The sequence below is a fragment of the Microcebus murinus genome, chromosome 21 (genome assembly GCF_040939455.1).
Source record: "Microcebus murinus isolate Inina chromosome 21, M.murinus_Inina_mat1.0, whole genome shotgun sequence".
In the NCBI taxonomy this organism is placed as follows: Eukaryota; Metazoa; Chordata; class Mammalia; order Primates; family Cheirogaleidae; genus Microcebus; species Microcebus murinus.
In genome coordinates this window covers 10,824,092-10,896,180 of record NC_134124.1, presented here as the reverse complement: position 1 = coordinate 10,896,180, position 72,089 = coordinate 10,824,092, and the positions used below count along the sequence as shown (strand labels likewise).

The following is a 72,089-nucleotide window of genomic DNA, read 5'->3' as shown; positions in this document are numbered from 1 at the left end:
CCAGTAGACTCTAAGCTGTATGAAGAAGAGAGGGGGGTTTGTTGCTGCGGCCCACCAAGGGGATGGCATTCAGCATGTGCTCAATAAAGCTTTATTAGCAACAGGAAGGGAAATGAAGAAAGGACAAAATTGATTCCTCTATTGCTATATAGGCACATACATATATATTTTTAGAGTACTGAGGAAGGAAGAAAAATTTCCTAGGAAACAGATGATGGCAAAAATGTTGGCAAAGCTCCCTGAAAATACCTGCCAGTAAGAGAGAGCACTAAATCTGTCTGTAGTTACAGGAAAAGGGGAGATAATATATCAGCTGAGCTAGGCCAGCAATTTAAAAAAAAAATTACCCAAAAGAAGTAATTCAAGTGTTCTCATGTTCTTGTCTCATGATAAATACTCAGAAGATGTTTAGTGAAAGACTGAATGAACAAATGATTAAACAAGGTGTAAAAGGTCAGAAAATATGAGCTATCAAGCCATGAAAAGACATGAAGGAAACTTAAAATGAATGTTACTAAGTGAAAGAAGCTGATCTGAAAAGGCTACGTATTATATGATTCCAACTATATGGCATTCTGAAAAAGGCAAAACTGTGGAGATGGTAAAAAAAAAAAAAAAATATCAGTGGTTTCCAGGGTTTGGGGGAGGAAGGGATGAATAGGTAGACCTCATAGGATTTTTAGGTCAGTGAAACTAGTCCATGTGAAACTACTAATATAATGGTAGTCCATGAAAATACAGTTTGTCCAAACTCATATAATGTCCAACAGCAAGCATGAGCCCTACTGTCACCTATGGACTCTAGGTGATAATGATGTGTTAGTGTAAATCCATCAATTATAACAACTGTAGCCTCTCGGGAAATGTTGATACTGAGGGGAGCCTGTGGGGGGAGGGGACGGGGGATACATGGGAACTGTACTTTCTGTTCAATTTTGCTTTGAATCTACAAGTGCTCTGGAAAAAATTCTAAGTAAAAGAAAATATTAAATAGTAAAAATAATGTTCAGTGATGATAAACTAGATTAATAAAAATAGCAGGAAAATAGAAGTGATAGCATAAAATAGTAACACATTAGAAATACAATAGTAGTTAATGTTTATATAACGGTTACTTCGTGCCAGGCACCATTTCAGCAACTCTACATATGTCAATTCATTTAATTCTCACAACCACTCACATATGATGGGTTCTATTATGACACCCATTTTGTAGACAAGGAAACCGAGGCACAGGGAGTTCGTAATATGCCCACTGTCTCGCAGATGGTAAGTGACAGGCTCAGAGTTCCAGCCCGGAGCACCTAGCTTCAGCCTACAAGATCTTAACCACTGCACTGTACTACCATGCTCAATCAAATGAACATATGTGCACGTATTATGACGTCCGCTGTTTCAAAGAGCAAATTCATTCTTACCCATGATCTATACGGAGTTCATTCCCAGTTTTGATTTTTATGGTATTAAGAAAGTGCTCCTAATCTTTGAGGTTCAAGTGGTGTTCTTGAAATGGGAAGACTGTCCCAGCTTTCTAGAGGTGTGTGGACGAACACCACCCAAACATTACAAACCTTTATAGAAAGGGACTGGCTTTCTCAGCAACTTTGTACTTTACATCTCCCAGGTGGGCACTGGTAGTAGGACCTGGGCATTCAGCACTGATCCAAAGAAGCGTAGTCCCTACCTTCAGGAAGCTTACGATCGGGCAGAGGGGAGAGAGGATAAGCAAATAACTTCTCATGAATTACTGTTGTGAGAGGAGTGAAGGAAGAAACATCATCGGGGTGCTGTGAGCAGAGATAAGGGCGCCTCCCGCACTCCCCTGGTGAGCAGCTCACAGAGTTTCTTCAGTTTGCACCATGTGTTTGCCCCTCTGGCTAGAGACGCAATTCCTTTTGATCAAATCCTGCCTCCCCACAACAGCTGTGCGACCTTGGGCAAGTTCCAGCATCTCCGGGTGCCTCCATTGTCACATCTGTGAAGGTGGATAACATGACTCCCCATCTCAGGAATGTGTTTTGAAGATCAAATGAGGAAATAGTGGCATAGTCCTTCCAGCTGTGCCTAGAAGGTAGTCAGCACTGCCTAAGTATGAGCCACTGTCATTATTAGAAGTAGTGTAATGATGATATCTCAAAACTAGAGATCTGAATCTAATAAAAATGAAAAGATATTAAAGTATCCTCAGTATGTGGCATTACTTTCAGCTCATAACTAAGATGAATTTTCATACCAGATCGCTAAGGTGTTTGCTGAAGCACCTATAAGATATGCCAGGAAGTCTCTCCTAAAACTGTTTGCGTATTTTTTCAGGCTCATCTCAAGTCAGGAATCCCAGAGGCAGAGGGAAAAGAGTCAATGCTGCCTTTTCCCTGGCACTTAATTGAGCGTAGCCGGTATCGCAGACATTGAATCCTGATATGTTAGAGTTTAATGAAGTCACTTAAGGATTATAGGAAGGGTCTTGGATTTCCCCTCTGCCTTTTGCCAATTTTTGATGTATTTTTATTAAGTGATGGTAAACTGTAATTGTAATTCTGTATCTTTATAAGGAAATTTAAAATTTTTTTAACTTTGTCCCTAATTTGAAGCACAACAAAGCCACATACGAACTTATTCATATGATTTCAGTTTCACTGTGGCTAAATAATGCTTGCCTTGAATTTTATCTTTCACTTGGCAGGTTTCTGGATTTCAGAGAATTCACTAGAGGTATATATTTTCTATATCAAATAGAAAAAGTCACCATGGAGTGAAACTTGCTGGGAGAGTCACCCTTCCTGCCGGTGTGGTTTGTCGGGAGGTTCTCAGGCCCAGCACAGGGTAGGGAAGATGAGGAAATACCCACCTAAGGCACTGGCGAGGAGATAAGGGTGGGAAAGCACAGGGAGTTGGTCGTCACCAGGCCTGAACAAAGGGAGAGAAATATTTACACCTCTCGTGAGTCATCAAGTAAAGTCTCCAGCATGCGCAGGGGGCCTCCTGAACCTTAAAACTTGGGAGTTAGTCCAGATGTGAAATACGGAAAGGCAGCCCATGCAATCCTTTCATCACCACCTCTGCTTCGCCTCTCTTTCATCTTGGCTAAGAGACACAAGAAAGGTTTTCGTAACCTGTGCCTGTGATTGCCATGCTAACAAAACTGTTTACGTGGAAATTAGGAAGATTTTTGGAATCAAAGGGCATGTGGACATTGTAATCAGGAAAATGTCTTTATAACCACAAGACTGCACCCATATGGTAATAATTGCATGTAGATGCTCATTTTAATTCCATGCATTCAGGGCATGTTTAATCGTGCTCAACATTATTGAGTGTGAGCGATAGAATTAGATCTCCATTTATACGAGGATTTAGAAACACACACACACACACACACACACGAGCACATATACATACAAGTAGGTACTTGTCAGATAACTTTACAAATTACTTAAATTCCCGATGAAGAGAGTACCAATTCTAAGCCAGCCATCCTGAGCTCCTCACATGGACAGAGGTCTCCTAAGCAGCTGGGCTCATGCCGCCCTCACCCCAGGGAAAGAGCTGGAATCCCAGGGACAGCAGACTGTTTTACTCTGAGAACTATCATCTATCCTTCCCAAGGTTCTTTTCCCTGTAAGCAAATGCTCCCCACAAAAGAAAGATATGTTTATTTGTATTTTCAGTTAAGTTGACTATTTATCCACATTTCCTGCCGATGAGTCATTTATGCAGTTAACTGGGGGGGGGGGGGAATAAATTGAGAACTAAAGCACTGCAAAATGAAGGATCAAAGACGCACAACTGACGTAAGCCTCCAATAGGTATGGGCGAAGAATTTAATCAGCAAACAGATCAGTCAGCACACCAGGATGGTACAGTCAGAGGGGCTGGGCTTTGTTTTCTCTTTATTCCTCCTCCCCTGCCCTCCCCTACCATCCCTTCTCCCGAGGATCAGCACAGCCAGACCCGTCTGGGGCCCCTCTGTTGGTTTTGTTCATCAGATACTTGTAAACAGAGCGAGCACTGATATTTGGTCAAGAAAGCAAACCACCCCTGCCTGGAGCCCATGCGAGGAGAGACCGTGGGCACGCCGCACGGGATGCCTGCGTGCAAGGTGCGTGTCTGTCTCTGTAAATAAAGGGCTGAGTCGAGCAGACAACCATGAGAAAACCGAGCAAATCCCCGTGTTTACAATGGGCAAAGGCAGGAGGAGGCACCAGTCCTCAGCATGAGGCTGGTGGCTGTGCATCTGGGGAACCAGAGGGGGTCTCCATGCCCATCTAGAGCGCCCGGGTCTGCATTCCACATCAGACGCATTTGTTCTCCTCTACTCAAGAACTCACTGGGCTGCAAGGCTGGAGGATAAGCGTTATTTTCATCTCTTCATCTGGATACATTTTTAACCAACATTCAAAGAATCAATCAGAGGGGTGGATATCCATATACACATAATGGCTTCACGAAAATATATCTAGAAAGGGTTGCACACATCACCGGGGAATTTAGAAATGTATACTAACAGCATGTATTTAGTGAGCATGTGCTATGCACCACACCTACTACCTGTGTTAATCCTCAGAACAATCTGATCAAGGAGTTACCATTATTATTCTCACTTGACAGAGAAAATGAGACATAACTGTCCAAGAGTCCACAGTAGATAAAGGGTGGCCCGTCTTGACTGCAAGCTCAAGTTCTTAGGCACTGCTGTCTCCCTTTGAAGATGAATCAAGTACATCTGCACCATATGCAGATGATTGTGTTATCATACCAAATCCTTCTTATTTTACAAAGAACCAATTGTCCAAATTAAGAGTGTCTTAATACTACCTCAATCCACAATCAAGCACACCTTTGAATTGTCATGAACATTTTCTTGACAATGAACAAAGAAAACTTTGAACTTTTTGTTTAGCTGATTGAAACACCAGTGATCTCTCCGTGTTGCCTAAACTAACAGACAGAGTTACACAATCATTTTACAGTCCCAGTCCTTTCTCTGCTATGATGGCCTCCAGCCTTTAAAAGACTGTCCTGATAGAAAGCTCACAAGTTTCTCTGGCACTCACACAGTTGTGTCCACCAAGCAGTGAGCTGTGTTTACTGGGTATCGTTCTCACTGGTCGCAGGACTCCCAGGTGATTTGGCTTCCCTAAAGAGAAGGGACGTTCCTGTTGCATTCTCTTTCTTCTTTTGCAAGAAATATTTTCAACTACTCCCTTCACCCACCTGCCCTTACAGCCCCATTCTTCTAGGATTTGCGTGCTTCAACAAGGGCTGCACTGTTGAACTCAAGTGGAAATTTCACTGTTTTCCCAGACCAGGGGGTGCCTATAACTTCACCAAGGGTGCAAAACATGGATCAGATTTAAAAGTTAGACTGTACGTTTTCTGCATTTCTTTGTCTCTGTTTGGGCCTCCCCTAGTCTCCCACTATCTATAAATGATGACTAGTCCTGAAAGTGAAATAGTAGAATGACCCACATTAGCCTTTATTTTATAACGCTCAGCTTAGAATATCTGGTATGGAATCAGTTAAATGTGAACAACTACTTTGCAATCTCACAACCCACTCTTTTTAATGTATACTCACCCCAAACCATCCCTCCTCAGCAGAGCATTTGTTGAATCTCTCATGGGATCACTCTTTTCCACTCATGGAGACCCAATTTGCTCATCTGTAAAATTAACAGAGTAGATCAAAACATTTCTGAGGCCACTTTCAGGTTTAAAGCTCTTTGATTATAACATAGGTTTCCATTTCTTACACTAGAGTTTCCATCCATTCATCTATCCACCCATTCATTCATTCATCCATTCACTTAAAAAAAATGTATAAACAGAGTACCTCCTATATGTTAGGTATTGTTCGAAGCAGAAGAATTAAGTTATAACCAGGAGATGGATAACAGCCCTACCCCATGTACTTTGTAATCTTCTCTCTTTCCTCTCCTCCAAATAATTTGAAAGTGGGAAAAAAAGCCCATGGTAGAGTTAATCTAACAATGTGGCATAATGGAGTGCAACCCAAATCCAAATCCACTTACTATATATGTACAGCCGTGTATAAGTCCCTTAAGCATTCTGAGCCTTTCTTTATCCAGAAAAATAGAGACCAAAACCTACATCATGGAGTTGTTATAAAGAACAGAGATATGTGTAAAGTGAACATGTACATAGTACGTATTCAGTCACGGTATTAAAAGATGATATTGTTATTGTGTGTTTTTTTTGCCATAAAGCTACCCTAATTTAATCAAAATTTTCCTGCCCAGCCATGCTTGTGGAAGTACATGAAATTGCAACATGATGACCCAGTGGGTGGTTCTCTTGCATTTGTTTTCTGTTGCTGCTATAACACATTACCACAAACATAGTGGCTTAAAACAGCAAAATTTTGTCTCTTGCTTCTGGAGGTCGGGCATCTGCAATGGGTCTCACTAGTGTAACATCAAGTGCCAGCAGAGCTGCGTTCTTTCTAGGGGCTCCATCCGGGGCAGGATCTGTTACCCCGCCTTTTGCAGCTTCCAGAGGTCACTGACATCCTTTGGGTTGTGCCCCACCCCCTCCATCTTCATAGCCAGCTGTTTAACGCCTTCAAATTTCTAACTCTGACTCATTTCTGCATCCCCAAGCCCCGCCCACTTTGGAGGACCCTTGTACTTACTTTGGGCCCCACCAGGATGATCCAAGATTGTTTCCCTGTTTTAACGTGAGTTGATTAGCAGCCTTAATTCCATCTGCAACCTTATTCCCCGCTGCTGCGTAACCTCACGCATGCGCAGAGCCTGGGGATTAGGATGTGGACGTCTTTGGCCGCTACAGCTCTTCTCAGCTTTCCCATATCCGTCTTCATCTTCATCTTTGTCTTTGTCTTCCTGCTGTTGTTCCCTCCCTAAAAGGAGCACTTTGTATTTCCAGTTCTGTTTCCCTCACCTTCTGCTAATGGCCAGCTTCTTCCCTCCGCCCTGGGGAGGGGTAAACTGTACCCCTGGGACTTAGGAGGTGCTCTGATCCCCTGGGGCCACAGGGCCCCAGCTGTGCCACTTACTGACTTTCTCCTCCGGGTGAGTCCCTGAGCAGCCCTGAGCCTCGGTTTCCTCACTGGGGTACCCGCCATACCTCAGGTTCATCTTCTTCCAGACACAAGAAGCTGAATGTATGTTCTACACCTGCCCTTGTTATTCTGTCCTTCGAGACAGGACCAAGAAGCAGGTGGGTCTTGCTGCAGCCCCCAGAACTGCCACCTTTTCTGCCGGGGCGGGAGGGGAGAATTGGGAGGGCTATGAAGTGAAATGGTCCCTAAGAATCAGACCCCATTCTTAGTGCCTACCGGGGTGTCTTCTCATGAAATGGTCTGAAATCCTACTTCCCCTGGAGTGACCCACTCTTTGCCATTTGCTTTCCGGATTTACCAGATAGTTTGAAGCCACGGATGTGCTTCAGGAAACGGAATCCCACTAGGACACCCCAAGCTACGCTGGCCCCGCTCCGCCTAAAATCCAAATCGCCCTTCAACCTAAGACCCAGGGCACTTCTCAAGCCAGAAGAGAGGCCTTTGCTGAATTTAAAAAGGCAAATGAGAAGAAAAGCTCCGGACCAAATGATCATTACAGGAGGATTCTGCTTTAAAAACAAATGCAAAAATGTTTTGTTTTTTTTTTCGAATATGCTCACGATAATACAGACATTACATGGCTGGCGCGGCGCTAGGTGCTTCTCAAGTCACGTTTAATCCTTCCAGCAGGCAGCTGAATTACAGGATATTAATATTGTCCTCCTCTGCAGATAAAGAAAATAAGGCCCAGAGCAGTCGAGGAACTGGCCCTTGGTCACAGAGCCTGGGAGGGACAAAGACAGGACTCACATCTGAGTGTGTCAGACCCTAAAGTCCCATCCGCCGCCCTGAAAACTGGGTTGATTTTGTCTCTTAAGCTGAGAAGTCCTTGGGCCCCCTCCACATCCCTGCTAAGAAATGGCTTCACAGATTGAACAAAGGAGAGGCCGACAGACAATTTCAGTTAATAGCAGGAGAGCGCCGTGCACGTTTGCAGTCGTGTCTGCACAAGGAGGAGTGGCTACCGGCAGAAAAGGGAACATTTCAGTCTAATAATTGGGCTTATTGTCTGAACGACAACAAGTATAACGGGTTGGACTGATGTTGTCGATGAGCCGTATGGGGGAGGAACAGGCCGAGCGTGGTGGTTGAAGCAGTCAGTTAAGCAGACCTAACTTTTCACTTTTCAAATTATCACTGTGGCGCATCGTATAGACAGAGCTTGGAAGTGTCACCCAGTCCCATAAGCACTGCCGTGTGGCTAGTGCACTCCCTAGAATCCTTAGGTTCGACTTTTACAAATCAAGTTTGAGGTCTTCTCCCTTATGGGAAGGAAAGTTCAGAATGTCAGAGGCCATTTCTAGGCAGCTGAAATTTGCCAACCATTCCCTACTTCATTGGAGATGATATTCCTGCCTTACGACCAATGTAGCACCTCAGATACCATAGGAATGGAAAATGTGATTTTTATGTTTTAGCAAGAATATATATGCTGAATATATACTGATATAGATATATATATACTGAATATATACTGATATATGTACTGATACATACAGACTGATATATATATACTGACTATATACTGATATATATACTGATACATATAGACTTATATGTAGACTGAATATATACTGATACATACTCAGTGTTCAGGAAACACTCCAGAGATGCAGCAACCTATGAAGTAAAAGTTCATATCCTTTCACTCATCCTATTCCCCACTCCCAACTTTATTCCCCTCCCCAGGAATAGCTGTTGTAAACACCTTGGTGTACATCCTTCCTTGCTTTTTACTACATATTTAGGTAGGTAGGTAGTTAGGTAGAAAGATATGTGTATTTGTATAGCATTTTTAAAAATCATAATTGATATGAGACTATATAAATTATTGCAATGTTCTTTTCCTTTTCCATTCAGTATGTGGACCTCTGTATTCTTTTAAGCTGCTGTGTAGCATTCCATAGTCTACCATCATGTATTTAGACATAATTAGACTGTAATTAGACATTTAGCTTATTTACAACTTTTCACTATTACAAACAACATTGTAATGAACAAACTTATACATTTATCCTTCTACATTCTTCAGGATATATCTTGGAATAGATTCCTAAAAATAGAATTGCAGAGTCCAAGGGTGTGTATTTTTATATCTATCTTCAATTTTTATAGAAAAATTGCCAAATTATCTCTCCCAAGGGGAAAAAAGAAAGGTAATTCCTCTCTAACCTACAGTATATGAAAAAAAATGTGGGTATTTTGCAACATGAGCTCCTCAAACCACTGCATGACAGGGTTTGTTTGCCCTCTAAAATGTTGTTCTTGGTGTCAGAACTCCCTGATCGCTGGCAAACTCTGGCGCCTGGCTCTCTGGAGACATTTGGTGAGCTGCCCCCACCCCGTCTTAACTGGAAGGGCATCGACACCCCCCTGCCAGGGAGCTCCAGCCGGTGGGGCTCCAGGTCTCGCAGCTCTGGGTTCTTCAAAACACTCAGCTTTCCCTGTTGTGACTTATCGATTCATGTTTGGGCTGTTCAACTAGTAAGTAACCTCCTCCAGGGCAGGAAGCAGGCCTTAGTCATCTTTGCACCTGTCGCAGTGTCTGACACCTGTCGGGGCTCTCTGGACCATGTCTGAATGAATGGTGGGAGGGCGGGGAGGAAGGTAAGTTGGTTTCCTGACAAAGCCTGGTGAGACTTGGTAACGCTTTGCGTGGAGTGGACAGGGTCAAGGTTCCTAGTCCTGCCCGACTCTAGAAATCTGAGTGTCTGGAACCTGAGAGCAAATGTCTTCCGTTGCTAAGACGTCACCCAACCACATACCTGACGTGAGCAACGCCACCCGTCTCAAATCTCAGAACAGAAAGATAAAAACGCGGGACTTTTGAGACAGATACGCCACATTTTGAGTTTTCCAGACACACTCGCCCTTTTCTTTTCCTGAAGCTGTCTTAGTTACTAACAAAGTGGGGTTTGGAAAAACAGAAATCAGAGGTGTTTCTGGTTTGTCTCCGCGTTAATTCTTTCCCAGAATCTGTCCTCTTAGAGCTCAAACGCCTTCCGACCACCACGCCGCCTCCTTCTCCGCTTCATTTTCCAGACACTCCGCAAGCTGCCTGCCCACTCCATCCTGCCTAACTCTATCTCCTACGCAAAGGAACCCCCCTACAGGGAACCTGTGCTCATTATTTAAGCAGCTAGAAAATTGCTTTGTCTTTTCTCTGCCCACATGTAGCATTCAGGACTCACAGGATATGTTTTCTCATTGAGTCTTGGGCTGACTCAGGCAATTTACAGGAAGTACTAAAAATTTCCTGAATGCAGTCAAGTTCAAGGAACTGCCTAGAACCACTCAGGCTGAACTTGCCTAGACTCTATCCAAAGGCACCAGCATTAATGATCTCAACATACAAGGAAGATCTGTGCATAAATGCCAGCACCCACACATAAGTGAAAGGAAGAAAAAAAGGAGAGAGCGAGAGAACAGGGAGGGAAGGAGGGAAAACTATCTTAAAAGGAAGATACAGACATTGTAGTCAAAGGACATTGCAAGAAGTGGTATGTCTCATTGGAATCAACAAAAATGATGGACTCGTAGCCACTGCCTTCTCTGGAGGCCACTCTAACATGCTCGTTTAAATACTCTACATTCACACCATCTAGCTACCTATATGCCTGGAACATGTGTTTTTCTGTTGATGGTCAAATATTTATTGTATCTACCAGTCGCTATAATCATTCAGGTTTCTGAGACTTTTGTACTATATAAGCAACGAGCGTCATTGGAATATTTTAGCATTTCGTATTGAAACCTACCACCTAATATCAACAGGGGCTTTTTTTTTTATTTTGGCATATTATGGGGGTACAGATTTTAAGGTTTCAATAAATGCCCATTTCCCCCTCCCCCCACAAGTCTGAGTCTCCAGCATGACCATCCCCCAGATGGTGCACATCTCACTCATTATATATGTATATACCCGCCCCCCTCCCACCTGCCCAATACCCTATTACTGCACTACCTATGTGACCACTTAGGTGCTGTTCAGTGAATACCAATTTGCTGGTGAGTATATGTGGTGCTTGTTTTTCCATTCTTGGGAAGCTTCACTTAATAGTACGGGTTCCAGCTCTAACCAGGAAAATATAAGATGTGCTATATCACCATTGTTTCTTAGAGCTGAATAGTACTCCATGGTATACATATACCACATTTTATTAATCCATTCTTGGATTGATGGTCACTTGGGCTGTTTCCACAGCCTTGCAATTATGAATTGTGCTGCTATAAACATTCGAGTGCAGGTGTCTTTTTTGTAGAGTGTCTTTGGATCTTTTGGGTAGATGCCCAGCAATGGGATTGCTGGATCAAATGGTAGATTCACTTGTATCGCTTTAAGGTATCTCCATATTGCTTTCCACAGAGGTTGAACTAATTTGAAGTCCCACCAGCAGTGTAGGAGTATAGAATTTTTTAATTTCCATCTTGATTTCTTCATTTATGAAGTAATCATTTAGTAGGAGGTTGTTTAATTTCCACGTTTTTGTGTAGAAATGTGAGTTTCTGTTAGGGTTGATTTCTACTTTTATTCCACTGTGATCTGAGAAGGTACATGGTATGATTTCTATTTTTTTAAATTTATTGAGATTTACTTTGTGTCCTAGGATATGGTCAGTCTTAGAGAATGTCCCGAGAGCTGATGAGAAGAACGTATATTCAGTGGATTTTGGGTAGAATGTCCTGTAGATGTCAGTCAGACCCAGTTGTTCCAAGGTTTTAAGTCCATTATTTCTTCATTAATTTTCTGTTTGGAGGATCTGTCTTGTGCCAACGGGGGCTTTTTCTTCTAGCAATACCACTATCATTACTGTTTCTGAGTTTATATTAATAGCTTTCTGACTGGAAGCCCTCTCTAATAACGCTGTGTATTTTAGAGCCAATTAAGAAATAGTCACTGAAGTATTTCCCTATCTGGAGTTTTCTTTTTCTGTTTCTTGTCTCCTTCACTGCATTCCACAACTACTACCATCACCCTGACTCAAGGAAATCTTTCTAGATGCTATCACTTGCTTTCTGGTTTTAATATTATCATTATTATTATTTACTTCATTTGTCAAACTAGTAACTTATTTAAACATCCTCTAAACCAGAGGTTCTTAGCCACAGCGTTGAAAGGCTGTTTATATGGATCAGTGCTGTTTGGGGGCAAGTTCCCCAAACCCAGCTCAAACTGGGTTAGACAACAAACAGCTCTGGGATGAGCTCCTATAACTAACATACGTAAGAAAATAAAAATGCATGTGTACACACACACACACACACACACACACACACTGTTATATGGGCTCTAGGCGTGCTTTTAGTTGGCTCCAGCTCCCTAGATCTGCAATTCCCTGGTCTCTGCTGGCTTCATCTCAAGCTGACTTCACTCATGGCAGCAAAGGAGCAGCAGCAGTTGCAGGTTTCACATCCACACTGCACCGCATCTAGGAGAAAGAGCTTCTCTTTCCCACCCACCCCTCCGCCCCCAACTGTCCCTGTAGGGAAGCAGGTAACGCGCCTTCCCCTGAACCAAAAAGAATGGATAACGGGTTTGCTAAAGTCCATCAGAGGCGACTCCTGGAGCTGGGCATGGGTCAGTATCACCCCTCACCCCATGACCACTGTTCACGGGGAGAGGGGAGAAACAGAGACAGCAGCAACACGCACAGCAGAGGGAAGGGGAGACAGGAGAGGATCTGTAGCTCGTGAGCTCAGAATCGTACATGCTCTGCAGAGTATCTTACCAGTGAGGGTCCCAGTCCAGAGGTGTTCTTATTAATAACGTGTGTGGATTAAACATACGAACTATTACCTATCAGATATCACTCAAAACGTTGAGAACCTCTGCTCTAAAGCCTAAACTACTCAAGAGTGGGAATTGTGCATTTTTTTTGCACAATATTTTGCACATTTTTAGCTCATAGCAGGTGTGAACTGAATTTTCTCCTAGTTTCCCTGACCGCCCGACTGTCTGCCTCTGTTCTCTCTCCTTCTGTCAGTATCCTTGTATTTACCCTCCTCTGTCCTATACCTGGTTTTCATCTATTCAAAGGTCTACCATAAGAGAAAGACAAGACCACCACCCACAGTCACTACCCCTTTTCTGGAGAATATAATCTGGAAAAAAAATACACGTGCTCGAACATGTTGTCGCGTGAAGTGACTTTCTTGAGAGTGTCGAAGAGAGAGTGATGTGTTTCCTGTGTGAGCAGCAGGAGAAAGCACCCATCCCTGGGCTTAAATGCCATTCGCCTGTGGGACAACGTGGGGCAGACCTAGAGCGGCCTAAGGCTTTGGTGCAATTGTATTTCGAGGAATAAAAGGCTTTATGTAGATGGAACACGTGCCATTTGTCACGTGCAGAGACGAGACTCTGGCCATCGATGGCAGGATGTGCATTTCCTATGTCATTCGCTGAGAAAGGGTGGCTCAACTGAGCTGCAGTTGCTCTTTCTCAGTCCCCCTCACGACAGGCACTTGGGAGAGATCTGCTTTTGCAGCCTGGGGCATAATCTCTGGCCATGGATCAAGATTTCTTCTACTCAAAGGAAACTGGTCTAAACAGGGCTGGATTATGATATTTAGAAGCCATAAGCATTGACAGATTATGCTGCTCCTCCCTTCTGTAATTGAAGACAAAACAGTGCCTGACCGTAAAACACAAAGTCTATGTACGTGCAGAAACTGAAATAACATCATTTTGGCTTTATAGACGGCAAGATTCCGAATGTGTTTAATTGAATTCTTCTCTCCTCTCCCTCCCTGCATCTCTCTCTTGGTGTCCGTGCTTTGCTGGTGGGATTTGCATAGTGTCTTAAGAATAATTCAGCCCTGGGCTCCTAAGGCAATCAAACAGCTGCCTTTGTCCAGCCAGCTTTGCTGTTCTAACCTGCTGAGCAAACTTACCTGCCAAAAAGACAAACAGGTAGAAAGCTTTAGGTGGGCAGCTTGGTGGTAGCAAAAGCAATGTGAGAGCAGCTAAAGAATCCAGCCTCCCAGACGCTGAAAGCTCCGGCTGCCGGCACAAAGACCACATGATGAGAGAAGCAGCTCCCTTTCACCAGGAAATACAAGAGGTGCTTAAGAGTTTATTTCCCTCAGCCTCACTGATGGGCAGCACTCCTATCCCGGGCTCCCAACTAAAGCCGATCTTTCCTCTTCTGTGCACTTGACCCAATGCCCTGTCGCCAGTGAAAGACGGTACTGCAGTAGTTCTGCCTCCCCTCCCCCAAGTCATTCCTATCAGCAAGTAAACATGGTGCTATTTCTCCTATCTTAAATAATAATAAGCTCCAAGCCCCAGTGGCTACAACCCTTTCTCTGCTCCGCTTGACAATACTCAGAACTATACTCACAGACTGCAATTCTTCCCCTCCCCTGATGTCCTAAACCCAGTCCAGCCGGATTGTTCCCACTCTCCCACCCCATCAAACGTGCTCTGGCCAAGGTCCGCACTGCCTCCATGTTACTAACCCTGATGGTCACTCTTACCTTTGACTCTGGTTCACAGGACACCTCTCCCTCTTGGTTTTCCTCCTGCCTCCAGCTCTCTTCCCCAGTCTCCCTCGCTCGTTCCTCCTCTTCCCTGCCCAGGTGGAGAGCCCCAGGGACTCCATCGATTTTCCTTCTGCACTCAGTCCCTTGGTGATCTCGGGGACCTCATGACTTCAATCTTATGTTGATGACTCCAAGAATTCTACCTCCAGCTCAGACCACTCTTCTGAACCCCAGACTCAAAACCCGGAGAATATGACCAATATCCAGTTACCCACCATCCAGACTCAACAAATGTAAATCGTTTTCCATCTTTGACTCAGATCTTTTAATATTTTAATAAGAACAAAAGTGCCCCCAGATATACTATAGGCCTACCTGTGTCTGGCCAGCACTTCCTCACAGGTAACCACTGTTCCCAAGTGACGTGCATCCCCTCTGTCTGGGTTTCCATACTCCTGCTACGTATGCATATACCCACGTAATACTACACACTGGTGTTTCAACCTACACAAATGATGATGCATTGTACCTTTCCTTCTGCAACTCACCTTCCTACTCCACATTGTGTTTCTGGTATTGATCCACATTGCTATAAATGTAGATCTAAACTATTTGTTTCCACTGATAAATAGCATCTTATTGAATGAATAAACTGTTTATTTGTCTATTTGCACATTGATGGACATGCAGCATGTTTCCAAGTTTTTGCTATTACGGAGACTGCTGTAATGAGCCCCTTGTACATGGATTGTTATAGGCACGTGGGGATTTTCCTCTAGGATGTCTATATGTGTGTATATATAAAATATATGATATATAAAACATGTTTTTATAGATAATGTATTTTATACCTGTAATAAAATATACATCTAAGAGAGAATTGCTTTGCACACCTGTGCAGCCTCACCTCTCAACCTTGCCCGTCACCCACCAGAGTGCTTAGACCAGTTCACACACCCACCAAGAGCACAGCCGAATTTCTCCACATCCTCTCTTGCTTATTGTCAGACTTTTCAAACATTTGCCTGATACATCTGAAATTGAATTACTAGTAAAGTTGACCATCTTTACTTGTCAGTTTCCCTCTTCTGGAAATTGCTTATTTATATCTTTTTGTCAATTTTTTTTAACTGAGAGTTTTGTCTTCTGTTGGTTCATTTGCAAAATGTATTATATGACTCAGAAACAAATTCTTCTCTTTGTTTAGGAGAGTTGCAAATATCTTTTCCCAATCGATTGCTCATTTATTAAGTTTCACTCAGGGTGCCTTTTTTAAAAAAAAATACAGAAACTGATTTAACATAGTCAAATGTATCAGTCTTTTCTTTCATGGCATATGGTTTCTGGGTCTTGTTCGAGACATCCTCCCTGCCCTACGAGGGTTCTTAGAGGTGACTTATGACTTAGAGCCCACCAAGGAAGGTGAGCAGCCAAAAGGGGCCAGAGCTGAAGGCCTGTCCACTTCTGCCCCACTCAGCATATTGCCTCATAGAGCTGTTTTTTTTATATTGAACTCCTGCATATGATTTGCATTGAAGAAAAAGTCTTGTTTAAAAAAAAAAAAGAATACTTTGAATGTTATTAAATTTGCTGTCTACCAAGGCAAAAAGAGAAACATGATGAATTACATTAACTCATAAGAGAAAATAAAGGATAGACATAATGGGTCACACAGCTTTTGTTTGCTGGTATAAACAAAAGGTGACCCATCTGCTGGGAGAGGAAAACCCTTGGTGCCAAGTCCTAGGCACACGGACTGTCATATAAAGGACGAACACAGTGGGCTAGTATAGGTCAGAAGATTCAGAAAGATTCTCAGATGGCCTTTGCTTATGGAAATAGGAGACAAGGACTTCATCTCAGACTACAGGGTCCTTTCAGGGCTCTCTTGAAAGTAGATGTGTTCTGGCCAGGTCCCGAGTCACAGATTTCCTGGGGGCTGCACCTAAGAGCTCTGACGGGTGCCCCGGCATCCGGCGAGTCAAAGGATCTGGCTGTGAGAGCAGTTCTGCCTTTGTCAGGCGTTCATCCTCGTTCTCAGCCTCTGTTCTCTTTCTCCTCTCTCTGGTAGGAACAAGAGGGCTTACTCTTTCGTGAACCCAGTTCCTTCATGCTGTGAAGAACGCACATGTTCAGCATCCTACAAAGGTGAAATGAGCATACACAAATCACTGCTACCTTCTGTTATAAAACCTTTCCCATCCACAATTCCACATTTGTGAAGTTAGAGCCTTTCACGATATAGGGATATCTAGCTCATTCTTTATTGTGATGGATAGCCCAGATTAGCTGGAAAATTTTTTTGAAACACATATATCTTCAGAGAGATGTTTCTATCCCTAGCAAAAGTACAAAGGCAAAAGAATAAAATATTTGACTTTATTATTAACATGGCTTCTTCTTCAACTTTTGCCCCTCCCCAAATATTCATATTCTTTCCTCTTTTTCTTTTTACTTTTTTCTATTAGAGTTTCTATTAGAGTCTCATTTTACATTCTCTCTGCTGGGGCCCCTTGGTCATGCTTCACTTCGTTTTTTATGTAACCTGCTTGGGTTTAAAATGATCTGTTTTCTTAAACAGGGTTAGCACACATGATAATATGTTTCCTGGCACTCTGCCACTGCCCTGTCACCCAGCTCTCTGGATTTAAGGCTTGTTTCTTCAAGAATGTGAAGAACTGTTCTGAATAGAGATAAAGAAAAGAATTCAAAACTCTTCTCCCAAGAAAGGCATGCAGAGCGATTTTTCATACCTGTACCATGCAGAGGATGAGTAAAGTATTTCCTCTGGGCAGTAAGAATATGAAAATTAAGTGACACCCAGCCAGATAATTTCCACCCCCACTGTCAACTATGTATCAGTGGAACTTCCACTATGTGTTAATCCACGGAAGTTTCCCTGAGAGGTCTTTGTTTCATGAGTCTGGGCATTGAACCAAGTAAAAAGAAAACTCACTTAGTTCTCCCCAGATTGTGAAAGATCTCTAGGTCCAGCTCCAAACAACTGTATGGCCAACATACACGTAGGCTCGAGTATTTACTCAGCAAACCTTACCTCTTCCACCTTCTACACCTTGCAAAATACAAAGGAATAGGCTCGCTCACTGTCAATGCCCTGGCAGCCAGAAAACGGAATTTGGCTCAAAGGGTTTAACCGAAAAGATGTAAATGAAGGAATCATTGGTAAGGTCAATGGAGCCAATGGGTGGTGTTGAAGCTTCAGCGAGTAGCAGCAGCAAGAAGATATTTCCACCCCTGAGCCAATAAGAGAGGGGAGTAGAGAGTATGTGAGAGCCCCGTGGGGGCTGGAGCTAGGAAGCGAGGCTGTCCGGAGGGGGCTGGGCTCTTGGAGTATGGCCAGATGGCAGCAGTGAGACAGAGGGGAGTGGGGACAACACAATCCAGCCCCTCTCCTTTTCTGCCCCTCATCTCCTGCTTCCATGGGCCACACCCAGCCACAAAGCTGGCAGGTGAGGGAGCCCAGGTGAAGCAATCTGTGGATCAGCCTCCTGAGGTGCAGGGAAGGGTGGGGAGCGGATGGGTCAGGGAAGGGAGGCTTGCAGTGGGCAAATGGAAAGTAACCAGGTCTGGTGTTAAAAGTGAGCAGATTTAACATTTACTCAAGACTATCTTTTTAAAGACAATCCAGTTCTGTCCATGAGACTTTGGGTGTTGGCAGCGGGTGGTATATGGTTTAATTTACTGTGAAGAAGCACTCTGGTCTTCTGAGTGATCTGGTTTGCTCAGAGACACGTGCTGGGACTGATGCATGAGAACTCGACTGATGTGATGGAGTCATGAGAAGTTTAAGCTAGAAGGGGCTGTGTACAGAGCATGGAACTCGGCCACTGCTCTTCAGAGGTAGGAGAAATGCGGCTCATGGTGAGCCTCCCTCTGTCCCTCCCTCCCTCCCTCCCTTCTTCCTTCCATTGCGTACCACGTACTAGCCACTATGCTGATGATGCGAATGCAACAGCAAACACAACAAAATCCTGCTCTCATGGCGCTTACATTCTAGCAGGAGAGAGGGGCACCAAATGTCAATAACAAAAACGTGTATGGTAGGTCAGAGGGGGCTCATGCTATGAAAAGAAATACGGCAAGATAACGAGCGAGAGAGCAAAGGAGGACACAGGTGGGGTTTGCCCTCCGTGCGGTAGACGTGGAAGACCTGTCTGGTGCCATTTGAGCAGGGACTTGATGGAGATGAGGGCTGAGCCACATGGACGCCCAGGGCAGGAGCATGCCAGGCGGAAGGGACGGGAAGTGAAGGGTCCTGGGAAGCGTCCTTGGTGCCAAGGTCAATGGGAGAGGGTCAGGGTGACAGGGTTGCTCAGCGAGCCCTCCGAGGCCAGGCAGGAGGAGCCTGGCAGGCTCGGTGGCACGTTGCGTTTTGTTCTCAGGGTGATGGGAAGCACTGAGCAGAGCAGCGACGTGATGGGACTTAGGTTTTAATAAGGTCCCCCGGCCGCCGTGAGAGAGTTGGCTCACAGAGGCAAGGGCAGTGGCAGAGAGACCAGGGAAGGAGGATTGGGGCTGCAGGGAGGTGAGAAGTCATCAGATCCTGGGCATAACTGAACTCGGAGCAGGCAGGATCTGTGCAGGGAGGAGACGGAGGGGAACCAGGCAGAGGAGTCAAAGATGACCCCAAGCTTTGGGCTTAAGGATTAGGAAAGGTGGAGCCGACGTTCCTGAGCTGGGAAAAAGCTGGGAAAGGGGGGGTATTGGTGGAGCAGGGGTATAAACGGGAATGAGGGAGGGACTTGTGGAGTTTCAGAGGCCTATTAGCTGTCTGTGCAAAAAAACATATAAGAATACACACAGATACATTCATAGATCCACATTCCCCTGTGTGTGATGCAGCTCGGGACAGGAGCTGACACTTGAGGAACAAATTTGGAGATGATATCTAAAGTCGTGAGAGTGTGACGTCATCCACGGAGCAAGTGTGGCTATAAAAGAGGACAATACTGAGCCTGGAGCCCTGAAACGCACCAATAATAAAATCTTAACATTTGTGAATTTTTAATATTACTTTTATAACTAACATGTGTTCAGCACTATGGGCCAGGCACAGTGTTAAGCACTTCACATACATTATCTTATTTAATTCTCATAACAACTCGGTGAGAAAGTTACTATTATCCCCATTTTGCGGATGGTAAAACTGAGGCCCAGAGGGATTCACCAGTCTGCTCAAGCAACGCAGTTAACGTGTGGCGGAGCTGGGAAGTGAGCCCGGGTGATCTGACTCCAGATGAAGCGGCAAGCCCGAGCTTACATAGCAGGTCTGTGGCAGAAGATGACTGATAAGCTTCTCGCAGTGCTGCGCTGCCTCTGCTGATTAAGTTTTTTCACTTCCACGCAGAGTCACTCAAAAGCACAGAATGACACTGGGACAGAGGGCAGCCAGATAGCAAGTTGACAGGTTTCCCGATTCGATCTCATCTCTTCCTCCAACATAATGAGGATTCTGAATCCTGTGTCTTTAGCCCGCTGCTCTGGCACTTGGTAGAGGGCCTTGCTCACGGTCGCCGCTCCATCCTGGGGGACTGACCAACTGGAAGGGCTCTGGGGCTTAGCTGGCTCATCCTGGTGGAGGGGCGGAGTGAGAAGGGAAGCCACGTCCACGTGGCTGGGATTGTAAATGAGCGCTCGGAAGACAAACTCGCCTTTTTGAAGTCACACAAGACGGAGGACTTCCTAGCCGCATCTGTGACACACTGTCGTGTCTAGGAGAGTGAACCGCGACAATGGACGTGAACTGGAAGGTGGCCAGCGTCCATCCTGGGGGTCACGTTTATGATGACCTCTCTCGGGCCCTGGACGTCTCTGTCCCCATCAGGGACGTGGCATCTTGCTGTATCTTGTGCGTAAGCAGCAGCTCGGATCGCATGGCGTTGGCTTTCCACCGCTAGCCTTCAGAGATGTGGCAAAACCATAATTGGAACCTTTCAGCGAGCTATTTGGATAAACAGACTGTCAGTTCTCGGTTATAAATAAACTGCTATCAGCCAGCTGAAAAAGACAAAATAACAGCAATGTACCAAAATGCAAAGGGACGCACACCTCGGAACGCCGAGCTGTCCAAGACCAGTTGCGTAATCTGTAACTTCCACTACCTCCATTTCCCAAATTGCTCAGGGAGCAGAGTGCAAGGAAAATAGCGCAGGCTTTGTGGTCAGCCACGGTCGGGGGTCTGAATTCTGTCTCCGATGTCCTTTAGCAGTGGCCTTGGGCAAGGTGTTTAATTCTTTAGAACCTCATCATCCTCACTCATAAAGTGGGGACAGAAGGGCATCGGTCCTAGTTCCTAGGGTTGCCCTGAGAATATAAACAGAACCGGGAGCCAGCACAGGAACTGGGACATGATGGTACCCAGTGAACGATAGGTCTGGCTGTGCCCAGGTCTCTGGGATATAAACCAGAAGTCTAAGAGAGGGAGTTGCTGCTTCCAAGATGAATGTTGAGTGAGATGAAACTAAAATGCTTTTAAAAACCTAACTGCTCAACCGTTATTAACAACAGTGAGAATAGTTAACATTGATTCAATGTTTGCTGTGTGCCTGGCATGGCCACAGGTAGTTTATATGTATTTCATGTCAGGTTAGAAAGCCATGGCTCAGACAGGCTGAGTGTCTGATTCAGGGTCAGACGGCTGGGAAAAGCGAAAGCAGGGGTTCAATCCCAGGGATGTCTAACTCCAGGGCCCGACCCCCCTAACCACTGCACTCACTGCCTGTATCCCAGCGGATGTGCAGTAGCCACTCTGAGAGGGGAGAGGCCAGGGTGCTCTGAGACAGTGAAGATGCATTGCTTGTGCTGATGGGTCTCATGAGAAATTCACACAAATTAATAAAAAAAAGCACATTTGAGATACCTATGAGGGTCTGAGCCAGGGGCAGCAAACAAGTAAATCGAGGAGCTCTTTCAGTGGCTCCACAGGCTATTTCTAACATTTAAGATCAGGAAGTTTCACTTTAAAAAATCCATGTTTCTTTCTTCCTTGCCTTCCAAAGTTCCGTCATCTAGAAAAACTGACCCGAATAACACGTGGCTTTTTTTTGTTGTTGTTGTTTTTTTGCACATCTTATATTTTCCTGGTTAGAGCTGGAACCCATACTACTGAAGTATCCCAAGAATGGAAAAACAAGCACCACATATACTCACCAGCAAACTGGTATTAGCTGAGTAACACGTGGCTTTGATGAACTGGAGCCGCTGCTGCCTGCAGCTCAGGTGTGTGTGCCCGAGCTTGCCCGCGTCCCAGAACTCCGTCTCTTTGGCCTGCGAACCTCGCTTGTGTGTACACCTCGCCTGACCCCGTGGGTATCTGAAGAGTGACCTCCTGTGGAGGCTCACGGACAGGACTCGGGCACAGTTCAGGCTGCAGTTAGCAGAGCGGGGGTCCCTGCCCGGTAAGTGCCAACACTGCAGACAGGGAGGAGAACCTGGACCCCGTGCACACCTGGGCTGTCTGCACCCCGGGGCGTCAGTCTGCCGCTGGGTCAGCGGGGCTGTGCGCTGATTGGCTCCCCGCCCACCACGTGGCCTCCTGGCCGCCCAATGCCTGTTCTCCTTCCCGCCCTCCTTGCTGGCCATTGGTCCTCAGTTCCTGTCTCTCCCTTTCACAGCATTCCTACTCACCTCTCGCCACCCATTGTTTTTACTGTGGGCTTCCTGCTAAAGGTGTTCTGCAAGGTTGGTTGGTGTGGTGGTGGTGGTGGTGGTGGTGGTGTTTTTCTTGTTTAAACATACCTTGTTTTCAGCTTTCCACAGTAGTTCCCCAAGTCCACGAGAGAGCAGGGTGCTAGCAAGACACCAAAATGAATATGCCCCCCTTTGAGCCTTTTGTTGAAAAGTTTAGTGCTAGACAGGTGTAAAGAGAAATAGAAGAAAATATCTTTTCCGTATTGCACTTCGCAATCTTCACGGCATTGCCACAGCGACTATCTAGTTTGATCCTCCAAACAGCCCGGGGAAGTGGGCAGAGTAGAGGAATCGTGCATCATTCTTCAGAGGGGGACTTCAGAGCAAAATACTCTTTCAGTGGGCAGTGGGCAAGAGAATGGGGGCTACTGCCCAGCCTGACCCAGAAAGAAGCACCACAGGCACAGCTCAGCTCTTGCCTAACCACAGGTAGTCGACTGCCTTATCTCAGACCTTTGCTCGGGAAGAACTGAAACACCAGTGCCAGGGATCTACTCGTTAGACTGCCCTTCCTCCCTTCTTGCCTCCTTTCCTTCCTTCCACAAATGGCTACTGAGCACCCACTGTGTGCCAAGCACTGCGCTAAACCCAGTCCACACGATAATGTCGTGTGAATGATGCCAAGAGAAGGCAGCCTCAACACCGTGATAATGCCACCTTGTACTTGCTTGGCTGGCTCTTTAGGATTTTCAAAGCCATTTGGCAGCAGCCCTGTGTGCTGAGTGTGCACCCATTTTACAGACAGAATTTAAGCTCTGAAAAGCAAAGCAAAGCAACGTACAACTGAAAAGCTATAGAGCCAAGACTCAAACCGAGGTCTTAACACATTGGGTCCAATGCTCTTTTCACTACTGGTACTACTAACCTGGCGTACAGTGGGTGCTCAATAAATGCTTGCTGAGCATTAATTAACTTCACCTTGCCACTCAGAATTACTGCAGACATCTAACATAACATTATTCCTTCAAGGCCAAGAAAACAGGCCTCTCAGGAGTCTTTCAAACCTGTTGCTCTGTAAAAGCCAACAACGCCTGAAACTATTATTTTCACCTAAAGCAACATATGAAGCTAGAAAGATATAAAAACAAACAGCTTTGCTGAGGCAGATAACTGCAGATAAAGCTTTTTTCTTAGGTTTGTTGACATTCTTCTTTGCCCAAGGACAATCTGTTAAGAAGGAAATATTTTTCCCTATCTACTTCAAACCAAATTCCAGACCCAAAGTCCAATATTGGGTAGTAAGTAGCAAAGCACTTGCTTAACCTTCTCATGGTCCCTTTCTGTAGGTGAGTTTCCAAGTCTCTTGTGACAAGGGTCCAAAGAGTCTCCTCTTCAGTTTTTCTTCTGTTTTGCAATTTGGTGAGGCTAGAGGGTACATGGGGAGCTGTCTGATAGGAAAACTTTGGCTTGACTTGCTTCACATATCAGAAAAGAAACACGAGTGAGTGACTCAAGACCCAATTCTGTGGTTTGAGCTCTCTCTGTTGGAGGCCTGGCTGTCCACACCCCTCTTGGAAATGTCCAAGAGCATCTGTCACCTGCCAGGGCTCTAATCTTGTCCACTGCTCCCTGCAGAGAGCAGGCGGAGTCTGTTCTGTCTCTGGAAAGGGCAACCTGGATGCTGGCAGGGAACAGAGGTGCTGTCTGGCTCACCCAATTCACAGCTGCCTCATGCCTTCTCCACCACTTGGCCCTCCCTGCCCATACCCTGGCCAGCCACATCTCCAGCGCTCCCAGAACCAGTGGTGAGGGAAGGGACAGGCAAGAGCATGGATCCTGTGAAATGTAGGACATGGGGCTATAGGACAGCCAAGCTCTCACTGCTCCCTAACCCTCTGGCCAATTGCCTTTCCCATTCTTGTTTCCTCCGGTCTGTTTCTCTCTCCTGTTCAGATCAGCCAGGGCTTCTCCAAGTGTCCTCTCTGGAGCAGTAGCATCAGCACCGGCTGTGAATTTGTCAGAAATGCAAATTCTCAGGCCCCAGCCCACTGTCTCTCTCGGGTGGGGCTCGGCAACCACGCAAGTCATTTCCTGCTAGCTGTTACTCTTCTGCATCTCCTCACAGCTGTCTGTCTCTTCATATTTAAATCAATGGACAAAGATTTGGGGATCATACTAATAGATATAGAAGCTTCAATCTATGATCTTTGAGATGAGGTCAGAATAAATGTCAACCTCATGGACTCTGATATCAGATGGCTCTAGGTTCAAATCCACCACCTGCTAGCTTGTAGGGTCTTAGGCGAGTTATTCACACCTTCTGGACACTGTCCACAATGCGTGGATAAGAATATCGAGGTTGCAGGGTTGTTATGAAAATGAAGTGAGACAGCATGTATGAAGTGCTTGTAACATACAGGAGACATTCACATCTTCCTCTTCACCCCATCTCAGGTAAAACCACAATAAAAATGCACACACCTGTACCTTGGTGTTCCTCCTTGCCTCTCCCAAGGCTTATCAAGGACAGCAAGGGATCTCCTGAGGCCAAAAGAACAAATTCTCTGTCTGTTGTCCAAGCAAGGTGGCCAGCCTCTATCCTAAGGGTGAAAACATGACCAGTATAAATGTTAGAACCTAGTCCTTTTATTCTAATGATGTGGTGACTGGTTTTAGAAGAGGGTGGAAGTTGGCATTAAATACAGAGAATGGAGATTCATTGTTCACGAATTTGTTAGCATTCATTCAAAACTATCTGACAGAAAGAAAGTGACAGATAACTTATCAGATGAACCCTACGATTTTGGCATCTAAGAAGGAGCAGGGGAGTTCAAAGATGTTTCCATAGTCTGGACAAAACATCCCTTAAAAATATCCTATTCCCTTTGTGCTGCGTCTGTACTAATAGTTGAACATTTGTTAACTGCTTCCTCTGTGCCTGATTCTAAGCCATTAAATGGTGTCTTTGCACACCATTCTGAGGTGTGCTGAATCCTCAGAAGTAATTCCTGTTACCCCCCGCCCCATATATAAAGATGGGAAAATTGAGATTCAGAAGCTAAAGGCCATGTACCTGAGATCAGCATGACCTGGATTCTGAGGTCCTGCTCCAGACTGTGTGGTATGAACCACTTCACTTCCAATTGCTAATTCAGTTTTGCAGGTAGCTGTATACAAGAGAGTGAATCTCCTGGGTATTGGAAACCAGTATTCTACCCTTTGGAAAGTTTTGTGCAACCCCCCCCCTCCACAAATCAGGCAATTGGCATTCTGATTTATAAATATTTCTCTTGTTAGTTTCCTTTTGAGTCAGTGCCTGGGAGCTTGATAAACTCAGGGACAGCTGATTGAATGGAGCTTTATAAGCTGCGAAGGTGAAGTCTAGGTCCTGTCCTGAGCTTACCTCACCAAGGAATTGCCTACCAAGCAGCCCTGCTGGAGGCAGCCAGCCAGCCAGCCAGCCAGTTGTCGTCTTTGATAACCACTCTAAATGCAGTATGATTCAATCAGAGCTCGCATACCATAGACAGCTCAGAGAAAAATTTGAGATGATTATGTTGGAAGGAGCAAGATTCTAGGAGCTTTAAGGATATAGTGGAGGTAAATGCAGCCAGAAATTCTAAGTTAACAATGACAAATAGGATTCATTTTGTGTGACAAATCTAATTAATTAGTGGTAGTGATGGCCTGGGGCCCCTTCTGGGTGGTAAGGTAGAAAATGTCATGATTGATTAGCAATGTCTTGTGTGATCACAGGAGTTGGCCATGGGGCCCGTGGGTCACACATTTACCCACTCTTCTCTGACTGCTAGGATCTCAGTTGATACTGATGATTATATTGAACATAGTATCCGATTACATTTGGATAGAAAATAACATGTTTTGAAAAATACTTATCAATTATTAATATAACTTCTATGAAATCATTTCGCTACGGGCAGATTCCTACTGGTACATGTGCAAACTTATAATTACTTTTTCAGTACATCTGCCCTCAGAGATTAGTTTCCACCTCAGCATGGTAAAAAGAAAAAGAAAAAAATTCTTCCAGTGTAAGAAATTTGGGAGTTCATGTGGAGTCTGAATTTTCTTGTGAACAGAAGTAGGTGTTGCTTTTGGGACATGGATCTGTTTACTCAAAATCACAAGTTAAACATTTTAAGGGAGTAAAAAAGAAAATCACAGTTTGTTTTATTATAAATGTTGTAATAAGAGACATGTCTATTCCCGAAATTGGAAATGTAAGTAATTTGACTCCCAATATTGCACTTGAACTGTCATTATTTGCAAATGATTTAATTGTGTACACAGCACTTTTTAAATTTACATATAGGCTATTAAAATTAATAACTGAATTCAGTAAGATTGGTGGATACCATGTCAGTATACAAAAACAATTGTATTTCTATATGCCAAGGATAATTACACAATGAAATTTTTAAAATACCATATATAATAGCATCAAACAGGCATAAAATAGGTAGGGGTAAATCTAGTGAAAGATGTATAAGACTTCTGTTCCAAAGACTACAAAACATTACTGAAAAAAATTAAAACCTAAATAAAAGAAGGTCTCTACCACGTTCATTGATTAGAAGACTCAGTATCTTTCCCCAAAAAATTGGTCCATAGACTCAATGCAGTCTGAATTGAAATCTCAAAAGGGGTGTGTGTGTGTGTGTGTGTGTGTGTGTGTGTGTGTGTGTGTGTAAAATGTGTCAACTCATTAGTGAAGACAACTTTGAAGAAGAAGTAACCAGGAAGTGTTGGACTACCAAATCCTAAGATTTGTTACAAAGCTACATAATTAAGAAAATGCAATGATGGTATGAGAACAGATAAATAAACCAAATGGATTAAAATCCAGAGAAGTCCCCCACATGTATGATCACCAGATTTCTGACAATACTGTTATTACTTTGCAATGTGGAAAGTAGGCCTTTATAACAAGTAGTGCTGAGTCAATTGGATTTCTATCTGAGAAAAAGAAAAAAAAGAATCATGACCCCTACCTCATACCATTTATAAAAATCAACTTTGGGTGTGAAAAGATAAACAATAATATTTTTTTTAAAAAAAGAAAACACAGGAAAGTACTTTCATCACATTGGGATAAGCAATGATTTCTTAAACAGGATATTAAAAGTACCAACCACAAGAAAAATATTAATAAAATGAACTATGTTAAAATTTAAAACTTCTCTTTATCAAAAAAAAATATTGTCAAGAGAATGAGAAGGCAAACTGCAGAACTGGGAAAAGATATTTCTGTATATATATCTAACATAGGATATGTATCCAGAATATTTTTTTAAAAAAAACTCACCTACATCAGTAAGAAAAAGGCAGATAATCCCATAGAAAAATGGGCAAAAACACTTGAGAAGGCACTTCATAAAAGAGAATGTGAACATGGCCAACATAAAAGCTCAACATCTTACCAATGAAATGCAAATGAGTACAACAATGAGCTACTACTACACACCCACCAGGATGGCTAAACTGTTGAAAAGGAACTTGTGATGACAAGTGCCAATGACAGGGTAGAGCAACTTGAACTCTTGTATACTGCTGTCATGCAAATTGGTACAATGTTGAAACTGTTTGGCATTGTCTACTGAAACTAAACACATATCGATCCTGTGATACAGCCAATTTCACTATTAAATGTATGAAATAGCAGAAAGGTGCATATATGCGTACACCAAAAGTCATGTATGATAATGTTCGTAGCATTATTTGTAAAAGCAAAAATCTGGCAACACCACAAATATTAATCGACAATAAAACAGACAAATGTGTTGTGGAATATTCATACAGTGCTACACTTACAGCAACGAGAAGAAACAAGTGTCTGGTACAGACAGCAACACGGATGCATGTGACAAGGATATGGTTGAGTAAGAGCAGCCAGATGCACACAGCACATCCTATATCAGCTGTACAATTCCACTTACAGAAACCCAAAAGCAAAATTTATTATAAGAGAAGTCATTAGAGCAGTTCAATTTCGACAGGATGGGGATCAAACTGAGTTGCTGAAAAATGTTCTTTGTCTTTATTTGGGGGGTGATGAGGGCAATGATTTCACTGAAAAAAAACTAACCTCCAGTAATAGAAGTCAGAACTGTGGGAATCGTGAACGTGAAGGGGCATAAAGTGGATTCTGCGAGCTGCTGGTGCCACACATCTTGTTGTCGCTGCTGGTTACGTGGGTTCCTCACTCCGCACACATTCATCAAGCTGCTCGTCGATGGTTTCTGCCCTGTTCAGTGTGGGATTTTGACCTCAGAAAAGCTTTTACTTAAAAAAATAAGTATTGGAGGGAGAAATGGCACTAAAAGCCCTAAATAATATGGACTGACCATCTTAATTGGGGATGAAAATAACAGAAAACCGTTATCGCGTGTAACATGCATCAAGCCCTGTGCTAAGAGCTTCACGTGGAAGCTCTTAACTCTCACGTGTTGTATGAAGACTGGCCCTACGAAGTTCCTCATTTTGCAGTCGAACACTCCAGGGCTCGGCACGCTGAGGTGGCTCGCCGGGGCCCAGACGGCTCGTGAGGAGCAGATCTGGGGTTACAACCCTGGGAGTCTGTCAGGTAGGGAAAAAAAAATGGAATTCAAATAACGTTTCTTATAAAAGAGAAAAGGAAACTGATAGGGGTGTGTGTCCCTGATGTCTGGCGACGTGAGCCATCAGAGAGCTGCCCGCTGCCCGCCCCGCAGACTCACCCCCAGGCTCTCGGGCCCAGCAGAGGGATGGCTGGATTGGCTTTTCCTTCAGGAGTCGTCAGCCTCCAGGCCTGAGGAGAGGCGGGTTTGTTTGCGTTGGACCTTTGGGAAGTTCTGTGGCTGGAGCTCGCTGGGCTTCCTGTCACTGGACTGGAGTGATGTACTGGCGTTGGAAAAGGCTGGAAAACAGGCCTCACCGTGAGCCGCGTGTGAAACCACCGTGTGTCATGCCAGGCCTGGGACAGGCCCGTTCTGCTGTGCATCTCGGGGACACACGCCCCTTGACACCCCCCCCCCCGCCGAGCCCCCTGGAGATGACTCTCTTCTAAGAAGTCCCTGACGGAAATGACTCATGTTTGGTTCATCCCAGAGCACCGCCTTTCTCTGAGAACTCAGAGTTGCTCCTCAGCTAGAGACGTCCCCCTGGTCTGAGGTGGAGGGTAAGATGGGGGTGTTGTGCTTAGAGAAGTTCTTCAGAGACCCCATGGTAATCAGGTGACTGACTTCTGTCATCTCTTCAAGACTGTAAATAGTCCCAAGTGAACAGCAGGCAGTGAGGTGCCGGGACTCAGGGGAGAGCTCTAGCATCGGCAGGTCAGGAGCCTCTTTCTAAGCACACAGAGAAGTAGGAGCCAGACTCGAGAATGGAGCCGTCCGCTCCCCTCAGGTGAGCATGATGTGTGAGCCGCAGGAGGAGACCTGACAACTAATGAGGAGACCCAGAGCTCCGCCATCCGTCCGAGTTCCCTTCCTCCCACTGCATCCCAGAGTGATTGGGAGTTTCTACTCTTCCTGCCAAGAAGGCTGCAAGTGCCTAGAAAAATCACCAAGACTCAAAGATTCTCCTCAGCCAGAAATTTCCCATTGGGTTCCTCTCCGTTTGTGCTACATTGACCCATCCTCCTCATTTGTCTACTCATTCATGTTTGATCAATTCATTGGTTGGTTCACTCTCTCATCCAGCAAGTGTTTACTAAGTACCTACTATGTGCTCTGAGGAGTGAGCTGTGAACAGGAGGCCAAGTCACACAGTTAATTTTTATACATAATTATATATAGATAGATAGATGGTATTTATTGAGCACCTACTATGTGCTGGGCGCTGCTCTAACCATTTTGTATGTATTATCACATTCATCCCCATGATATTCCAAGGATATTTCTTTTTTATAGATGAGGAAACTGAGGCAGAGAAGCTAAAGATAATTCTCTCTGGCTCCATAGCTAATAAGCGCCATAGCTGGGACGTAAGCCAGGCAGTGTTTTCCCGTAGTCCACATTCTTAACTACTTAATACAGCTATGTAGAGGAATAGAAAAAAATCTGGATGGTTATAACCAAACATCACTCAAACTTATTATTGTTATTTGGAGGTAGGGAGAGGGTAGAATGACTAGTGATCTTTCTTTTATTCTTTATTCTTCTATATATTCTGTAACCACCCCCGACCACCCCCCCCATTTTATTTTATGATCAGAAAAAGTCGACAAAGTTATAAAAGCATGTACAGAGCAGGTGTGTAGGAGGAGGCAGTTGGAGGTTAGTGTGGGCACTAGCTTGCATCCACGTCAAGATCTGATGGGTGAAGATATCCTTCTCTGGGCAAGCCCAGCATGCAAAGAGGATGCATCTTCACCTTAAGATCCATTCAGCTCCTCTTCCCAGCCTGTCAGCCTTTTTGGTGACATTGCCTGGTATTTACGAATTAGGAAGATTCTAAAGCAGGTAGGATTTTCAGTGACCCTGCCGGCCGCGTGAGAACAATGTGTGCTGAGGGAACAAACATGTTGCATAATCACCAGCCCAGAGAAGGTTCACGGCACAAAAATACCTGCTTTGGAGCAAGCCTTGGTGTCAGCTCAGTCACCATGACAGGTTACCAGTGACCCATGGCTGCAGATGCCTCCTTGCCCCAACCCTTACCCTGTTGGGAAGTAAACAATTGTGTTATTTTTATTTCAGTGACATTTTCTTATTCCCGTGTCAATACGTGTGTTTATTTACAGCAATAAGTGATGAGTGCTGTTTCGTTTGCTCAAAGGGAAGAACATCTAATTAAACATTTATTTTGTGGCAGGTTCTGTGCCCTTTAGTTCATTTAATCTCCAAAGCAAACGTATGATGTAAAGTACGACCATCCCCATTTTATAGAAGAAAAAACTGAAGCTAGGAGAGGTCAAATAACTTGTCACCTAGCAGTTTTCCAGGAGATGGTGTGATGGTCCAAAGGAAACCAACCTTTTAAAAATTCTTCATTTGAGGACAAATGGAGGAATAACTGGTACAGAACAAAATGCAGCTCGCCCATTGCAAATGTCAAAAATAAAGGCATTAAGGAAGACGCCCATTCTGCTGACAGTTGATTGGCTTTTCATACAGTAGACCCAATGCCTTATTTGTTTACCTAATGGTATTTTCAAACCAAAATACTGCCTTCTGTGGCTCAGCATGGTTAGGTTATGTTTAGAGATCGTATTGCATTTGAAGTGCAATGGGAAGCCATTGAAAGGATTTCGGCAGAGACTGACTTGGTCTGATTTGTGTTTGAAGCTCACTCTGGGTGCTAAGGGGATAATGGATTGAATGTCCTCCCAAATAATAGACAGTGGGCACTATTCGTGTGTGTGTGTGTGTGTGTGTGAGAGAGAGAGAGAGAGAGAGAGAGAGAGTCTCTCTCTGTTGCTCCTGGTAGAGTACAGTGATGTCATCATAGCTCACTTGCGACCTCAAATTCCTGGGCTCAAACAATCCTCCTGCCTCAGCCTCCCAAGTAGCTGGGACTACAGGTGCATGCCATGATGCCCAGCTAATTTTTTCTATTTTTAGTAAAGACCAGATCTCACTCTTGCTCAGGCTGGTCTCAAACTCCTGAGCTCAAGCAATCCTTCCACCTCGGCCTCCCAGAGTGCTAGGATCACTGGCGTGAGCCACCACGCCTGGCCGAATAGACACTATTCCTATTTGTTAATTATTCACTTATACCTGTCTGTGTGCCCATTCAAATGTCAGCATATGAGCGTAAGGACCTTATCTGTTTTTTTCACCACTGCGTCACTAGTGGCTGGAACAGTTTCTGGCCCAGACGAGGCCCCCGATAAATATTTGTTGGGTGAATGAGTGAATGAATGAATAAAACAAATGAATGATGTAGGTAATCACACAAATGAGCTTGAAGTGCAGCAAGCGCTATGAAAATAAAAAAGCAAAGAGTGTTGTAAAAGCACTTAGGAGGGGATTTTGACTGTGGATGGGCAGGGTAATAAACATTGTAGCTTGGAGGTAAAGGCAAAGAGAAGTTTATTCAAGACATCAATACATTTATGACATAAAATTAATGGGACTTGCTAATGCAGTAGGTGTGGGGGCTGACAGAACGAATTGGACACAGAGGTGAGCTTCATTTCCTCAGTCCTCAGCCTTGAACATCTGACTCGATTCAATTCAAGATGAGTGAGTGTTTTCCAAGTTGTATGTTCATTATCTGTACAGAAAAGCTGCAGAACAGCAAGCACGATTTTGCAAATAGTGATATTTTTCTCACCGAGAATAGGAAGATAAAAGAGGTTATTTTTATAGTATTTATGGGAGTCAGTTGAGTAGCAGTCTTCTTTATGATGCTTTCTTCAACACTGTCTCCCTTAATCTCCTGATATTTCCATAAGGTTTCCATGGCTAGGTTTCCATGACACCACAACAGTCAGTTTCGTCCATTCAGTTAAAAAAAAATAACTGGTCAAGAAAAACAACAACAACAACAAAAAATGCCTTTTCCTGCACTGAATGAACGTACCATTCTCCACCCTCCAGCACACACACACTATTTCTCCTAGCACAGGGTGGGTACACAGATATTTACAGCTATCTGCTGACTTGCCTACATGGGTTAAAACAGCTTTCACATGTTTACAGACTTTTGTGGACCAAGTTAAGTGTTCTTCCACTCTGGACTCTGAAAGCAATTCTCCTGAGATTAGCTGCTAAAGGCAGACATTATTGTTTCACAAATTACAAATGAAATTCCCTTTATCTTGTCCTCCAAGACCTGCCGTTAATTTAACATCCTGATTTCGCAAGCTACAGCAGAGATTATTTTCATACATGTGTATGAAGCACATATTTTCCTTTTCCCCCTCAACCTCCTTGTTCAGAGTGTGTTTGCTAGCCAGCCCTCCTGAGCTTGGCCTGGGCTGGGTTTTATTTGGGATTTCCATTTCTTTGACATGAATGTTTTGGCTAAGCTCACAAAGGGTTCTTTCACAAGTTTTGGAATGTCTTTGCTTTCTACGTCCAAGATGTGCCCTTCTGGGGTACAGTGGGCTATTGAATCCCTGCCACGGTGACTGGGGGATGCATGTCTCTGTCAACATCTTCAAGTCACAAAGCTACGATGACTAAATAAACCACATGTGGACTGGATCACACCAGGCTTTCTCCTTTGACTGGAGCATGTCGGCTTTCCTTGGGTGGGTGTGCGTGTAAAGACAGTAAGCAACTCCACTGACAGCAACTGGGAGGCTGGGATATCTTCTCAGACCAAATGCTACTGCAGGGCAGTACGTGCATAAAAGACACATCTTGATCACCAGAATTCTTTAGGAGTCAATTAACAGGGTAAAGTGGTTCTGGGGGTCCCATAAAAATGCCCACGTGAATTACCATTGCTCTCACTCACTGTGCTACGCATGCAGTTTCTATCGATTTTCCCATCTGTCTCCCCAAATGTGAGTGTCAGGAGCCTTATCAACAGAATGAAAGCCTAACCAGGCACTGAGCTAGGACAGCTGGCTGGGGCCAGCTGGGAATTTTGTACCTTCCTGGTATCTGCAAGGGTGTTCATATACATTTAAGTGTGTCGGTTTCATAAAGGGCTCGATGAAGGAGTTCTGTGATAACCAGATCACAAAATTAAATGAATGTTTTATTTTTTTAAAAATCTCATTGGGAGTTGCTCTGCCATGATTGTACATGGGATTCTGAACAAGATTGTGTGACAATTTTATTAAACTGTTGTTTAAAATAATACTAATATAAGAGTCCCCACCACCACCAATGTCTTTTGCATGTATACTTCCTTTTTGTTCATTTTGTATATAATGTGTGTTAGGGAAGGAAAAAGGGGTGTATATTGGATCACATTTGTCATTATTCAAAGTTGTCCCCTTGTGTGTATTTTTTGCCCTGCTTCCAATGTCCTGCATGTTCTGGGCCTGCTTTTCTTAGTTCCATGCTGAATCACTGGACCCTGTCTCTCTCTGGGGTCCAGCCACCTGTCATTTTTTCAACTCCTTGACACCTTCATCTTCCCTCCCACCCCAGAGCCTTCATACAGATAGTCCTGAGTGTTACACAACTCAGAACACACACCTACACACACAAACATACTGATCAATCACACACCCTCTTCTGCCCAGTTCACTATCAGTCATCCATCAGATCTCCATTCAAGTATCCCCTCTGCAGGAAAGCCCAGCCCCCTGGCCCTCACATGTCGGATCAGGTTCTTGTGTTACACATTTTCAAATAACTTACTCTTTTCCTTCAGAGCACTTGACTCAGAGCAATTATATAATCATTTGGGTAATTTTGTATTATTGGTGTTATCCATCCTAGCTTTTGTAAACCGTGTAAGGACAGAGAACCGGGTCTATTTTTGCTCACCCTTGTGTCCTCAGCTTTGCACACGCAGCCTGGCATGTAGATGATTTGTAATAAATATTGGCTGAATGAATGAATGGATGCATGCATGCACACGTGAATTAAGGAGTGAACACACATTGTGTCTTTCAGGGAGTGCGAATGTTACTAATGTAACTTGCAAAGGATATTTTTGGTTTTCTTTTCAAGCTATTCTGATAAACAGAAAATAGAAATGGCAGTATTCTCCACATGAATCAACTTCTTTTCTAATTCTGCTTAAGGAATCAACATTCATTCAGCCACATAAACACCATGAATGATTCATGTGCCTCTGGTTAGCATTCAAGGAAAAATCTATTTATATGACTTATAAATATCATATAAATACCGTGTCTTGTTAATTATGGGTCTGTGTTCATTTCAACTTAATCACAGAAACAGCAATTACTCCTCTCTAAGACCATTAACAACCTCCTAATGTGGCAGAGATAAATGACTCAATAAACAAATGTTTAAATTCATTAGCAGTAACCAATTGAGTGTTATGTTACGCACCCTGGACGCTCGGCAGCCGTTGCCTGCCTTCGTTTTCCCCTTCCCTCTCTGCCTTCCCACCCTGGAACTGCCTGTGGAATTTGGGACCACTCCAGACAGATAGGACAAAGCCTGCAAATACAGATGCTGAAGCTTAAAGAGAAATGATATGGGAAGGCTCCGTCACCCACTACTGACTGGTACAACACAGCCAGGAATGCATTTTTGATCATGTACCAGATAATTCAGATAGTTGCAGAATGGGGAAAGGTTGATAAGAAGCACATGGGGAATCAGAGAGCTTAAAATAGTTAAGAGTGCATACCAAGGCCATATTTGAGTTCTAGCAACTAGTGGTTTATGCCCACCCAAAAGCTGGCTTAGGGAGAAATGGTCAAAGCATAATGCTGCTAGTAAAACCATACTCATAATATAGAAACCAAGGCCTTTTAGAATTACCTTATGCTTTGGCTTCCAAGTATGCAGTCCATTCTTGCCTACAGGCTCCAACAATCCGTGGAATCATGGAAACATGTTTTGTGGTTCATGAACAATGCCCTCTTACAGGAAATACTATCTGAGGACTTTAATGACAAGCTCCATGGCATATAGGCATTGAGTGTTACTAAAACAGTCCTGCACTGTAACTTTCATTTTCTTTTAAATTCTATCAAACTGAGAATAAGTTTTTATAGCCTGAATTAATTTGCATCAATTTGCCACTATAGAAATCATTCTCCTAAATATATTTGAGATATTTTTAAAAATAAAAGTAATACATCTTCCTTGGAGTATATATCCATATGTGCATATAGCTATGTAGACATCTGTATAAATGTACAGATGTAGATAGCTACATTAATATTACAGATATTTATAAATTAAAAAGTAAAATCCCTCGTTTTCTCCTTTTCCTGCTTTACATTATGTCCTATTCCACAGAGACATCCAGTGCTAACTATTTGAAATATTTACTTTTATTTAGACACTTACAGGATCCTTCCATATATACATGATTCTGCCACCTGCTTTGATTTACTTTTAAGACATATTTTAAATGTACCATTGGAAGAACCCAGGTGAAAGCTGCCTAGGAGAATTGTATGACTTTTTCCAACATCTAGTGAGTCTATAAATATTTAAAAATAAAATTTTTTTAAACCAATAAACTTTTCACTTTAAAAAAAAAGTTACAGTATCACTTTAGCACATTACGCTGTCTCATTCGGTTGAATGGGTTACTAATATTTTATTATTAGAATATATGATAACTCTTTTACCAAGTCTCCTGTTGATAGACAAACTTAGGCTGGTGTCCAGTTTTTCAATATTACAATAATGACGCAGTGGACAACCTTGCACTTCCACCTCTAGTTGTGACACACCCTGACAGGCCGATCTCCTCGCCTGATTCAATGATTCTTATGTAAGAGGCATGCATCTAAACTACCTTAAGTCTCAGGTCGTCGCATCAGGAAAGTTTTGGCGTTGGAATATTTGCATCTGTGGGAGAGACATCTAGTCAGAGCAGACATAAGCAAATTATTGAACGGTCTGTGCCTAGTCCTCCAAACTGGCCTCTGCGTGTTAGCCGTGTTGTGTCCTTGAACTTGCACGTGTCCGCCAGACCCTTTCCATGTGCTCAGAAAAGAGTCTGTAGGAGGCCTGAAGACTGAGCAGCCTTCAGCCTTGGCACAATCAAACAAACAAAACCACCTGCAAGTTCAACGAAGAGGAAAGGAGGAGCTTCCCCAAGTGGGTTGAAAACGCAAGCAAAGAAATAATGAACTTCTAGAAAACAGTTTCTTGTTTAACTGCAGTAGCCAGGCCTTCTAAATTCGGTACTGTTTCCTATTTGACAGTGGATGGCGGGCTTCCTCACAATTCAGTGTTTCAACCCCAGAATGAGGCCAGACTTATTTTGAATGTTAATATCCGCCAGTCATAACATATATCCATTATGGTATTTATTACTGTAACACATTTTGAGAGCCCTAACTATGCCCATGGCACTATGACATAAGTATTGGGATACAAAGCTAGATAAGGCATCCTTTTCACCCCTACAAAGCACTCTGTCTAGACCAGCAGTTTTAGCCTCTTTTGTAGCCATAAACTCCTTTGAGAATCTGATGAAAACTGAAGAACTAGGAAAATATGCAGGAGCATACACACCCAAAACTTTACAAATTATCTTTGTTAGTACCCTAAACTCGGAAGCCAAGTGTGAGTCCATGGATCTAGGTTAAGACCACTTGGTCCACTGGAAGTGCAAGATGAGGAACTAGAAATATTAGAGGTCGTCTAACTGACACATCCACTTTGAAGAATGTAGTCCTATCTTACAGCACTTCTCGTTGTATAAAGTGGTTTCTCGTAGCAACATTCTCCCATTGCAAACCTACTCCGTTTTTGCCAGATGAGGCGGTGTGCTCAGAGAGTTGGTGTGACTAGCCGAAAGCCACCCAGCTGGAAGCTGGCAGCACTCTGACCAGAGTCCGGGTCTATGGCTTGTGTGCTGCGCTTGGCCAAATAGGGAAGATGACTAATCTACAGCGCCATTAGCGAGGTTAAAAAGAAAGCCCCAGTGTCCATAAATTAGGGATGAAAAGTTCTGACCAGTCATCAGTATTACCTTTGCATATGGACATTTGTAAGTTTTAGAAGTCTCTCTCAGCCCCCCCCCCTCTGTATATATTTGTTTATACAATTAAATAAAGTTCTCTTTGTTCAGCTATATATTCCTTGAAGGCAGGGACTGTAGTGGGTTTGCTTCTATTTCCTCATTGCCTGGCGAAGTGCCTGGCACATGGTCAGCACTCACTGTCTGCTGAGTGAGTAAAAGCTCATCATAGAAAGTAAAAGATTAAAGAGATTAGCTTCCACTGAATGATTTCCTCAGTTCACGTTCTGCCTTCAAAGATTATCTCTAGGACATGAGAAGTGTCATTGGTTCACATATTACTCATTGTTTCACCTGCATTTTTGATTCTCCCTGTATCCTCCCTTTTATTCACTGTTTGTGTTAATTGATAAGTGAAAGCAGGCTGAGTTGAGTCTCGTTTAAACATTTGACACTAAGCAGTTTTTCACTACACATAATAAAACAGACTTCCATGTCATATGCTAAAATAAAAGATAACTAAGAATAATTATTTAAATTAGTTGCAAGGTTTGGATATTTTTTAGTTTAACGCTTATTGAAAAATGAGATAGGAAAAAGCCAAACTGCAACTTAACACTCAACCCAAGTCGCCTGACAACTTTGGAAAGCAGTGTGGTTGTTAAAGCAATAAATGAATAGTTTAACCCCTCTAGGGTCTTGGAAACTGTACCTGCTCTTGCCAGGAAGAAGTTGGGGAATAAGTCTGTATGTCACTTAACCATAACAAAATCTTTGAGAGCAAGGTCTATTCTGGATCCATCTTTGTAATCTAGAAGAGTGTATGGCACGTACTGGGTGCTCAGTAAATTTTCACTACATTAAATTGGATTTTTGAAAACTGTATACATATCTATAACACAGGTTTATATGTGTGTACATATTGTATAAATACCCTAAGTAGGTGGACATCCTGAAAGGACACGTTATGTATGCCCTGTATCTTTCCATTATACAAACTGTAAAAAACCATAGTGTTTATTTGTATGTAACCACAACTTAGGTAAGTTGTGCTATAGAATTCCATCTAGTATGTGCTTATTCTGGTTAAAGCCACCCTATATAGAACCTTGTATAATACTATCTGTGAAACATTTTCCTAAGTACACAAATAAAAATGATCCACTATGGTATATAGCTTATAACTTAAACTTTTAACCTCAAGCCAGGACTGGAGACCGTATGCCCCAGCCTCAGCCAGTAAGTTCATATATCACATAGCCCACCTTCTTGGCCACGGGGTGCTTCACTGCACCCTGCTGAGCCGAATATGGTTCTACATTGGGGGTTGTTACACCACACAAATGGCCTCTTCCTGCTATTCATTTTAGCCTTGGTGGACAAAGCAGATCCACAGTAGTTGATGAAGATGGCGGGTGGCCCAGGACCTGATGGTTTCACTGATGAATCCTACCAGGCATTCAAAGAAGAACTAGTGCTAACCGTACTTAAACTATTCTTAAAAAATCAAGGGGGAGGAGGTACTTCCAAACTAATTCTCTGAGGCCTGTATTGCCCTGACACCAAAACCAGATAAAGACACAACAGAAAAAGAAAACTATAGGTCAATATCTCTGATGAACATAGGTGTAAAAATCCTCAATAAAATACTAGCAAACTGAGTTCAACAACACAGTAAAAACATTATTTATCGTGTTCAAGTGGGATTCATCACAGGGATGCAAGGATGATTCAACATATGTAAATCAATCAGTGTGATACACCATATCAACAGAACAAAGGATAAAGACTATATGATAGTTTCAATTGATACTGAGAAAGCATTCGACAAAATTCAACATCCTTTGATGATAAAAACTCTCAAAAAGCTGGGTACAGAAGGAACTTACCTCAACATGATAAAAGCCTATATGACAAACCCACATCTAGTATCATGATGAATGGAGGAAAAACTGAAAGCCTTTCCTCTAAGATCTGGAATAAGACAAGGATGCCCACTTTCACCACTGTTATTCAACGTAGTACTGGAAGTTCTAGTTAGAGCAATAAGACAAGAGAAAGAAAAGCATCGAAATTGGAAAGGAAGAAGTCAAATTATTGTTGTTTGCAGACAATAAGATCTTATATCTAGAGAAGTCTAAATACTATATCCAAAAACTATCCAAAAACAGTTAAACTCAGTAAAGTTTCGGGAAACAAAATCAACAGACAAAAATCAGTAGCACTTCTAGGTGTCAATGCAAACAATATGAAAAAGAAACCAAGAAAATAATCCCATTTATAATAGCTACAAATAAAATGAAATAAAATACCTAGGTATAAACTTAACCAAAGAAGTAAAAGATGACTACAATGAAACTATAAAACACTGATGGAAGATACTGAAGAGGACACACAAAAAAATGGAAAGATATTCCATGATCATGGATTGGAAGAATCAATATTGTTAAAATGTCCATACTACCCAAAGCAGTCTACAGGTTCAATGCAATCCTGATCCAAATATCAATGACATTCTTTACAGAAATAGAAAAAAATAATCCCCAAATTTATATGGAACCACGAAAGATCCAGAATAGCCAATGCCATTGTAAGCAAAAAAAAAAAAAAAAAAAACTGGAAGAATCACCCTACCTGACTTCCAATTATACCACAGCCTATAGTAACCAAAACAGCCTTGTACTGGCATAAAAACAGACTCATAGACCAGTGATACAGAATACAGAACCCAGAAATAAATCCACACATCTATATTGAACTTATCTTCAACAAAGGTGCCAAAAACATGCAGTGGGGAAAGGACAGTCTCTTCATTAAATGGTGCTGGGAAAACTGGATATCTACTTGCAGAAGAATGATACTAGACCCTTATCTCTTGGCATATACCAAAATCAAATCAAAATGGATTAAAGACTGTAAGTCCTGAAACTGTGAAACTACTAAAAGAAAACATTAGGGAAATGATTCATGACATTGCTCTGGGCAAGGACTTCTTGAGTAATACCCCTAAAGCACAGGCGACCAAAGCAAAATTAGATAAGTGGGATCAGATCAAACTAAAAGGCTGCTTCACAGCAAAGGAAATAATCAACAAAGTGAAAAGACAACCCACAGAATGGGAGAAAATATTTGCAGACTACCCATCTGACAAGAGATTAATAGCTAGCATATATAAAGAGCTCCAACAATTCACTAGGGGAAAAAATCATATAATCTGATTTTTTAAATTGCCGAAAGATCTAATACACATTTCTCAAAAGAAGATACAAATTTCCAAAGGTATATGGAAAAAAATTCTCAAAATCATTAGTTATTAGAGAAATGCAAATCAAAACTACAATGAGATATCATATCATTCCAGTTCAAACAGCTTTTATAAAAAAGACAGGCAATAACGAATCCTGGTGAAAATGTGGAGAAAGGGGAACTCTTGTAAACTTTTAGTGCAAATGTAAATTAGTGCAATAACTATGGAAAACAGTATGGAGGTTCCTCAAAAGACTAAAAATGGAACTATCATATGACCAAGCAATCCCACTGCTGGGTATATATCCAAAGGAGGAGAATTCAGTATATCAAACATATATGTGCATTCCCATGTTTATTTCAGCACTATTCATAATAGCCAAAATACGAAATCAAGCTAAATGTCCATCAGCAAATGAATGGATAAAGAAATTTTGGTACATATATGTGATGGAATATTATATAGCCATAAAAAAGAATGAAATCTTGTCAGTTGCAACAACATGGATGTAATTGGAGAACATTATGTTAAGTGAAATATGCCAAGCACAGAAAAACAAATCTCGCATGTTCTCACATGTGGGAGCTATGAATAAATATTTTTTAAAAATTGATCTTGTGGAGACAGAGAATAGAATGATGGTTACCAGAGGCTGGGAAGGGCAGTGGGAGACAGGTGGGGGGGGGGGTGGATAAACTGGGGATAGTTATTGGGTGCACAAATATAGTTAGATAGTTAGATAAAAATGAATAATATTTGATAGCACAACAAAATGACCATAATGAATAAGTTAGGGTATACTTTAAAATAACTAGAAGAGGGGAATTGGAATGTTCCTAACACAAAGAATTGATAAATGCTTGAGGTGATGGATACCCCAATTACCCTAATTTGATTAATTAACATTGTATGCCTATATCAAAACATCACATGTACCCCTATAAAAATATACAGCTATTATGTACCCTTAATTAAATATATATATATATTATTTTAATGGCAGGTGGTAGAGCTGGTCTTATCAAAAAGAAGCAAATGATGATGCTAAAACACCAGTTTTACTTAAAACATGATGCTGAAACACCAGTTTTATGAAGTCTTGGTGTGTTTTTAAAGAAATAGTTGGAAAAACAGAGAACTAAGATCAGCAGGTAACTGGAGGTTTATGGAAGTTTTGCAATGATAGCAAGAGTATGAGAAATGTCAGTGTAGACGGGGACAGTGACCTACAGCTAGAGGCAACTAAGGCCCAAGGTGAGAAATTACAGGAAATGCAAGAGCAGTTGTTAAAGCCCAGCCCCAGGAACATACTTTAACAAGGCCTGATTGAGCTGATTCAGTTAAAATTCCCATTTTCAAGAATACATGGCTTGCTTATAACGCAAACCTCTTAAATCTCCTACTACTTAGAAGTACCCAGTCATTTCAGGAACTAGGTTAATACAGGAGAAGATCTCCTCCTACCTTCTTCTCTAAATTACCTTTGCAACAAAAAAAGCTAAATTGGGGAAAACACTTGGGATCATTGTAACACTTAACACACAATAACTCTACTTTCCCTAAAATCACCTCCTCACATCCGGGGAGTAAACCCCGAGGGTTCTGAAGAAGGGGACCAGGCCAACTCCACGTCTCTCTTCCCTGTGTTCTCTGGCCCCAACCACTGGCTGGACCGAAATGTGGTCACTCTCTACCAGCACCTAATTTAGCGCACTGGCACTTAATAAATATTTAGCACTATCAAATGCATTTGCACGAAACAGCTTGGAAATGAGTTGCCTCATTTTTTAAGCAGCTGCTTGGGAATTGTGCATTTTGCAAAAACTAAATTGACTGGTTAATAAAAATAAATGATTCCATGTGTTAAGTTCTTTTAGGGTTCATTTCAAAGCCACATTCCCCAGAAAATAGCTCTCTTAATAAGAGGGAATAACTCAATTTTTTAATTAAAATGATGGTGACATGCAGCCATGCATTCAGCAAATATTTGAGCACGTGTAACATGTCCAGTACTGTTGTAAGCACTAGAAATGCACCAGGGAACAAGGCAGACAAGGTTTAATGGTGTGATTACATTCTAGAAAGCAAACGTGAATGCACAAATAAACAAATGGACATATAATATGTGCTATGAAGAAAAAGAAAACAGAGAAAGGGGGTAGAGGGTGATCAGGGATGCAATTTTACAAAGGATAGAAGACATCTCAGAAGCGGTGATGGTTGAGCAAGAGACCAAAGTGGATTGAGAATGCAAGGCATGTGATTATCTGTAGAGAGTTCCAGGTAGATGGAAGAGTAAGCACACACATCCTGAGGCATAAACATGCTTGTCTGGCCATAGTCAAGGAACAGCAAGGAAGTCAGAACATTTGGATGAATGAGGAGGAAAATGAGAGAAGATGAGGTTGGAGTGGTATGAGATTTTGTTAGGCTTTACAGGCTATGATGAGAACTTGGGATATCATTGTAAGTGTGAGGAGAAGTTACTGGAGGCTTTGAGTAAAGCATGATCAGGTGAAACTTTGGATTAAACAACCCCCAAAAATATTAAAACAATCCAAGTAAAGACTTCTGTTTCAAGTTAGAAGTGGACTAGGTATTTAAAGAACCACTTCCTGGTATAGCAGATCTAAAAGTGCTGGAGACACACACACACACACAAATGTATGTATGTTGAGCTGGCAGAAAGGTAAGGGAATTCTTGGGAAGCTAAAACTGTTAAGGCCAAAGAAGTTAGCAACCACTAGAGTAGTATTTGCCATGGGATTATCTGCCAATTTCTGGTAACTTAGAATTTAAATTCTAAAAGCACTTTCCTCTAGAAGATAGGAGGCAATTTTTGAGATCTAAGTCTCTGAAAACTGTGTCAGAGACTACTCATAAAGTCATAGCCCTCATACTTGACACCTCATTGCTTAAAAAAAGAAACATCCTACAGAGGGAGCTTGCAGGAAAAATGTCCATGTGGGTTAAGGCTTTCTGGGGTGTATTAAAAAAAAATCTCTGTGAGAATTCCTAAATATAACACTGCAATCATAGACATTAGGGGTCATAATTTATAAAAATATTTGTGGTAAGAAGAAGAGGAGGAGGAGGAAGGAAAGGATGAGAAAATTGAAAGGGGTATTGGATCAAGAGTTCCCCCAGAAGTCTGCTTCTGCCAACACAAATTCTCTCAGGAAAAATGTATTTTAAACTCAGACCTCAAAAACATCTCACAAAGTTTACAGTAAACGTGAGTTCACCATCAAAAATCAATAAACACATGAGGAAATAAGCCACCATGAGTAAAAGACCAAAATTATAAACTATAAAATGAGACCAAAAAGTCTACCTATGTTCAATGTATCAGCTATAAAATACAAACATGTTTTGATAAATAAAAGCTGTTACAGAAATTTAACAAAGAAACAAGAACTTATTAGGCATATATGAAAAATATTTTTTCTAGAAATTAAAATTTAAAAATTAAAATTAGAAATCCAATGGAGAGATTAAAAGCAGATTAGACACAACTGAAGAGACAATTAATGAAGTGGATGATAGAACAGAGAAAAATATCCAGAATGAAGTACAAAGAGAAAGAAAGGATATAAAATTAAAAGAGAGTGAAAGAGAAAAAGTAAACAGTGATAAAGTCTAATATACATTTTATTAGAGTTACAGAGAGAGATCATAGAATGAGAAAGTGAAAATACTTGAAGAGGAGAAAAGAGCTTAGAATTTTCTGGAATTGATTAAACAATGCTCAAACTCAGAAATCACAAACATGAGGTGGGAGGAGGAGGAGCAATAGAGAGAAGGAGAAAGAACAAGAAATAATACATGCTTAGACATATAATGATACTGCGTAACTGGAAAAGCAAAAAGAAAATGTCTAATTTGTGAAGTTTAAAAACTGAGGGTGGGAAACTAAAATCATTGACAACAATATATGTGCCACCACTGCTAGCAGATAAAGTGTATACTTATAGTATAAAAATAAGAAAGGCTCTAAATTACTGAGCTAAGTAGCTGCATGGGTTGCTAGGGAAATAAAAGAAAGCATAGACAAAGGAAAATAATAAAGATAAGAGTATGTTTTCAAAAAGATATGTGAATGGCCAAGAGGTACATGAAAAAGTACTCAACAGCACTAATTATCAGGGAAATGCAAATCGAAACCAAAATGAGTTATCACATCACACCCATTTGGATGGCTATTACCGAAAAGACTAGAGCTGACAAATGTTGGCAAGGATATAGAGAAAAGAGAACCCTTGTGCATTGTTGGTAGAAATGTATATTAGCACGGTCATCGTGAAAAATAATATGGAGGTTCCTCAAAAAAAATTAAACTACTGTATGACCCAGCAATCCCACTTCTGGGAATGTATCTGAAACAAAATCAGTATCTCAAAGAGATATCTGGACTCCCATGTTTATTGCAGTACTGTTCACAATAATGGTTATGAGTGAGTTCTCGCTTTATTAATTGATGTCAGAGCTGGCACCACGTCCCACCTCTTGTTCCTTCTCTCGAGATGTGACCCACCTGCTCCCCCTTCACCTTCCACTTTATTTGGAAGCTTCCAGAAGCCCTCACCAGAAGCAGATGCTGGCGCCATGCTTCTCCTACAGCCTGCAGAACCGTGAGCCAAATAAACATCCTTTCTTTATAGATCACTCCGTTTCAGGTATCCCTTTATAACAATGCAAGACAAACTAACACAGACAGGAACCATCTTCACCTGATAAATGATATCTATAGAAAACCTGAAGCTGCCATATTCAGTAAAGAAACACTGCAAGTATTCCCGTGAAAATCAGGATTGAGACAGTCATGCCCTCTGTCATCACTTCTGTTGAATAATATATTGAAGATCTGGCCAGAGTAGCAAGAAGAGAAAAAGAAATAGAACATAGAAGCGTTGAAAAAGAAAAAAGAAAACTATAGCATTCACAATTTATTTAATTATCTACATAGGACACAAAAACATCTTCAGACATATTTTTAAAATTAATAAGAGAATTTAGAAATACTTTTGGATAAAGTATATTCAGAAGTCAATTACAAATCTAGTTATCAGCCAAAAGCCATGAGGAGATGGATATATTGACAAGATAAACATTTATATTTTATTACCACTATAATAACAACTAAAAATATAAAGTATTGAGGAGGGGAAATCCTACAAAAGATGTGTAAACCTTTTTCTAGGAAAACTACTTAAACAGTGTTTATTAAGCGCTGGCCGTGTGCCAGGCGCTGTGCTAGGTAGAAGAATACAGAGGCTAGGCCCTACTTTGAGCGCTGACAGGCTGGTAGGAGAGACTGGTGCCCAAGCACCTTGTTGCCACACAATGGGGCGAGTGCAGTGGAGGTGTGTTTAGATACAGTGTCAGGGATGAGTCATGTTTGGCAGGGCACACTAAGTTGGAGATACTTGTGTTGACCCTTGAGTGTAAGTAGGAATGTCTCAGGACAGGAAGAGGAGGAGGAGAAGTGGGTAAGAAACGCTCACTGAGCAGAAGGACCAGGACGGTGCTAGGAAACGGAGTAAGACAGGCCAGCTCAACAGGGGTGTGCTGAAAACGCCATCAGCTGCACCACCTCTCACCTCTTGGGTTGTCATATCCATCCCATCCTATCCCCTCCCTCCGTCTCTGTCTGTTACCCTATTTTCTGGCCTTTCAGGTCCAATTCAAATCCCTTTCCCTGCTCTTATGCCCTTGCATGCTGTGATCCCCCCCCCACCCCGTGTTCCGAGAGCACCTTGCACCTCTAATTTTAGTGGAATGTCAGCTGCATTCTTCAGTTTACCAAATAGCAATTCAAATATGTCCACTACTTTTGCAAAATGACAGGCTGATAATTGTGTGAGCACCCGACACATGTGTTCCAAATGGACGCTCATTTGAACAGTTCACTTTAAGGTCTTCTGCAGAGCTGCTCCTTGCAGCAGATTGTGATCTGAAGGAAATCTGCATTGTCGTCAGCTTTGTTTTATGGCATGACGTCACAGTGAATGGCCTTTGTCTAAACCCACAGAGAGACCAGGAGACAATATGTATAAAACTTGGCCTCTCTATAAACTCCATCCTGTGTACTTCAAAACAATGTGGATACCCCTCCCGCTCCCACTTCGCCCTCCGCTCTGATCGAAATTCCCTGCGTAGGAATGAAAACAGGTTATTGACTACTGGGCAGCATCGTGCTGGTCAGAACACTAGCTTGCGCATCAGCCTGTGCACAACAAAGCAAGCTCATCTGCACGCGCACGAAAATCAGTCCTGGTATTTACCGCGGCTGTACTCTTTCTACATCATAAAAAATTAACAATTTTGTGCAATTCAATGTAAGTAATGCAGTTTCCCTCCAAGCTCAGGGCAAGTATGGAGTAGTACGAAGAGCACTGGACTTGGAGTTCCCAGGAAGATACTGCTTTGAACTTGGGGAAATATCCTAAATCTTTACAGCCTTGGCTTCCTTATCTTCAAGGAGGTAATAATGTCGCTTACCACATCTGGCTCATTTGGCTGTCAGGAGGATCACATGGGCCAGTGGGTCCGCTAGCAGTTCGAGAAGTGTAAAGCTCCAACCCAATGCCATGTGCTGTCACTGTTACTGAGAGGAACCAGCACAAGCTCATAAACACTTCCCTTCTCATGAGATTGAACCTTTTGAAGCTGTTGTTACCTTCTTGAGAAGAGTGAGCTCTTGTGAGACATGCCCAGAGAGTTCATTGAGGAATCAATGAGTTTTAGACTGCTCAGGCTAACCCACAGGTAACATTTGTCATCTTCCTTTCAACAACATCCAAAAGTCCATCTTTTTATTAATAAAAGATAAACCACTGCCTTAAATAAAAATAAGTGTATTTATATTGGTTACATTATCTGGTGGCACTGGTTTTAGGATAACAAATCACCAAAATGCATCCTCTACATATTTCTGGAGTTCAGTTAAGTTGAAAGATTATACAGGAGCTTGTGGCTCCTTCAATGTTTGTAAGGTACTCAAGAATATCTTCGCAGTGTTACAGCTCTTTTAGAATTTGTTTAGCAAGTTTTCCAGTTTTTACTAAGAATATCCCACAGGAAAAAAAAAAAAAAAAAAAAAAAAGAATCCCTCAATTGACAAGTGTCTTACACAAGTGGAGTCTTTCTTCCATTACCTGTTAAATGCCTGGCCTTTGGAGATAGAATCATCCCCCACCACTTTATTATATTGCTCTGTCATTCATCTAGACAGTGAAATACGATGCAGCCTTTCAAAATGAGATTCAGGATCTGTGTTTACTAAGGTGGAGGAATTCATTATCTAGTTAAATGGAAAAATAGCATGCTATGAATCGGTAGTAGTGTGGTTTGATCTCATTCTCATAATAGAAAATGTGAGCTTGTATTATCACATAGCTAAAAGCCTGGGTACAGGCAACCTTGGGTAGTGAGGAAGTGCATAGACATTAGGGTCAGATTCACATGGATTCAGATTCATGCTCTTCCTGGCTGGATGACTTTGGACAGATTGTTTCATCTTTCTCAGACTCACTTTCTTTTTTTTAAGATAGGATCTCACTCTGTTGCCCAGGCTAGACTGCAGTGATTGCAATCCTCCGGCCCCAGCCTCCCAATTAGCTGAAACTAGAAGCATGCACCACCATCCCTGGCTAATTTTTTTTTTCATATTTTGTAAGGATGGAGTTACACTGTGTTGCCCAGACTTGCCTCAAGCAGTACTCCTGCCTTGGCCTCCCAAAGTGCTAGGATTACGGGCATGAGCCACCACACTGAGCCTACTTTCTTCTTTAAAGAAAATTATAATAAAATTGGCTTCCTGAGGTGGTTATGAGAATTAAATGGATAAATTGTATTTAGCATGGTTCCTGGCCCACAGAAGTGATCTGTAAACCATGCCATTATCATCATGATACATGAGATGATTTAAAATATCAATAGCTATTACCTCTGAGTATGGGCTTAAGAATGATTTTCTGTGCTTCTTTGGTCTCCATCCCACCTTAGTCAACCATCCTAGTGTGTTAATATGCTTTATTGTCTATGCAGATTGCAAAATAGGTATTTTGTAATGCATTTTTTTAAATTATGGCAAACTATCATGTATCTCACCAACCTTTTTTCAGTAGGCACTATGATTTGAAGATCCACAGTTCACACTATGTTGCTTAGTACTCCAGAGTATATGTCCTCAACTTCTTACCTATCTGTTCTCAGTGCTTGGACTCACAGATTGCTTCCAGGTCCCTACTTCTACGAGTTAACATTGCAATAAATATCTTCATACACACCCCCTTAAGTAAGGATCCATGCAAGACTTTCCTTGAAATAGATACCTAGGTTTGGAATTGCTGGATTGTAGAGTATGTATATTATTAATTGACTAAGTAGTGCCAGGTGCTTTCCAGAAAGGTTGCAGTAAGTCCATCAGCAATGACGACATTCCTGTGTCCCCACATCTCCACCAGCACTTGGCCTTACGCATCTTTCTAATCTCTGCCAGTCTGAGACAACTCGTTTTCATTGCACTTCTCAGATTACTCATGATTTGGGCATCATTCCTTTCCACACGTTTGGTAGTAATTTGAGTTTCCTTTTCTGTAAATTGCCTGTTTGTGTTTCCTTCACTTATTTTCCCATTGCAGTCGCTGCCTTTCTCTTGTTCATTTGAAGCAGGAGATTGTGTTATTCATTTAGCCCTTGTGGGTTTTAGACATTTCTAACATTTTTCCCATTTCTAATATTGTCATCTGTGTAATAAATTTGTTCGTGGTGTCTTCTTCAAACAGACATCCGTAATGTTGATGGACTCAGTCATGAGTACTTTGCCTTATGATTGTACCTTTTGAAATTTTATTTGAATGTTTTCCCTGCCCTGAGACCACCAAGATCTTTTCCTATATCAGCAGTCCCCAGCCTTTTTGGTACCAGGGACTGGTTTCATGGAAGACAATTTTTCCATGGACTGGGGCAGGGAAGATGGTTTGGGGATGATTCAAGCACATTACATTTATTGTGCACTTTATTTCTTTTATTATTCTAAATATGATGAAATAATTATACAACTCACCATAATACAGAATCAGTGGGACCCCTAAGCTTGCTTTCCTGCAACTAGACAGTCCCATCTGAGAGTGATGGGAGACAGTGACACCCAAAGTGCGTTGCTTATGTCTGGTCTTCTCTGTAATCTCATTTTGATTGTTGTCACTGTAGAAAACCCTGCTTCACAAAGATAGGATATTGGAAATGGAAGCAGGCTTTTCAGTGCTTTTGTGGCAATCTCAGGATATTCCACCTCGACCTTAGTCCAGAAGGTATGGAGATTTGAAGTTGTCTCAGACATACTTTTAAGGGCACCGTCACTTGTGACCCCAACCAGTTGATCCCCTTCTAGCAGGAACAAATTCGATTCACCTGGCTTATTCACAAGTGGGTCGTGGATCCATTCCTTCCCAGTTTGGGGGTCTTCCCAACTTGTGGTTGGGAAGTGATGCTCAAACACCCTTTGAAAGCTGAGCTAGGTCATCATGCACCACCTGGGAGAAAGAAGACCCTGGCTCCGTCTCTTTCAAAATCTCTGCTAATGTTTGAAACATGTCAAAAACCCCAGTGTTCACTTGTGCCCCCCTCCATAATTCCAGTTTGGCTTTGAATGCAGCCATTTTATCTGCCAACTTGAACACAGTTGTCATTCTCCCCTGCAGTGACAGATTGAGTCGGTTGAGCAGGTTGCGTATGTCACACAAGTAAGCAAGTTTTGCAACCCATTCTGTGTCACCGAAATGTGCTGCCACTGGTGACTGTTTTGCTAAAAGAAATCTCTGGGGCGCCTCCCATAGCTCGAAAACTCTGGCCAGTGATCTCCCTTTAGAACGTCATCTCACTTCTGCGTGTAAGGGAAAACGTGTGCGTCCTGCTTCCATCTCCTCACAGAACTGCGCGGGCAGATGTGAGTTGAGGGCGTGTACTTCAATGTGGTTGATAATTTTAATCACATCCTGCAAAACGTTGCTTAGTTCAGATGACATTTTCCAGTGAGTCAGCATTTCTCCATGGATGACGTATCATGTAGACTCATATTCAGAGGCAACCTCCTTGACATGATTAGTGAAACCAGAAAGCCGTCCAGTTATGACAGCCGCTCTGTCTCTGCGTATACCAACACAAAACGACCGATTCAGTTTTCCTGATACGTCGTCATTCAGAGACTTGCATGGTCCTGCAGTCGTGGTGTTGGTTGGCAACAGACGTGCACATAACATGTCCTTGTGCACGTTCTCCTTAAAAATATATGGCACAAAATCAAGCACCGTTGCCTTGTCGTCAGCATCAGTAGATTGGTCAACCTGAATTGTGTGCCATGGTGACTCATGAATCCTCTCTAACAATTGTGCCTCAGTATCCTCTGCTATTTTATCAATTCATCTAGTTATGGTGTGAGCCGCAAGAGGAGCATGTGACACCTTTTGAACTGTAGCCTCTGCTAAAAGTTCTTGGCAAATGTACTTAGCAGCAGGCAGGACCAACTCTTGACCAATAGTGAAGGGCTTCTTAGCTTTTAGCAGTGCAATTAGCCACTAAGAATGCTGCTCTCAGTGCAGACTTGTGATGACACGATGGCCTTCAGTAATTGCTTCTGTTCTTTGTGTTCACATTTAAAAAAAAAAAAAAAAAACCCAAAGCCTTGTCTTTTAATGCAGGGTGTTTGGCCTCCATACAGCGAAGCAGTTATGAAGTTCTCATGGGGTCTTGATTGGTAGAATTTTCTCGCCATTAGTCTGTTAATACACTAACATATATAAATAGATTTTCTCTGTTGAGCCTTCCTTGCATGTCTGAGGTAAACCCTATTTGATCTTGAGGTATTATTTCTAAATCTTCAGTTAGTTTAGCTAATGTTTTATTTATAATTTTTAAACACATGTTAATAAGTTTAAAGTAGCCTATTATTATTTTTTCAGTGCGTATCCTCATCTATTTAGGAATGAGGCTATGCTTATTACACATACAATGGTACATGTAGACTTTTCCCTTTTTCTCTTTTCCAAAACAACTTGTGTAAGACAGGAATTACTATTCCTTAAAAGTTAAGTGGAACTTTCTAATAAAACCAGCTGAGCCCGGAGTTCTTTGAGGAAGGCAGGTCTTTGTCTATCATTTCAAATTATTTAAAACACAATGATACGCTCACATTCTACGTTTCTTATTTATGCCAGTTTTGGCATTCGATTTTTTTTTTCTGGGAATTTATCTATTTTAATTAGGTCTCCAAACTTACTATTCTGTAACTGCTGGGGGTAATCATATCCTGTTCATAGCCCTGAAGCTTCCTGTGTACTTTCAATGTTTTATAAATAGTAATAACGAACAGGCACTCTCCAATGGATGGAAATCTACCAAAATGTTAGATTCTTTCCAAGAGTAGGATTAAGGGCAATTTCTATATTCTATGTGGTTTTTCTGTTGTGGTTGTTGTTATAGTTTGAATGCTTTACATGGACAAAACATTGCTTTTATATAATCAGGAACAACTTAAATTATTCCTCTTTTGTAAAAATGTACCTCATTCCAAAGGTTACCTTCAAACACTCATGCCCCATTGAGATGCAACATTTGGTGAATCCACAGACAGACGTGCGTTCTTGGGTTCTGAAGTCATCTGCAAACAAACAGAGCTGTTCAAGAGGAAACCATTACCTGTCCACGGCCCTGAAGCTCTCTGTGCACTTCCAATTATTTATAAAAAATAATAATTAACAGGCACTATCTGGCTCTCTGGGTTTTATACCAATTTATTTTGTATAAAAGAACATTTTAACATAGCCCACTAAGGGTACTTTTTTTTTTTTCTTTATTTGCAATTGAACTCTTGGAACATGAGTTGTTTGTTCTGCTAGTCTTTTTGATGCCTTTCCTCTCCATTCAACTATGGGTTTTATTAAGCAGCGTATATTTCACCTAAGGCCTTGAAAATGTACTTTTTTGAGAAAGAGGACTTTCTTGGTATTTTGTGGTGCGTGGGGCCTTATTTCTGTTTGGTCTCTAGTCGTACGTTGTGTGTGAGCCCTGAGGATTCAGTGGAGCTGTTTTATTTTTGAAAAGCTGTCAGACAACAGAAATTAAATCCGGTCATGGAACAGACGCAGCCCAACAAGTTCAGCTAGTTCACGTACATTTTAAAACAAATGAAAGAGAGGTAAAGAGAGTATGCGTAGGGAGAGATTTTTACCATCTGCCGGTTTCTACTAAGAGATGTCTAATGTGTATATCGAGTGGTTGCAAAATTCAAATTAATTAACACTAGTTAGAAACACTTGGCACAGTCGTTGGCGTACAGTAGATACTCAATAAATGTAAGACATTATTATCTGTGCACATGTGGACGTGGTTTTTGCGTACGGCGACTTGTGGCTGGCTTTCCTTGTGAACCAGGCGACATTCCTCTGAGTGAAGGGGTTGCTAACTCTCTAATGGTGGATAACATTCTACAGTAGCACGAGCACATCCGCATTTAGCAAACCATTCCCCTGTCGATGGGTGTCCCACCAATTCCAGGTTTCAAACGCTGCAAATGCTGCGACAACACCCTTGCCTCCCTGAGAACTTCAAGGCAGCCAGTCCTGCCCGTCCCCGTTGTCTCAGAAACTCTCCCTCTCCCCAGACTCTCCTCAGACGGGGCTGTCCCCGCAGGCCACCTCCACATTCCCGCCCCTTCCTCAGTCCTTGCCCTGCCAGGCTGGCCCAGCCAGAGCAGAAGCCACTCCAAGTGAGCCACTCAGCTGGTAGCTGAGACGCTGAAGCCAAAGTGGCTGCGACATGTCATCCGGAAGGCGCGCTGTCATCATGATTCCTGGCCTACGAATTAGGACGCGACTGGCAGAGATACGCCAGGAGGCCATTTTGACGGTGATGAGAAGACAAGAAAACACCCAGGCAGTTTGTTACTGTTTCAGTCCAACACCTCAAGAACAACCCTGGTGGGGACCCCAGGGAGCCACAGATTCGGCCCTGTTTTAGGAATTAGCCACTAATAATGACAGCTCCTCTTGGCAAAGTGACTTACGTATTCTTAGAAGATTCTCTTGGCTCTGTTACATCGTTACGGGGTTTTCTGTTAGGTGACACCATGGCTCACAGGAACTGAGCTGTGATTTAGCTGTGCCTTTCAGGTTAACTGAAATACTAGATCCAGCCACCTCTTAGCTGAGTGGTTTGTGTTGTGAAGGCAGTTTTAATAGGCTCCCTCGAAGCTCGCATGAGCTTGTCCCCTTCTTCCTGGATATGGAAACCATTACTGAACTTACATGTGCCTGAAGCTGTTCAAATGTTATCTGACACTTTATTCTTCCTGAAACCCAGGAATTACAATTCCCATTTTTTAGATGACACCACTGACACTCATAGAGGTAAAGCAAATTGCCTGAGGTCACTTACCTAGTCAGAGTAAAGCTAGGATTCAAGCCCAAGTTCATGAATGCAAAGCTTCGGTCCTCTCCTCTCCAGCCACCATTACACAGCTAAACCACTGGAGCCCAACTTTTTAAAAAAAACTCTTCTTGAAACCTTATAAGGAAAAAGCCACTTTCCCACAGTTAACTAAGATGTGTGTGTACCGATCCTCTTTACCGGTTCTATCGTACTGGAAGCTAAATATTTCTTATGCACCTATCCAAGCTGTCGGCTGTAAATATGATCAAGATGACGATATGATGATGATGGCGGTGACAATAACAGCTTTTATTTATCGAGTGCTCACTCCGTGCCAAGCGCTTTGCTTAGCACTTTACATTCTTACAGTAACCCTTTTCATTCTTACAAGAATCCTGCCAAGCGTCTGAATGTGCACAGCTAGGACACAGCGCGCCCGAGATTTGGCCTCGGGCCCCTGACTCCAGAGCCTGCGCTGGGAACCACGTCACCACACTGCCACAACGCCGGGGTCTTGAACACGTGACTGCATCTGACTCGGGCTCCTGGTAAAAGGAAAGAGACATTGGACATACCCCACTAGCCTCCTCTGCGCCGATAGCCGTTCTTAGATTTATGTGCTTTATTCTGCAAGCCTCAGACATGCTTAGGCACTTTAAGTTAATCATTTCCTGTCACAGTTTATCTGCACTGTTCCTTGTCAGCAAGCACATGCAGACGTCGGGACCCAATTGCCCTCTGCTTTACATCATTTTTTTTTTTTATTACACAGCCATAATATTAATAGATGAGCTCTACTGCTACAAGAAGGCCATTTGTATGGAGTTGGAGGTAATATATAGGTGCTTGACCTAAATCAACTAGGTAATTGCCTCCGTCCTATCAGTCATTTGTCGTCACCGGCTCCTATGCAGTTCAGACACACGTCAGTTACGGCTAAGGTGACCCTGTGTGTCCTCCAAGAAATCAAGGAAGAGCAGAACTGAATTCTGCACAAGGTCCACAAGCTCCCCAAACCTGACTTTTTTTTTTGTCTTCACCCATGAATTACCTGCCCTGACCAGAGTGGAGATGTCTGCCCGGTTCCCTGACTCCTTTCCTCACGATCAAGGTCATCACTACAGAGATGTGTGCTGCCCTGTGCCAGTACCTGGGACAGCCACGTTGGCGGCAGCAGCACATGCCAACAGCGTGGCATTTCTGCTTGAATGGACGGCAGGCTTTCTATGAGGGGAAACGCTGGTTCTTACTAGCTAAGCTACACATAATCTCAATTATTTTCTTGCTACAAAGAGAAAGTGTGAGAACCCACTATGGCGTCCAGTAAGTGCACATATATATGATTATAATTTATGATATATATTAATAGATTAATTATATATTAATGTATTTATATATTAATCATATATGTGATTAATTATGAGGAATTGGCTCAGGGGATTATGGAGGCTGAGAAGTCCCACAATCTGCCATCTCCAGACTGGAGACTCAGAAACATCAGGGGTACCCTTCCTATCCAGGTCCAAAGGCCTGAGAACCAGGAGCCATATGTGTAAGTTCCAGTTCAAATCTGAGAACCACAAGCAAGAATGGTGTAAGGATGATCTCAGTCCCAGTCTGAGGGCAGAAGACCAACGTCCCAGCTCAAACAGACGACGAGAGCAAATCCTCCCTTCCTCCACCCTTTTGTTCTATTCAGGCCCTCAACAGGTGGGAAGAGGCCCGCTCATATTGGGGAGGGCAGTCTGCTCCATCTGCTGATTCAAATGCTAATCTCCTCCAGACACACCCTTACGGACAGACCCAGGAATAATGTTTAACCAAATATCTGGGCATCCCGTGGTCCAGTCAAGTTGACATAAAATCAACCCCCGTGGTTAGCAATTTGAGAACTTCATCCTCACAAAGATGAGGAGGCAGCATTTCCTGATCCTGCTTTTTACCACCCTGTGTTCAACAGGTGCTCTCTGCCGCAGGGGTAGGTGAGGAGGGAAGGTCAAACACATGTGAAGACCCACTGCACATGCTTACCCAATTTTGGAGAGTCACGGTGTAGATTAGCATACAAAGCCTCCGAAGAGTCCTGCAGTACAGACATTTATTGACCCTGTTTTACCCCAGTGTTTTGCAACATTGTTTGAGTAGCCAAATCTTTCTGGGGAGGGGAGAGAACCGTGATGGCTATAAAGCCACATTTTCCCAAGTGGCTCCTGTGTTCTAGGTAATAAAATTTACCTCCCCGTTGCAGAGACCAGCAGAAACTTAAGAGAGTCTATTGACTTCATGGCCTCCTCTCTCCCCACCTTCAGGGTCTCGGAACAACCTGACCCAGAAAAGTTTTCACAGAGAATTTACAAAGCTCCAAAATGAAAACGACTGCCCCAGATCTCTTTCTCCAACTCCAACCTACTCGTATCGCCCGCCATGACTTCCCACGTCATTGTGAAATTGGGGAGAGTGGAGGGAAGCTTATCAAGAGAGGCGACGACCTTTGTCCTGGTAGATTTCATCTCAACTTTTAATATTGCCAATAGGCCATGGCCAGAGTCCTTTGGACTTTTACTAGATCTCAAAGATCCTGAATTTATGTATGGGTGGCAGAAAGCATACATTGCTTACCTCTCCCACCTACACCTTTATTGACAAAGGCCTGAAACAAAGTCCTAAAGTCCAAAGCGATATTTGTTTAATAAAAATAACACAATTAAAGGAAAGGAAAGCTACAACAGAACAGTTCAGAGCCATCTCATCCCTGATAAGCTCCCTGGCTGGCAGGGGTTGAGGATGGGAGCAAAGTCTGGGAATTTTCTGATCCTTCTGAGTTCACCACTAGTTCTATTTCACTCTCTGGCCTCTGTATGATTAATGACACTAGAAATCAACAAATGCCTACTGACATCTACTGACAGAGCACCAGTCTTCCACAGAACCCAGTTTGCAGACTGTTGTTTTACCTTATCCAGAGATCCTTTCAAGGAAGAAATCTAAGAACTCTTTAGATATTTTAATTTTAGTGTTAGTTCCATCAGTAATACATACCACTCAATTCTACTTTTAAAATATTAGAAAATTATGAATAAAGCAAAGGCCCTCTTTGACCAATATCCTCAACCCAAGTCCCTGTCTCATTTTTCCAGAGGTAATGAGATTGTTCCACTCCCACTTCTCCATACATACAGTATACATATTTGCAGTTCATATAAAATATATAATACTGGGTTTGGAATTTTTTTTTTTACATCACTGATATCATACTGTTGTGCAACTTGCTTTTTTCAGTGCAAAATGTGTTTGGGACATCTATCATATTGATACATATCTGGTCATTCCTTTCAAGTGCCGCGTGGCATTTCCTCTTATGTCTTCACCATAATTTATTCTCCATGACCATTCTGTTCCATCTAATGGTCCTGTCCAGTTTGGGCCTCTTATAAGCCACGAAGCCCTGAACATCCTGGTGTGTACACATGCAAAGATTGTGAGGACCCATGTCTAGAGATGTTGCCACAGGGGGGATTTTTATTTTCAGTAGATGCTGCCAAGCTATGAGTGAAGAACTGTCATCTGCAAGAGAGTGAAGGGAAGGCATTTTCACGGCTACTCAAGGACGTCAGAAAGGGGAGGAAGGAGGTGGTTGCACTAGCTGCTTTTGAAAAGCTTGTGAGGTTTGTTTTCATACCACAATCCCAAAACCCATTCACTGTGAAGGCTAAAGCCGTGGAGTTTTTATTCCCAATCCAAAGGCTGCCTTCTGCCTTGATGTGCTTTCTTTTTACCTTCCAGACTTTTCTTGCCGCCTAACTTGGAATTCTGCTGTTAACTGGCGTTGACTGTGTGTTCACCTGCACGGCTGTGACAAACAGACATTTTACCGTTGACTGTATCCCATTGAATTTCTGTAATGGGAAACAAAAGAACTCTTTTACTTAGTGAGAAAGAGGTGGGTAAATGACAGCCAGTTCATATACTGTTAAGCATATAAAATGTACGTAATTTCTGGAAGGATATACAGTTTATGAAACTTTAATGATAGTTTTTGAAGTGTAGAATTCTAGGCTAAAGGGCATGGAAAGAGAATGTTAGCTTTTATTATATGCCCTCTGTAATGTTTGGGGTTTTTTTCTTTAAAATGCCGTACATGTATTAATTTTAAAATGAAAGAATAATAATACTAAATGTATTCTAAGCGTGTCTCTGCCAGGCCTTTAGGTAGTGAAGTTAATGGTGGGAATATCAGACACTGGTATGTTGTCATATGGTAGGCCCTTTGGTGCCCCTCAAATTATACTGTTTGCCATCCTTGCTGGCTGGGTGTGCCAAAGCATAGTGACGGTTCTCTGAGTTTAAAATTAAAAAGTCATGAAGCATTGTTGGACCTCTTTGATTCCCCTTACCAAATCTTCCACCCCTGAGAAAATTATACTCTAGGATATAATCGCAAAAGGACCCAGTTCTAATTTCAGCGGCAGACATTTAAACATTTACCTCTCAATTCTACTCCTTCCTCATTTTAATTTGGTGTCAGAGTTGTGGAGGTGTTGGAACTGTGAGGGCCGGGGCTGGGGTGGATGGAAAGAACTGTGTTGTGTAAGAAAAGAAGGTCGTCCCTATTTGGGGTCCACCTGGGCCTCCCATGCTGGTAGACTTCTACCTCTGGCTTTCCCAGCCTTCACACAGCTCCGCGATGTCAGCCCTTGCCACATGACCTCTGTGCCTAGATTCCAAAGGGAACGAGTATCGTGAGTCATGTGTTCACAGTTGTTATGTTTAGGTATAAAATTGAAGTCAGCGATTTCCTATGTTCTTGAGATTACAAAACCTAATTGCATACAAATGGGTCACCAATGACATGATATCTTGTTTATAAATATCCCATTGTCCTTTAATGCATATCCATCACCTTTTGTAAAAATTCATCACTATGATGTCTACATCATTTTTCCCCCTTTTCACTCTATTTAACAGTCTGTGAACTGGCTGTCTTTTACCCTCTTCTCTCTCAGCACTTTTCAGTGTTCCACATTCTTCTAGATAGCTGCATGATATTTCAGGGTTCACAGTCCTCTAGATGTGCTGCAATTCATAAGTCTGGTTGCCTAAGGATGGGTATCTGGGTAATTTTAAATTTTTTGCTATTATAAATAATACGGAAATTCACATCTTCAAACATTTATCACTCCATATAGAAGTAAATATATCCATAAGATTATTTTCAAACAGTGAAATGCCAAAAGAAAGAAAATGTGCATTTTAAACTCTGATAAATATTGCCAAATTTTCACTGAAAAAGTTTATACCAGTGACGACAAGAAGGTCAGTATCACCCACGTATTCACCGACACTGAGTTTTTTCAAACGTCGTCATCAGTGTCCATTTGGTGAAAATGATTTATTTTGATGCCATTTTTGTCAATTCAGTGAAGCACGTTGCTTTGCTTTGTGTTCTTTTATTGTGATGAGGTTGAACACCTTTTTGTGATTATTGGCCATTGTATGTTCTTTTCTGTGAGCTTCCTCTAAATAATCTTTGCTCATTGTTTTAATTTTACTCTTTTGTGCAGCGAATGGTACACACTATTCTATATAGAAGTAGGCTTTGTCACGTGTGTAGCAAATACTGTTTTCTAGTTTATCATTTATTCTTTTACTTCATGGCATTTCTTACAGAAGTTTGACGCATTGACAGAAATAAAATATACAATATTTTCCTTTATAACTACTGCAATATATTCATTTTAGTTAGATATTTGATCTCTTCTTTTTCTGACTTCTCAAGTGCGTGTGATTCGTGCTGAATATTTGACATCACTTTTACTGACATACTTAAGTTAACGTCCGTGTGTATGTGTGTTAATCTCCTCCCCTAGATTAAAAGCTCCTTGAAAGGCAGGAGGAATTAAATATTTGTTTATACTCCTCACCCCACCCCACAGTGTCCAATAATCCAGTAAGGGAAAGGTTTAGACCTGGAGAATTTCAAATGAGAGCGCTGCTGAGAAGAGAGCAGTGAGACTCCAGAGAGGTGGAGGCCCAAACTGACCCAAAGAAAAAGTAAGAGGTTTCCCCGAAGAAAGCGTAAGTCCCAAGACAACCGTGTCCTCTGGAGCATTCACCCAGGGCAGAGGTGGCTCCTAGTGTGTTACGATCTTATTCCCACCCACCCTCCCAACTTTGTCTTTTATCACTGCCCTGCTCTTTGGACCCTGCTGCCCTGGCCTTCTCTCTGTGGTTCAAGTCTCTGCCAAGTTGTTTTTTACCCAAGCCTTTGCCTGGATGTTCTTCCTGTTGACTTTCACATTCCTACCTCCATCTCGTCATTCAGACTGTGGCCGTTTAGATTTTTCCAAAGACGGCCACCCTAATACATGTCCTATCCCAGGCGTACTTCTTATTCTAATGTGATGTCAAAGCTTCTCCATCAAGAAGTAGAGTTTCGAATAGAGCTTTGTAACCATCTTAACCAATGGAGTAAGGCGGAAGTGACACTATGTGACTTCCAAGGCTAGGTGATAAAAAAAAATAGAGCTTCCACCTGGCTCAGTCTCTCTTGGGTGCTCACCCAGGAACCCAGCCTCTACATTTTAAGGAAACCAGACCACATGGAGAGGCCCCGTGTAGGTGAGCTAGTGCCCACCTGGCAGCCAGCAGCAACCACCAACATGTGAGTAAGCAAACTCTCAGAGGGTGCCAAGCCTCAGCCTCCGAGCCTTTCAGCAGGGCCCCAGACATTGTGAGGCAGAGACAGGCTGTCTCCACTCCCCACTGCCAGAATTGCTGACACAGAGCATCCACGAGCATAATAAATTGCTTTATGCCACCGAGCTTGGGGTTAATTCATTATGCGAGCCACAGTAAGTAGAATGAGACTTCAGCTTAAATGTCCTCAGGGAAGTCTTCCCTGACCACCCAGGCTAAAATTGTCACCCGGTTATCTCATCGCCTTATTGAATTTTAGTTCTTTGCGTAGCACTCTGCAATAGTTTCCTTATTTGTTTGTGTGGTTTAGGTATTGCCAGCCTTCCTCCACTTGAAGGTAAACTCTGTCTGCTCTTAAAAGTAAATTCCATATGCGCAAGGGCCCTGATCCGTCCTGTCCATCTCAAAGTCCCTGGCACCTGCAACGGTGTCTGGAACGTGGTTGGTGATCGACACATCTTTGCTGAATGAATGAATGAAGTGTTTCTGGGCAATTAGATTCTTCCAGTGGAACTTATTTTTGCTACTTATCATAACAGACTTTTACTGAGAACTTACTGTAGTCTTAGGAGATGTGCTGTAGTTTCCTGTTCTATGGCTGTATGCACACTTCAAAGAGTAGCAATGCAAACAGAAGTAAAAATAATAACCTGAAGATACATAGGGTAATATCTTTTTTAATTTGACTTAGAAATGATAGACAGATAGGGAAAAAGAGATAAATGAAAGCGAAATAAAGGCAACCTTCATTACGTTCAAAAGAGAAAAAAAGGAAGTGATGATTTTCAATCACATACAAAACTGAATTCTACCATTGTGGTATGACTTGTAGTTTCCTTGAAACAGTAGAATCCTGTTTATTTGTTCAGAGGATGCCACCATTTTGGTCAGAGAATGAATTAGATAATATGGGGAAAAACCAGCTCTTTGAAATACAACTCTTTATGTCTGGGTAGAGTGTTAGACCGAAAACCTTCCCTTCTGCTCTTTACTTGCCACTCTTTGCTCCAAAGGGGCTGGAATCAGGGACCAAACCAACGAAAGAACCCAAAATGTGTAAACAGAACTTGGGCTTTTTAAAGAGCCTAAACAGAATTGCTCTTCGAAACTGTTCATGCAGTGAGTCTGGCTAGTCAGCCACCTGGGAAGTTTCTTCCGGAGACAGTGAGTCTTAGCACATCTAAATATGCCTTGCTTCCTCCTTTGGACAAGCAGCATTTACATTTTTTGTTTTCAAAATCAACACCATCCTTGCTGTTTTGCAAAATGGTGAAGCCAATTTAACAGTTCCACTGGCCTTAATGAAAGTGTTGGAATCTCAGAAAGGAGCACAGACTAGAATATGATAAAGAATTGCATGGGTAACCATGCATTCTTATGACATCCTTGGGAAAATGAACACCCAAAAGCCATGTGTATTTGCAACTTGCTTGTGTGCCTGTTATAACTTACAGCTTACGGTGATGATTTCTTGTCACTAAAAAAAAAAAAGATGTTCAAAGTTCTTAGGCTAGAAAAAGCATAGGAAATGAGGCATGGCCTGTTTGAAGCTAACTATTCCTCTGGAATAATAATACAGTGCATAACAAATAGCTTTTCAGAAGCTGCTAGGAGTAAAATGAGAGATGCTAAATCGTCTTCTCTTCCCTGCTGTTCGACACTTAAATATTACTCTGTGGTCCTTCCTTTTACATACTAAAATACCTGAGTGGAGATTGTTTGCACCCACCCACACCTTTCCTTCTGATTTGGTACCTAGTCTGTAACTTTCATTATAAATCTCAGTCTAGCTAAAATTCTTCATTGGCCCTCTCCTCAAATGTGAGTTGAAAAAAGTAAATACACCAAAGACTGTAACATAAAATTGTTTACCCCCTCAAATCATCATCTACTAAGTCAGAAAATAGCCAGGACACTGACCTGAAAACAGGGCTGGGACCAATGGTTGGATCAGGTCTTAATAAGACTAACATCGTGAGTTCAAGTCTACACGCGGGTTAGTTTTGCTTACTTGGTTTTACTTAGCTGAAGAATATTCCTTTAGTCTTTGTTCCTGACTTTGGTGGGAAGGCAACTAAAGGAGGGGAACGTGAAAATTAGTTGGAAAAAAATGGCAAATGCCCATGGCACAGATACTAGAAACTTATGTTACAACCTGAATTTAATATGTTAGGTTAGGCCGGGTCCCCACTCCTTCTTGTGAGTTGGACGTCAAACAGAGGGTCCCTGAGTAGGGGTAACCAAACCATCTCTTGGCTTCCTAACCCCAGAATTTGCCTTGCTACAAGAAAAGACTAAGCAGGAGCTAATTAGATATCTTTTAATAGATATACTTAGAAGTCCATGCACAGACTATGTGTTCTGCCTGCAAACTTAATGTCCTTTGTGTCAACACCTTTGGCCCAACTATCGGAGACTACTTTCTAACTTTCCTTTCCAGTTCTTATGCCTGCCCTCTTTTTGCAGTCATAATTATTAGGAAAAAGTTTGTTCCAGGAACAGTCAGAAAATCACCCAGACCCAATCAGTTGAATAACTGCAGTCATTATCATCATCATCATCATCATTATCATCATCATCAATCATCCCCATCATTATCATTATCCTTAGAAGAGGGTGGCAAAGGTCAGCCAGGTTTTGAAAGAGTGGATTCTATCAAGCTTAAATTTCTTGAGTTCCCTCTAAGTTCAAACGGAGACATCCACATTCTCTTTATTTCTTTTACCAAACTTCACATCCTAGCTCAAGAAAATAAGCTTTCAGGAGCTTTTTTGGAACAACTTAAATGGCAAGTTGGAAATCAAATGGTTCTGACACAATAGTGATCTTGATGAGTTAACTGCCAGTGAACATACCATATGGATGAAATTCCTCTTGAAGTGCACGTGGGTGTGTTTAAGGATAGCACATGTGGGGCAAAACACATTTCAAGCTTTTCAAAAACCCATACATTTGCAAAATCATTTGATGCATTTTTTTTTCTGATTCCAAATTTGGCCTGTTTCAAAAATAAAGAGTTCCTGGTCCGTTCTAGGTGCCTTCCCCATTTGTTTCTATGTGGGCTCACTCCTTCCTACTCTCAGAAGGAGAAAACGTCCCACTCCAGAGACCTGGGGCTTAGCAGACACTCGAGTCTATAAGCAAAGCAGCAAGCTAGAAGGAAGAGATGTTTTGAAATGCACTTTCAGTGGAATGTCTGTTGTCGAGCTACCCTGTCAGACAGCCCACCATTCTTCTAGAATACTTTGTGTCCACATCATCTTATTGATTCGTAGGCAACTTAGGGGCAAGTCTTTCTTCATGAGCCACTATCAAGTCAAGTTTTCCCAACCCCAAAATGTAACCCCTCCCTGAATTTTGAATTTAAATGCAGGTAGAGATAGTTATTTTCGTCAACCTTCATCTTGTTGGTTTTGATTCACTGTTTAAGCGTATTAAGATTATTTTGGATCCTGATTCAGACACTCAGGAGGTTACATCGTACAACAGGATTTGGATCTAAAGGCATTGTTTTTCAGGTTTTAATCTGTTATCGAGGGTGTTCTAGATAAGGCTTAGAATCCTTCTCACATAGTGCCACAGCTTCTGCCCTAATCCCGTCTGAGTCAGCATTTGAGATTAAATCTATTCATCTGCTTTAGATGTTCCCTTTTCTCTTGGTTAGACTTATTCACAAGTGGGCATCAGAATTACCATCTTTAGTGGCTAAATTTCTCTTTTAGAACTTCTGCGCATCACAGACCTGCCCAAGTCGTTTGAAAGCTGCCTCCCCCAAACCTGGGACACACGTGTGATTGCCCAGGACCCTCTGGCTTTACTGGAGGGCCAGTTTCTGCCAGGTTCCCGTTCTTTCCTCATCACCAGTCAGTGGCCTGTTGTTCAGAGGGGAACCAGTAGTAAATTCTTGTGGTTTTTCCATATTCAGACTGACAAAAATAAGCAAGTCAAGAATTTATCCAGCTATACAGAGAAAAGACAATGGAACATTAACTGCAATTGCTGTTGATACCAGGCTGGGTGGGAAATACAGAAAATGCTTTCCTAATAACAACTTATGTAGACTAAAAGCAAGAGAATACCGCTTCTTCCATTTTATATTCCAGCCAAGAGTCTCGTCCAACCATGTGTCAACAATACCCGGGAGATAGTTCTTGCTTTCTCCTGTTCCCATGCCAAGTTGATTTTGTTCATTACCTTAGAGTATTTGTGTCCATTCTCTCAGTTTTGCAAAGGTAGACGTTTTGACTTGTCGTTCACCTCCATCTCCCCAGTGCTGAGTGTGGTACCTCGTATATATTAGACACTTAATAAGTATTTCATAAATGAACAAATGTGAGATTAAAACAGTTAAGTATTTCCTATTGTTTCTTAATACTGAGAAGTATTAAGTTCTCTAGTACAGTTTTTACATAAAGACAATTTGAAAAAGAATGAACAAGGTGCTATATTCAGCAAACTTGATTTTCTGAATTTGGTGAATCCTAAGAATTTAGTGTGAAAGTGAAAGTGGGAGCTGGTGCTTTCCAACCTCTTTCCTGTATCTTCCACTCTTCATCTCAAAACACAACACGCACACACATACACGCAGGAACAATGGAGGCAGTTTGGAAAGCATCTTAGAGTATTTTGTTCAGTTTCAAAAGCAGATTTGCCCATAGAGCTGCACACACTGCTGCTTCCATACCTCTTGTGTCCAAGAATATTTTTTGCTAGATGGCTGGTGTGGGCGAGGCCTGGCAGTCAGTGTTGGAATCAAAGAGGAGCAAAGTAGCTCCCATAAAAATACAGTTATCAGATTTATCTTGCTGGCAGGGCACCAGTCCAGCTACCTAGGCATTGACAATCTCATAACCTTCAGCCCTGCCTCCAAAACAAACAACTAGTGCCTGATAAGAAAGAAAGAAAGAAAGAAAGAAAGAAAGAGAGAGAGAGAGAGAGAGAGAGAGAGAGAGAGAGAGAGAGAGAGAGAGAAAGAGAGGGAGGGAGGGGGAAGGGAGAGGAAGGAAAGGAAGGAAGGAAGGAAGGAAGGGAGGGAGGGAGGGAGGGAGGGAGGGAGGGAGGGAAAATGAAATATTTCTATCCCATTTACCTTTCAAACAAAAGATAAAATGTAAGCTAGGACATAGTATGAAAAGCATGGGTTTAGTGAGATCGTGCATCTAAGTCCCTTTGGGTACAAAGTGTATATTTTTGAGTGTACCTGGTGCTTTCAAATCGGGACATTATAATAACTGAAAATTACAGGGCAGTGACGGGGCCTCGCGGTTAAGAGTGCTGCCTTTGAAGTTATGCAGACCTGGGTTTGAGCTCCTATTTTGTCACTTTCTTTCTGTTCACCTTCAACAAATGACTTAATCTCTCCATGCCTCAATTTCCTCAGCTCCAAAGGGGGATACTAAGAATTTCTATATCACAGGGTTGTTGTAAAATGTAAATGAGACAACCCATGCACAGCACTCGCACGATAGCGGGCACAGAAAAGCACTTAATAGATGTTTACTAGTATAGCCGTGGTTCTTCCATTAAGCTGAGAGGAATTAATTTGAAAGGAAGGGTGATGGATGGCGTAGAAATAGAAGTATCGCATCACTGAGAACATAGCCTTTTTGAGAAATTAGCAAGTCCAATAGGTAATTACAACTCATTGGGAGGGAACTGGAGACAAATATGCCATGGTAAGAACCAGGATAGGGAATGGCTAATGAGGACTGAGACAGTGGGCTGAAGAAGAGAAGAGGCAAGTAGACCCAGTGTGCCGTGGCGAGAGCCCTGGCCAGTGGCCCTAGGCAAGAGCAGCCTTGGACGATCTTCATGGTGCCACCTAAAAGCTGACTCAGAGGCCTGAAAAGCTAAAGAGTGGTCATACGTCTGCCCTTCGGTAGCAAACAAAATGGTGCTTGGGGAGATAGATGCTCCACTTGGGAACTGACTGGGACCCTCTCTGGGACACGCTGTGAGGAAAGGTCACACGCAGGACTACATGAGGGTGTCCCCAAGGTGCCTGGAATTGTCTCTCCAAACTAGAAGTCCTTCCAGCAGAAGCATCCCTTGAGATGCTGCGGAGACCAAGGTGGAGGGACAGGTCCTGGCCTCCTGGAGTCACAGCTCAGTGAGTGGGGACAACATAACGCGGTGGGTGCCCTGACAGGGGTCTGGCCAGGGTACTGGTGGAGCTCAAGAAAGAAACATGGAACCAGTCTTGAGGACAAAGAGACCTCTAGGAGAAAATACCTACAATGGGACGTGAAGAACGAGTAAGATTAGAAAAGTAACAAGAGCCCCAGAGTAGGGGGAAGGTCCAGGCAGAGGAAAGAGCATGGGACAAGGGAAGCCTGAGAGTGGCACGTCTGAGGGATGCAGCGGTGGCTGTGCAGCCCCAGCAGGGGACAGGGAGCTCATTTCTACATGGGCAGCCAGCGTAAACTTGCACCTGCTGTGTGCCGGGCCCTGTGACAGGCAGGCCCGTTAGGAGTAAATCTGCACAGCAACCCTACGAGCTCGCGACTATTGTTCCCCTCATTCTACTGATGCAGAAACTGAGAATCAGAGAAGTTAGGAGTCATGATATTAAGTCCTGAGCCTGGGATTTGACGTCTTGTGCGTGAACTGGTATTACTACCCCAGCAGACTGACTCAGGAGCTACTGCACCCCCACCAAGGCCCAGGGTCCCACTGCCGCCATGGGCAGCTCGCCCTGGGAGTTTTAAGACATAGGGGACCGGAATGTGCTTTTATGTAGACCTTCATGCTGTGGTTTGCCAAAGTTAAAGTGAAATAACATTTCAACCAAGAAAAAAAAAAACCCTCTAAATATGTTTTTGGATGCTAGATCGTGTGACCACAAGTTTTGACTTCTACAAAATTTTTACACAGGTGTTGTTACCTCTATAGACTGCCATTGCTTGCAAAGTACTGGAACGATTCTGAAATCCTTTGGCTAGAAAAGCTGCCTCATCTGAGAGGACTGTTCCATCTTGGACTTAGACAACATTTCTGAGTGTGCCTGAAGCTGGAATCCTATCAAAATACAAAAGAAAGAAACTTTTTTTTTTACCTAAACTCTGAGCTTCTGTGTGGTAACTTGAGAAAGAAGAAAAGTCACTGTGTATATGTCACTTTCTACACACAAATAGCCAACTAGAATATTCACCACCACCTAAGTCCCAGCACAGTATCTCGCACATAGTAGGTAGTCAGAGAAAAACTGGAAAATGAATGCATGTATAAAAGCATAAACTAATGAATGAAAGAAGTTTCTGTAGTTGTTTGTCTCTGGACTTTGTCTTCAAGGTGGCGTATGACAGTGTAAAGAGAGACATCTCTGAGGATGGTCAGAAGTCATGGGAACTGATACAGTTTCTATGATGTCAAAGAGATATCTACACCCATGTTCACTGCAGCATTATTCGCAATATTCAAAAGGTGGAAGCAGCGCATGTGCCCATTGATGGATGAATGGATGAACAAAAATAATAATAAATTTTAAAAATTAAATATTTTAATGTATATAATACAATGGAATATTATTCAACCTTAAAACGGAAGGAAATTCTGACACATGGTACAACATAAATGAACCCTGAGGACATTATGCCAAGTGAAATAAGCCAATCTCACGAGGGCAAATTCTGCGTGATTCCACTCATATGAGGCACCTGGAATAGACAATTCATAGAGACAGAAAGCAGAATGGTGGTTGGTTGCTAGGGTTTGGAGTAGAGATTAATGGGAAGTTATTGTTTAATGGGTTCAGACTTTCCGTTTTGGAAGATGAAAAGAGTTCTGGAGATGCTTGGCAGTGCTGGTTGCAGAACAGTATGACTGTAATTACTATTATTGAACTGCACACTTAGAAATGGTTAAGATGGTACAGTTTATAGTATATATATCTTACGATGATTTTTTTAAATTTTAAATGAAGGTGAAATAAAGACATTTTCAGACACAAAAAACAATGTGAATTATTATAGTATTATTATAATACAATATTAGTATAGGATAATTATACTTTATAGGGCATATAACTATGATATACTATAATAACTATCACAGCTAACATCTATTTTATATACTCTATTATAAGGTAATGCTAATATAACAGTAATTGCTATTATAGCTGACATCTGAGCATTCTCTATGTGCTGAACTCTGTTCTAATTAATGTATGTTTTATATGCTTATAAAAAATACTATGAGGCAGCTACTATTATTTTCTCCTATTTATGGGTCAGGAAAGTGAGGTACACAGATATTAATTTCTAAAGGTACACAGGTAATAAATGAAGCTGTGGTTATTCTAAAGGAATAGCTGAAGGGTGGTGGCTGACTTGGTGCCTTTTGGCTAGTGGAGGATATTTAATGGAACCGACTAATAGTTTGGATTAGTCAGACCAGAGGTCCCTGTAATTTAGAACCTCACACTGAAGTTCTGCAGCTACAGCTGATCAATAATAATAGTAACATAAATGGGCTCCCAAACACCAGGTACTACCATAAGGACTTGGGATGCATTATCTTGTCTAATCTTCCCAACAACCATAGGAAGTAGGTGCCGCTCTTATCCCTATTTTATAGATGAGAAAACTTTGGCAGAAGTGGTTAAGAAACTTGCCCAAGGCCATATATCTAGTCTGGATTGGAGCCAGGAGCCAGAGCCAGGCAGTCTGACCAAATTTTGCACACTGCCCACAGCACCAGTGTTTCTTAAATTGTGCTCTGAGAACTAATTTCCTGATATTATTTATAATAATTATGATAAGAATTAACGTTTATTGAGCACTCACCATATACTGGCCTAAATGTTTCTAGAGTATTATCTTATGAGTTCCCCCAAAAGGACCTGTGAGGGAGATACTGTCACTAACCCCATTTTACAGGGTAGGACACCTCCCTGCCCAAGGTCTCCCCACCAGCAAGGGGTACAACCAGGATTCAAATTCAGGTGATCTGAATCCAAAGGTGCAGCCTTGAGGACTCCACCCTTGCTACCCAGAGTGGCAACCTCCAGCAGCATTTCCCAGGAGATAATTAGAAATTCAGACCCTTGGACCCTACTCCATGCAGGGTGAATGAGAATCTCATTTTAGCAAGATCCCGGGAGATTAATGTGCATATTGAGGGTTGACAGGTGCTACATTTCATTCCCTTCCTCAAAGCCTAGCCTACAAGGCTACGGCAGTGAACAGCAGAGACGAGGTCCTGCCTCCAGTCAGCCTCCTCACTGGTGGCGGGGGAGCGGAAATAGACCATGATTAAGTGCTAAACCTGGGGTGCTTCTAAAGCCAATTCTCCACCTAAGACTTAACTGAGTCTGGGTCGCTAGGGGGAAATCTGCGTTTAACGAGGTGAGTCATAGACCCTCTAAAGTGCAAGAGCCATTGCTCTGTCCCTGCTAAGGCTCAGGGGAGAATCAGACAAGAACACCAGCATCTTCCCTGCTTTTCTTTGGGCCCAAGAGGTGGACTACACAAAACCCCTCCAGTAGGCTGGCCAACTGACAGTCTCCGCATTGATTTAGAACACTGAACTTCAGTGATCCATGTGACGCTACCTAATGTGTTGAACAGGGCTGCAGGCACTCACAGTTGACCCTGAGGGTATCGACCGGTCCCTTTGGCAACAGCTTCTTGCTTCTGAGCCTGCCTGTGCCCATCTGCTACACGGCGAAGGTCATTAACCCCCGCACCCTTGGGACAGGTCTAACGTGACAGCAGCAGCCAGGACCTAAGCACACACTGGCCAATGCCACGAGTACATCCCAGCCAGGAGTCAGTTCTCATCCAAGAAGCTGGCCTGATGCCTGGCTCCCGAGGAGCCTCAGCCACACACGGTTTATTAGCAGCTCAGATGCTATCCCGCTACTGCCAGCTGCCAGCCAGGCTCGACAGAAACAACTTAGGGAAAGAAATGCAGGCCATTTCCCCCAAGACTTTGAGTTGGAAGAGGCAAAATAAAAAGAACCAAGAAAAAAAGAAGTAAGATAGAGAATTTTCCTTATACCAAACAGCAATGAGAATCATAACTAACAGGCAGTGAGTGTTTTACTACAAGCCAGGCAGTGAGCTAAGGAATCGGTGTGTCTCACTTTATTGTCCCATCAGCCATGTAAAGCAAATGTTTTCATTATTCCCACATGACATGGAGACATACGGCTGTGACTCAACAGGAAAAGAGGGAGAGGAAGGCAGAAAGGGGGGAGAGAAACAGAGAGGAAAGGAGGGAGAGAAATGGATGGTGGGAAGGAAGGGGAGAAGGAAAGAGAAAGAAAAGGGCAGAGCTTTTCTGCTGGAACAGACGGTAAAATGACTGTGGAAGACTGAAAACCAAAGAAATCTCTCTGAAGATGAGGAATAACATGAATGAAAACTGACTTTTTACCGTAATTTGGAACAAATGAAATACTCAAGAGATTGACTTGTTTCATGTTCTAGGAACTCAGACAAAAATAAGTTGGCTGCGTTTTAACCACCCCCAAATAACAGACACACACATACACATGCGTGCGTGTTTGCGTGCATGTGTATGTGTGTGTGTGTGTGTGTGTGTGTGTGTGTGTGTTTTCCCAATTACGACTTCTCAGGTATGAATGGAAAATTTGGCAATCCGATTAACTGTAGCTTATAATAAAATAGCACTAAATGGGTGTTTTACAAGCGCTTTGTTTCTCATTCTCCTTTGGAAGATTGTCAAGCGTTTAATGAAACTAATACTTTGGGCTTTAGATCTCTCATAACCAGAATCCATAGCCTCTCCAACACCAATAACTGAAAGTAACACGATCTTTGAGCCAGTGGAATGTGCCAGACGCCAGGCTCATGTGCTGTCTGTGCGTCGTCCCACAGAATTTTCTCAGCATCCCTGCAGTGAAGGTATGATTAACATTTCCATTTTACAGAAGTAACTGAGGCCCGAAGAGGTTATGTCACTTGTCTCCATACTGAGTAGAGGAAA

At 42.4% G+C, this 72,089-nt stretch overlaps 1 long non-coding RNA gene and 1 other non-coding gene across 2 annotated transcripts; one reads left to right on the top strand and one right to left on the bottom strand.

The window, feature by feature from the left end:
- Positions 1-19,592: 19,592 nt before the first annotated feature.
- LOC142863097 (uncharacterized) lies at positions 19,593-22,151 on the bottom strand. The gene is made up of 2 exons (XR_012913973.1): positions 21,755-22,151; positions 19,593-20,546 (listed from the first exon to the last, which is right to left on the bottom strand). It is a non-coding gene; the product is annotated as an uncharacterized LOC142863097 (long non-coding RNA).
- Positions 22,152-48,026: 25,875 nt separating this feature from the next.
- On the top strand, positions 48,027-48,089 carry LOC142863429 (U7 small nuclear RNA). The gene has a single exon (XR_012914195.1). It is a non-coding gene; the product is annotated as a U7 small nuclear RNA (small nuclear RNA).
- Positions 48,090-72,089: the final 24,000 nt, after the last annotated feature.